The following is a 72,089-nucleotide window of genomic DNA, read 5'->3' as shown; positions in this document are numbered from 1 at the left end:
GTGGTAAGTGCTGAGATAGGTCCCAGGGTACCGCAGCATGAAGGAGGCCACCAAAGCAGCTGCACAGAGTGCTCAGGAGGATGAGCTTGCATCACTAGTCTCACATAGAATCTACTGGTCTGATAAGGCACAGAGCGGTCAGATGTTTTCCTGTGTGGTCACACACAGGGAAAGAAGTGGCAGTGACAGCTGGTGGGACAGAGGAGGTCTGTGGTCATGATAAAGAGATGTGGGTTCAGATGAACTGGTGTGGACCAGGCCAGCAGTACTGTTTATATTCATGCATTTACTCAGTCATATTTACTATGCCCTTGGGGTGAGCCAGAAACCTTGATAGGCATTGAAGAATCAAACATTACCACAATAGATGGTATTTACACCAAAAACAAAATTCACTTTACTTGACAAAATGTTTCTATGCACCCTATTTTAAGAGTGATAATGAAAACTATAGTTCTGACAAGAAATGAGGAATTTAGACATGGGGTCCCGTGAGGAGAGTTGATGATGTTCTAATCCCCACAGAAGAACACGCAGGAATGTTCTGCTTTATTTTAGGAGATGGAACTTGGAGCGTAGGAGAGAGTTGTAGGGAGATCTGTTTTGGTATTAGAAAAATAAGAAGATAGACTGTTCTGTGGGTAGAAGAACCCTGGGGATCTTACTCACAGTCAGGTCCTTATTCACAGAGTAGTGCTTAAAGTTTGATCTGGTAACCACACATCACAAACAGGAACGATCTGGGAACTGCCTATAAGGGAAGGAAGACGGACTGGAAAATGCCAGTCTCCTAGGGGACACAGACAGGTGGTCAGTGGGAATCAAATCTTGACTTGACACTTGTCTGCTGTAAAATTCTTTAGTTTAAGTCCTCTGATTTTATTAGCTAATGTTTAAGCAAATAGATTCTGCTTCTTAGTGAAAATCTGTTGATAAAGTTTATATTGGAGATTTTTGTTATTCTTGGGACTTAATCCAAGGCCAGACCTTGTGAAGGAAATACATTCCGGCGAAGTTAGTTTGGGAAGACAAAGTCCTCCATCCTTAGCAATAGAGATCTGGCAAGGATAAGAACTAACCATTGTTAAGAGGATTTACTATTTATGTGCTAATTTTAGATTCTTTGATGACAGTAGCTATTTTTACAATTATCTCCGTTTTTGAACATCATGAGAAACATGATGTTCAAAGAGGAAAAAAATAGTTTTCCGATATCCCACAAAAGGATTTGATGTTTGTCAGCACAGACCGGATTATGTGACAATGACAACCCCCAAATCATAGGGACAGCAAATAATAAAAGTTTAATTTACTCTTGTGCTACTTAAGCATGACATTGAGAGTCCCTGGGGACACCTGCGTTGCAGTGTCATGGTCCCCATTCTGGGTCCCAGGCTGACTTGCAGTTAGAATTGAAATATTAGCTATCAGCATGGCAAAACAAGAAGAGAATGCATCTATCTTACCTCTGCTGTTCAGTGGGGACTCAACAGACTTGAGCTCATATTTTATTGGCCATATTTAGGCCACTGCTGACTTTAAGTGGGTGAAAAATTTGATCCTACCATGTGCCCTAAAGAAAAAACTGAGCTATCTTTATAGCCTTAGTGACTATCAACATGCCAGAGATAGGATTTCAGTGCCTCAAAAAAATCCATGTCCTTTCTACTGAGCTCTTTGTCTCTTCATGTTAAGTGTGAAATCAGGACTAAGATTGCCATAATCAATCCAACTAGCTGGAAAAATCCTTCATTGCTTTCTTGATACTCCTTTTGGTCTCTTGATTTTTTTTAAGGAAGATTTTCCCAAAGTATAATCTTTTGAACTTCACATAAGTTAGTTTCTCCTTTCATATTGCAATGTGGTTTGGCAGGGAGAAACTAAGACTGAGCTCTTGTGAGAAGGTTTAACTATTATAAACCTTGCTATGTTTTCCTAAGTGAATTGTTCAAAGATTTACCTGGAACATAAATCCAAAGGAATGATAGCTATTCTCTCCACAGAGGAAACACATTCCATCTATTACTAAAACGTACCACCACCAGCTCCACCACCAACCTGCTCACAAAATCTGGAAATATTGTCCTTGACTGTTCTCAAATGCCATCTTTGTAGACTCTACCTTTAAGAATCTCTGGCTTGGGTTGCTTTGCTTTGAGATATTTTTCAAATAACGTGAACTATTGCAGACAAGAGAATCCTAGATTTCCTCTTTTCGCCAATCAAATTATCCCAACAGTCTTAGCAACATCAGCAGCGAGAGAAGTAGTGGCAGCTAAAAGAGAGAAACCAGATGTTTGTTGTGAACTCACACAATAAAAATAGTAAATAAGTAGAAAGGCAACAATAATTCCCAGCCAAACTGAAAAATGAAATTGGCAGTGATTTTTAACTGAAACTTCTCTTCCCCTGAACCCAGAACATATAACTAGAGAACCCAGAACATAACCAGATGATTTCTGATCAATATCCTTTTTATTCTTTTGTGTTTTGGATATTGTAAATGTCCAGATGGGGCAGGTACTTAGAATGGTCAAGTCAATAGATGGTATGTGTCCTTGTTATACTTTGGTCTATGGAATCCTATGACTCAAAACCTGTTGGATTGGAGGAATAGGAAACAAACTATTCAGAGTCAGTGCTGGATGGGCTATATACATTAACTTATTTAATTCTGTTATCTCTACAGTAAAAAGGGGACATAAGCATCAAAGAGATTAAAGGGATTAATTAGGGCTATACAATAAGCAGAACAAAAATTCAAACTCAGATTTCACTTCAAAATGTTAAGTTGATTTTTTTTCCCTTCATACATTGCTGCCTTGTGCTGAATATAGGGCTTCCCCCTGAGAGGGATGTCCAAATATTTAATCAAAATATAATTTCCTGATGAAATACCAACAAGGGATAATTTTACCATACAAGGTGGTTCAATTCATTGAATGTAGCTGGAGTGTTAAGTAGTAGATTGTGACATTCTGGATTCAGGTGACCATTTGCTATAAAGAAAGAACTCTTGTAATCTCCACGTGGGTTCCACGTATAGATGTACACAACACACAACCTGCATAACCGAATGTGGCACTTTTGTCTGGAATAATGGATAAGAAATATAGGCAGAATTTAGCTTTTCATGAATGGGTGAAGCCCAGAACTAGTCAGGTGCCAGGGCTTATCCAGGCCTCTTGGGTTAAGAATTGGAATCCATGCCCAACAAGAAATGAAGAAGTAATTAGAAGAGACAGTCAAAATTCCCTCACACACTCTAAGTAAACATATATAATATAGGAACCAACATTTTTAATTAGACAAACCATTGCTAAAGATGGGCATGTTTAATTACTTAGAATTGCAAATCTGCAAATGAGACAATGGTCAAAAAAGGCTACTTGCCAAGCTTCTTGCACATGGTGATATCTGAGATTAATCTTGAAGGGCATATGCAAGTGAGCCAAGAAAGTTTGGGAAACACCCTCTTCAACAAAAGTGAGAAGTATGTACAGAAAGAAGGGAGAGTACACAGAGTATGTACACAGAGAAGGGAGTACCACCCCTTCTCAAGAATAGATAATTCAGCTTGACAAAAGAAGTTGGACTGAATTGGCACTAGAAAGCATAGAGGAGACAGATCATGGAGGATCTTTCATTCTATGCAAAAGAACTCAAATTTTATCCAAGGACAGCCGGAGTTCAAATCAGTGTTTTAAATAAAGGACCAGTATCACCAGATTTGTGGCTTATGTAGACACACTTGTCTGTAGAAGACTGTTGGGGATAGAGGGAACACAGAGAGGAACAGGGAGACTAATTAGGAAATCTAGTCCTCAAATGGAGAAGGGTAATGGGTTATGGGTCAGAAGGGAAAGAGAAGGACAAAAAAGGTATCTAAGTAATAGTCCCACAGGACTTAGTGATTCACAGGATGTGGGTTGGGGAGGGAGTAGAAGAGTCAGAAGATGAATCCCACATTCTCTGCTTGAGGGAGTGGGAGGGAGGTGGTACACTCAGGCAAATAAGGAATAAGTGAGAAGGAGCAGGTTGGGGGATGGAGAAAGGGAATGCGATGAGTTTAGTTTGGGATGTGCTAAGCTTCACTGAGGACCTACGGTGGGAATGTACCATAGGAAGTCATGCTTATGAATCTGTTGACCATGGGAGAACTGTGGGGATTTGCATCTCCAAGACAGAGTTGGGACTCATCCAAGCATAATCCACGGTTGAAGCCACAGTAGTGATGAGATCATCCAGGAAGAGCATGCAAACTGAGAAGATGGCCAAGGACATGACCCTAGGGAATACCACCGTGTGAGGCAGACAAAGAGAATTCTGGCGAAGGAGGTATGAAAGGGATGGTCAGAGACACAGGAAAAAGGCCAGGGAAGCAAAGCATCATGAAATGCCAAGGAACAGAGGTGGGGACAGTGGAGGAGAGAGAGAGAGGGGTGGGGGGAGAGAGAGAGAAAGCCAACCAAGTAAGGAGCATGCAACACAATTAAATGTTACAGAGAAAGTAATGTAAGGACTAAACAGTTTTTTTTTTTTTGTTTTGTTTTGTTTTGTTTTGTTTTGGTATCAGGGATTGTGCTTTGAACTCAGGGGCATTTAACCACTGAGCCACATCCCCAGCCCTTTTATTATTTTACTTAGAGATAAGGTCTTGCTAAGTTGCTTAAGGCTTCACTAAATTGCTGAGGCTGGCTTTGAACTTTCGATCCTCCTGCCTCAGCCTTCTGAGCCACTGGGATTACAGGCATGCGCCACCTCACCTCACCCGGCAGGACAAAACAATTCTAAGTGAAGGTTTTGGGGAGTGGAAGTCAGACTGTAGGCAGTTAATTCAAGGGGCAATGGTAGACAGTAAGTGTAGACCATTCTGGTATTTCTAACCTGAGTATAAGGAATATTTATTACATTTAAAAGAACCACGTAAGTTCCCATGTTCCCATGTGATAGTAATCATCTATTTTTCAGCTAGTAGTTGCCCCTTGTAATGTCTCTGTCTTCTACCCTGTGTTTTCTTCCAGAATCCCAGAAAGTCCCAACCCAGAGGCTACAACTCAGGATCTCTGTCCATTGAGGAAGAGTCTGTGCAAAGAGAAAACAAAAGTGAAGGTCATATTTAAATGGTTGTGTGTCTTCTCCCTGAAATGGAAGAGAATGGGGGCATACTCATGCAATAGTAGCAATGAATAATTTTGTTATCCGTAAAGCCCGAGATTAGCTTACCCCTCATTCTTGCAGTTCTTTCAGACGTGAGGAGGAGATTCTGATGCTGGTGTTCTGCTTCCTGTCCACTAACTTCAAGTGGGGAAATAGGTTTGTAAAATTGTCCTTTAGTGTTAATAACTATGTAAAATTAAATGGAGTCCTACTTCTATTGATAAAATGTTGTGCATTTAAGAAATAACACTATTTTTGCTGATTTTAAATGAGCTAAGTGTATAAATTTGTTTTTAAAGAATCTTTAGTCATAAATCCTTAACTTATCCAAAAATATGAATTCAGTGTGTGTACACACACACACACACACACACATATGTAGAGATATAAAGCAAATGTGACAAGATATGAATTTAGATGGTGAGTATGTGAGTGCTTATTGTATCATTTTAAAACTTTTTTGTATGCTCAGAAATTTAACATGTTTGAATATTTAATAAATAAGGCAAAAAAAATGGGAAAAATCAGTTAGTAAGATGATGTCAATCAAATTGATTAACTACACATTTTGGAAAAAGAATCATTGTCATTTTTATCTGATCTTGGTTATTCTTGGAAAATCCATGGAAATAGATAAGGAACAAGAACACATTCCTCACTGTGGCATCCCTGTATATCAGTTTGTGAAGAATGCAGTTGAGAGGCAGATTCCTTCCTTGGGCAAAGTGACTAAACAATTGAGCTTCAGTTTCTTCATCTTTAAACGGACAGAATGACTCTTACCTTCTAGGATTACTTAGAAAATTACCTCTGCCTGGAACATGGGAGGCATTCTACGAGGTCAGCTCTCTGAGATGCTTAGGTTGAGATCTGTTACTTGTTGTAAAGGGAAAAGGAAAATCTCAGCTTTATAATACAGTGATGAAATTTGGCGTTACCAATCACACAGCAGCCCCACATCACGTGCTTTATGAAAGAATACGAAATACTCAGCATCACCATTATTCTTGCAAAAAAAAAAACACCTCATATTTAACTTGAATCTTATGAAGTTTCTAGCCTTAACTTTTAGATTAAAGGAAACACAGGTAATTGAGGAAAGAGCTAAATCACATCACTAAGAAACCATGGGACAAATACACCACGTGGGTATATTAGAAGGCAACTGACCTCTCTTCCAAAAGTCAGTGCAATGAAAAGAAAAATCAGTTGAGGGAGACTGCTGTGGAGGAAGAGTCAAAGAGATGTAACAATTAAGCAGAAGGTGTGACCCTCTCATGAATTCTCACCTGAAAAAAAAATTTAAAAAATATAATGTGAGGTCAGTTAGGAAAAATTTGAATATGGGTCAGTTATTAGATGATATAGGGAGTTGCTATCAATTTTCTGGATAAGATAATGGGACTGAGATTATGTACAATAAAGCTTTAATTTTAGAAGTTAAAGGTTGAAACACTTAGCAGTGAAATATCATAATGTCTCTAATTTGAGCAAAAATATGAATATAGTATATATACATATATATATGTAGAGATATAAAGCAAATGTGACAAGATATGACTTTAGATGGTGAGTATGTGTTTATCATATCATTTTAAAACTTTTCTGTACACTCTAAAATTTAACATGCTTGAATATTTAATGAATAAGGCAAAAAATGGAAAGAAATCAGTAAGATGATGACAACCAAATTGATTTAATCAAAAGTAGCAAATTTAGCAACAAGATCTTAATGCAATATCCATAGCATTTGGTAAATGTTTATGACTAGGGAATGCTACAAGGAGAAGGTATATATAACAAAAAAGTTTATCATACACTATAAGAAAATTCATAAATGATTCAACCAAACTGTGTTTAGCAAGCCAAGGATTTATCTAGCAACAACTTGAATTTCCCAAATTTGCACAATTTGCTGATACTGAAAACCATCCAGATGATAACTCCATTGCTCTTCTTTTAGAAAGAAGTGTATGTCTGCCTCCCTTTTATTATTTCTCTTTTTTGATTCTGACCATTGTGGCAAGAGTGAGTAGAAAACTTCTTATCCATCTATCTATTTATCTATGATTCATTCACTCTAGCCACTGAGCTCTGGGGCCCCACCTGAGCTGAGGAATAGCCTAGCATGTAAAATGGAACAATGAAGGATTTTGAACAATGAAGGAACATCATAGGGTGTAAAATAGACACATTTCGAATTTTTGATTTTATCCCAAGAACAATGGGAATTTTAAGGAAGAAAAGCAACGGGCTTAGATTTCTGTTTTGGAAAAAATTCACGTTGGTGCCTGTGTGGTGAGATGCAGAAAGGAATTCTATGCCTGGGGCTACTACTGGGATCCACAGAGATGACTTGGGCCGGAAGGGTAGTGCAGTCTGGTGTTGATGTTGTTGGTAGCGTAGATGAGAGGGATGTGGGAGGTGAGGGAAAGTTGAGAATGAAGTATGGCACCTGGCTCCAGGCTTCAGCAGCTGAATTAGATGGCAGTGTCACCAGTGCAAATGGAAAAGCCCAGGGGAGGAATAACTTGGTTGCAGGACAGGATATGCCAACCAGAGTACTGTTCTGCTCATATTATTTGGGAGGCAAATTAGACACCCAGATGAATAAATCAAAAAGGGAGAGGGCTGTATGAGCTACAGTATAGTATCCACCCTGTTAATAACATAAATTTGAATCAATTTGTCAATATCACTAAGAAAGTAGAAAATGCATATGCTTTAGGACCAAGAAATTCTGCCTTTATGGATTTTTTTTACAGAAATTCCTGCACAAGTACACCAAGAGTCCTAACAAAGACATGCATTGCAATATTGTTTCAGATAGAGAAGAATTGGAAACAATTTAAATTTCTATGGATATATAAATTGTATTTTATTCCTGTGATAGAATTAAAATTCAGCTGTTAAAATGCACTAAATCCATATGGATTATATCTCATATATGAGTATATCTCATAAACATTATATAGAATGGAAGAAAAGTTACAGAATGATATAGACAGTGTGACAGCATTTATATACACATAGATGTAATAAAATTATAAACATATGAATGGGATATATACCAAATTCATGAATGAGGAGAAATGACCTTGGGAAGGATTAACAAAAAGGACTTCAACTTTACCTTCAGTGCTCTAGTTCTTCTAATTAAATAAACAGAAGCAAAACAAACAGTAACAGCCTGACCTGGCCAGGGGCTTTAACTGATCAAATGAACATTGCTTGATGCTATATGCTTACATCTGGTATAAAGGAGTTCATATTACAGAGTTCAGGTAAAGCCTCAAGACCTGGTGATTGATTGGAACTTCTGACCTTGCCAAGATGTGCATTAAACATGATCACACGTGTTCATGTTAAACAGATTGTTATGTCTTTTTGCAAGAATTCACCAAAAAGCTCATATTGGACTCACTAACTAGAAACATAAGTAGTTCCTGGATTTCAGTAATAATATTGAAGGAGGAGGACGTTTTGATTTAGATATGATGGGTCCCCCAAAATTTCATGTATGAGACAATGCAAGAAGGTTTAGAGGTGATATGATTAGAGAATTTTAACCCAATTGGTTTGTTAATCCCTCATAGGGACTGAGTGGTAACTGTAGGCAGGTGGGGTGTGGCTGGAGTAGGTGGATCACTGGGGGTATGCCTTTGGAGTATATATTTCTTCCATGGTGAGACAAGTCAGAGTCTTAGTGTCTCTGTCTCGGTCTCTGTCTCTCTCTCTCTTTCCCTGGGGCCCAGAGCAGTAGGGTCAGTTGTCTGTGGACTGAGACCTCTGAAACTGTGAGCCCCAGATAAACTTTTCCTTCTCTAAAATTGTTCTTGTCAGGTTTTTTGGTCATAGCCATGAAAAAGCTGACTAAAATAGAGGAGGAAGACTGCTAACATGGGAAAGAAAGGTGGAGATATGGCCTGTCTTGATATTTCTACTGTATTATGATGTAAAATGGGCAATCTTTAAACTATTCCAGAACAAATAGAGCCCCAATCAATATTTCACAGTTCAAGTAGCTGAATTTTGTACTTTCACTGTCTTATTTTTGTTTTTTATAGTTGCCTTTAATTTCACTTGAGAATATCAGATTAGTGTGGGTATAATATATTAGGATATATATATATTAGGATGGGTAATAATATGATTTTGATGGGATGAGAATGGGGAAGATGGATGGATTCTACCTGGTTTTCCTCTTTCTCCATAAGGACATTCATTACTCTCAGAAAAGTATGATGAGTGTGTATCTAATAATAACCTTTATGCATATCAGGGTACTTTCTTTTGTTTTTTCTTTACCATTTCCTTCCTTTTACTCTTTTTGGGTTTAATTTGCCTTTCCTTTGATTTTCTTCAGATGAAAGTTTAGGGCTTTGGTTATCAATCTTCCTTATTTTCTAATACATTATTTAGAAGACATACATTTTCTTCTAAGCAATGCTTTATCTGCATTCTGCAAATTTGGTATGTTGTGTTTTACACACCATTTGGTTAAATATACTTCCTAATTTCTTGTGGAACTTTTTTGACTCATAAATTATTTAATTTATGATGGTTGTCATCTAATTCTCAAATATTTGGGGATTTTCCAGTTATATTTTTGTATTAATTTCCAATTTAATTATATAGAAAGAGCATATTTTATATGGTTTCTATGTTTTAAAATATACATTGAGGATGGTTTTGTGCTCTAGCATATGGTATGTCTTGGTGAACATTCTTTTTCACTTTGAAAAGAATATTTTCCGCAGAGGCTGGTTGAAATGCAAAATTGTCTACTAGATAGACCGGTTGTTAGCGTTTATATCATCTATGCCCTTACTAATTATTTTGTCTACTATTCTATCAAATACATTTCTAATAAAATGTCTACTCAAATCTTGATTTTACTTTCCATTTAGTTTAGTCATTTTTTGTTTTTGAAGCTTTGTTAATATGTATGTAATCATTTAGTGTTCTGTTGTCTTCTTGGTTAATTGACTAAAAGTATTAAAAAGCTTTTGTTCACTGCTGATGACACTCTTATCTCAAAGTTAACAATTAATATAGACATTCTAACTTCCTTCTGACTAGTGTTTCCAAAATTCATACTTTTAAATTCTTTTACTTTTAAATCATTCACATTTTTATATTTAAAGTCTTATAGATATCATTATATATTAACACAATCCCATAGTCTCTCCCTTTTAATAGATTATTTAGTCTATTTACATTAAATATACAATTGAGATGGTTGGTGCTAACCGTACTATCGTGTTATTTATTTTCTATCTATTATTTTTGATGGTTTTTCTATTCTTGACTTTGGTTAACTCAAATCTTTTAAAAAATAATTTCATGGTAATATCTATTAGTTTTTTATTTATACTGATTTTATGCTTATTTAAATATTTTTACAAAACATTTGAAATTTATAAGGAGTATAATTACATTTAACCCTCCATCTTTTCTCGTTTTGTTATTATATCTTTTATATCGACCTATGTTTTGAAACCAACACATGATAATTTTTGCCTTGAGCAATGTTTTTTAAAGTAAGCAAGAGAAGACAATAGTGCTTATTTATCAATATACTTACCATTATGTATATGTTTATGAACATATTGATAATTTATTCTTATAAATCTGAATTTCAATTTGGTGTACTTTCCCTTTAGCCTGAAGAACTTTATATTTCTTTGTTCTGAGTTTTTGAGACAGATGCTTGCTGTGTTGCTTAGTCTGGTCTTAAACTTCTAGGCTCAAGTGACTCTTGTATCAGTCATTTGAGCAAGTGGTATGAGAAGTGCATACAACCGGGCTTAGAACTTTATTTTTCTTGTAGTGATATCTGCTGGCACTATGTTCTCTTAGTTCTCATTTATCTGAAATGTTTTATTTCATTTTATTTTTGAACGATATCTTCTATGAGCATTAATTCTACATCAAGTGACTTTTTTTTAATCTTTACTTTTCTTTTAGTAATTTAAAAATGCTTTTCCCTTATTTTCTGGCTTGTATTTTCTGATGTAAAGTCAGCAGTGAATCTCATTATTTTTATCTTCAGAGTAAATGTATTCTTTATTCTGGCTGCTTTTAAGAGTTTTTAATGTTTGATTTTTCAGAAATTTGACTGTATTGTGTGCATGCATGTTTTATTTGTGTGTGTGTGTGTGTGTGTGTGTGTGTGTGTATTGTCTAGGTGTTCACTCAATTTATTCAGTCTATGTGCTTATATTTTCATCTGCCTTTTAAAATTTGGAACATGTTTTCTAGTTTGCTTTTATTCTCATATTTCTGTCATATCATTTCAGGACTCCAATTATACTTATAATAGACCACTTTATATTTTTTCCATAAGCCACAGAGGATCTATTTAGTTTTTTTCTTAGTGCTTTTTTCTTTCATTCCTTCAGTTTGGCTACTTTTATTTTTCTTTCTTCAAGTGCACTAATCTTTTTTTCTGTAGTGTTCAATATGTTAATAAGACTAGCTTATCTAGTAAATTTTAAAAATTGTTTTAATTATAGATCCTGTATTGTCCAGTTATAAAATTTTCCTTTAACTTCACTTTACAGAATAATTCTTGATTTTGCTTGACTAATATTTCCCCATCTGTTTATTCATTATGTCCATATGGGATTTTATAGCTTGAACATACTTATAATAGTGTTTTAAAATCCGTATCTATTAAATCCATCATATCTATCATCTATTTTCTTTTTCTGTATATTTCTCTCCTCCTCTCATTTATAATTCCAATCTTCGTGATCCTCTGAATATCTAACAAGTTTTTGATTGTTCAGATTTTGTGGTAGTTACAATGTTGAGAATTTGGGTTTGTTTTTTTCCTTCAGAACCTCCCTCAGTTTGTGGGTCTATGTGTCTGTTACTAGAAGCCAGTTAATTTATTCACAGATCAGCGTTGTCCTGTCAGAGCTCAGTTTTAGTTTAGCTAGGGGGAGCTTTAAAATGATCCTTCCTGTCTGGTTAAGGTAGTGGCCCTCCTCCAACATGTGTCATTTCTGAAGACTTTAGTTCACGGCAGAGATGTTCACTGAGGAAATTGTACTCAGGGTGGTTGTCAATCCAGTATCTGGAAGCCCTGTGTGACATTTATGATCTTTGATAAGTTTGCAGCTTGCATGTAGTTGTTTTCTGTCAGTTCTACTTGAATCTTGCCCTCTCCACATGCTGCTTGGCCAAAATATAAGGGATTCAATGCAAATTTCTGGAGTTCCTTCTTAGCATAGCTCCCTTATCTCTAGTCCTTGAATAGCAAAGTCTAGCTGCCACAGAGCCCTGAATCTGATCCATGTGTCTTTTATTTAGTGAGCCCACTGCTTTCTGTTAGGACTCTGCTTCTATGTGCCAAAATTTGGAAATATTCCAAAGTAGAAACTCAGTATAAATGTGGAGCTCACTTTAAATAGTTCCTGTTGTCAAAATTATAACTCTGTAGTTTTTATTATCTAATGCTCAAATTTTTTTCATATTTTATAATTGCTTACAATAAGGGAGTAATTAATAATAATAATAATAATAAATATTCATACTACTTTTTCATGGCTGAACTCCATGACTACTGTAAAAGGTTACAAACATATTGCCAAAACTGTGTTAAAAAGACATGCAGTGATTACACACACACATACACACACACACATGTACATATACACACACATGTGCATATTAATACACATATATGTATGATGTACAATGGTTTTCCTTATATGTCATTTTGCTTTACATAGGTCAACCTGTGGTCCACTGTAGTCTAAACATCTTAAATGGAAAACTACAGAAACACACAATTCATAAATTTTAAATCCCAGGCTGTTCTGAGTAGCTTGATAAAATCTTGTGCATCTCACTTTATCCCACTAGGGATGTGAATCATTCCTTTGTTGAGTGTATCCATGCTGTACATTCCAGATCCAAACTACAGCATGGCCCAACAGTCACTTAGTAGCCCTCTTGATTATCAGCTCAACTGCCATGCTGTGTCAATATGCTTGTGCTCAAGTAACCTCACATCCATTGTTTTACCTAATAATGACTCTAAAGTGCAGGAATAGTAGAGTTTGGGTATGCCAAAGAGAAGTTGTAAATTACTTCCTATAAGTGAAAGTGTGAATGTTCTCAATAATAAAAGGAAAACAAGTCTATGCTGAGCTTGCTAAGGTCTGTAGTAAGTTATTTTGTTACTCTCTTGTTATGATTACTATATAAAGTAAATTTTATCAGAGGTAAGTCTCTACAGGAGAAAGCATCATATATAAAAGTTTCAGTGCTATCTTCAACATCAGGCATCCACTAGGGATACATGGAACATATACCCTGCAGATAAAGGGGCACAACTGTAGGTGTGCGTATAGATCTACCAATAGAGGTACAGAAATACTCACACAAATGTCAATGCATTATTTTACATTTGCCTCAATGATCTTATTTCAGATAGATGCTTCAAAACAGCTCTATCAGCTCTATTTATTCTTCACCCAATATGAACCAATTTAAAAGAGTAAAAAATTCAACTTATTAACATGGAAGAATTTTTTATACCTTATTTATTTATTATTTATTTATTTTAATGTGGTGCTGAGGATTGAACCCAGGGACTCACACATGCTAGACAAGTGCTCTACTGCTAAGCCACAACCCCAGCCACATGGGAGAATTTTTGATAAACCCTCCATAACTAGAGGCTAATATCTAGACCCTGATAGTTGAGCCTTCCTCATACTCTGGCCCCACTTATTGCCATTTCATATTCTACCCTAGCCCTCCTACCATATAGGGCACCCAGTCATCTATGCGAGATTTCCTAAATTCATTGTATCTTGTCCCACACCCATGTCTTGCATCTGTCATCCTCTCTGCCTGAATGTCTTTTATTCCTTCATTTTTTCCCCCAAGAAAGCTATTTTGCCTTTTCGGTAAAGATTGTCTATTATTCACCAGAAATACAAATTATTCTTCTTCAGTTCTCCCTCTACATTTATCAGTGCATTAAGTTATGTTTTTAAGTGTCAACATCTCTACTTCCCATCCTCATTATACTATAAAATCATAGCAGGACCATGTCATTCATTGGTGCATCACTGTCATGGTTGCAGTATTGGGCACATAGTAGGTTCCCAATGAGGGTCTGCTAATTAGAGGGATTAATGAATGTATGCCTGAGTGAAATAAAAAAGAGATATCTCCATTTTCTAATGATAATACTCCGAACCCCAGGACAGTGGAATCTAAAGACCAAGTCACACGCTTTCCAAGCTGTCCAACATCCATTCTTTGTCTCCTGGTTGCGGATCTGAATTGTATTATTTCTCAAAGGCTATTAAGAAGCCTTCAGAGAAAGCACATGAAATTACCTCCAGTGCTGGTTTGCAATAATGTCCTTTTGTTCTCAGATAGTCTCCAGTTGACAGCTATCAAGGTTGTTCTAATTTGTGTCAAACGGGCCATCTACAGGGAACATTTTGGAATGGGGAAGGTTCAGGAGATAGAAAAAAAGTAATGAATATAAAGTGTAAATGCCATAGTAAAGTAATAGAGACATATAATAACAGCAAGGGAAATTTGACCTTCTGGCCAGAAACTCGATCGTGAACCAATTGGAGAACTTTAGAAAATTGGATCAGCCTCAATAGTCACAGAGTAAACATGGGAAGCACAATCCAGTCTTATTAAACATAATGCACACTTAATGCATAATTTTATTGCAACCAATTTCATGCTACTGCTTTAAATGAAGCTGGGTTTACTTCCATTGCACCAGTCCACTACCATTAGTGCCTCTTAAGAGAACGGCAAGGCCAGTAAACTGTCACTGGGCTGATCTCTTCCTCAGCCCATACTTTCTGCTTCATAAACTCACCCTGCTCCCACTGCTTGTACTGAGATCTTGTCTCCATTCAGTACATGGCTTTTGAAACACTACACTGTTTTGGCAAGTTGTTTGCATACGGGAATGTAATCGCATTTCCGTTTTATGCCAGCACGTAAAGCAGTGAACCTTTGCCTTGGTAGCATGTTTGAGTCCCAGACCCAAGAGCTGGGCTTCCTATTATCTATAAATTCACTCTGGGGCAAGGGTAGCATCTGCATTGACAAGATGGAATATGTGATTCTGAACCAGAGAAAGAGACAACAAAACCCATACTATGCATCTTCTCTGTAAACCTTGCTGCTTTGTGTTCGTGCTTTTTTGTCAATATTAATTTTAGAAAAGATACCCTCTGATTGTGATGTTTGTCTTCCTTTGGGGTCTGGTCTTCGTAGGCCTAAATACAAATGAGATAAGGTGAGATTCTGAGTATAAATGATCATGTCCAGGGCCTCATGGCTGACACTGGAGACTGTTCTGCTATTACCTGTGTGAGCTTGGCATGTCAAGGCACCTCTCTCAGCCTCAATTTTTTCCATAAAATGAGGTTCATAATCATCTTGTGAGCAACAAATGAGAGATGGTTGCAGAGGTACTTTGTAAACCTGGAAGTGATTTGCATTTATTATCGCAATTAAAGAAAAATATGGAATGTCATGAAATCATGAGCAAGCTAAATTCTGACACAGCCACAATTCTTTCCAGAACCTCATAGATATCGGATTTCCAAAAATGCACTGGATATATATTTAATTCTTTTATAGAATTCTAAATTCCCTTCTCTAAAGTCAAAATGTAGATCAAATTTTTATATGGAAACAAAATTTCTGAAAATATTTTCTGTCTGCTACGGGATGAGAAAGCAAATATGCCAAGGTCTATGAAGGCATCAGCAGCAGAAGGTCTTCACAGTTCTCCAGGGCTCTTTAAATCCTGTACAAAGCCTTAATTTCCCATTGAACAACTCACTTTCCCCCAGGATTCCCTTGAAAGCTCCTGATCTGCTGAAGCCACGGAGCTCTCTGGCACTAGGGTGTGTAGTAGCCACAGAAAGGGTGCCCTTGAAGCAGCCACAGGAGATCCAGAAAGGAAATTACTGACCTGCATTCCGAATTCCGGATTCATCTGTGTTTCAAAGAACATCTGCAGGGGAAGGCAACTGCTTCCAGATAGTTAAAATGTTAAGCCCAGTCAGAGTTGTCTACAATTTCTAAAACCTACCTTGTGTTGTAAAGGGAGCAGTATTTCTGTTGTATGTCATGCTATGACTCTTCAAAAACAAACAGAAGCCACTCCAACGTGGGACAGGATGGGTAGCTGTGTTACTGGGGAAAATGAACAAAATCTGGGAAAGGTCAGAGTGAACATAGATTATAAAGTCTTTCTGCCTCTAACATCAGCAATATTCTTATATTACTTTTTAAAAATTCCTTATGTGTGTGCTTTACTCAGTTTCAAACGGGGTTGGAGAGCCATTGATTCCTTCGCCAACTAACATCAGCAGAGCTCAGGATGCTGCCGCCTGGCCCTGTGCATTGCAGGGTCTATAATCTATCAATAAGCTGATCTAGGTATGAAAATAATGTAAAACATAGTAGGCAGGGTGCAATAAAGTCCTCAAAGAGAGATGAAATTCAAGGTTAAAGAAGTGTAGGAGCGATCTCCCCAACAGAACAAAGATGTACTTTTTTTTACTATATCAAAATTATTTAATATCTTATTTTGATGATAATTTTTGCAATTCTTTCCTTTGAATTATAACTTTTAAAAATTTGCCCAGCACATACTACTTGGTTCTGGGAATGTTGAGAACATAGCATCTTTGTATAGCATCTGTGGTTTGGAAGCTAAAATTAAGTACGTTAATTATGATGTCACAGCCGATAAGGACTGCTTAAGGTGCCCCTGACATCTGGTGACGGCCAAAAAGACCTAGGAAATCTGGAATTTTGATGTGTCTAATCTTTATTGGCAAGGTGGTCAGTTTATGTCTTGGTCACTTTTCTGTGTTCTCTGTCATTGTCCTGCTCACTTTGTTCTTCTTCCTCTTCCTCCCTCCTTCCTCCTCCCTTTTCCTTTTGTTGACTTTCTTTTCTCTCTCTCTCTCTCTCTCTCTCTCTCTCCTCTTTCTTTCTTTCAGACAGGGTCTGTCTTTGTTGCCTGAATTGCCCAGGCAAACAAACTCTCCTGCTTCAACCTCCTGAGTAGCTGAGACTGCTACCATACCTGGCTTTCTTTGTATTTTTAAATTGAGATTTAATTCACATATCATATAAATGATACATGAAGCTCACTATTTTAGAGTACACAATTCAGTGGTTTTATATATATTTATGAAGTTGTGTAATCATCAGCTCTAATTCTAGAAAATGTATTCTCACGGCACCCTCTCTTCTTGGAGTGGGGGTGGGGGACATAGCTTTTAGCCATCACACTTCAAAATCCTTAACTTCTCCCAACTCTAGATGCTCACTATTCTACTTTGTGGATTTGCCTATTCTGGATATTTGTATAAATGAAATCATACAATATGTGACCTTTTGTGTCTGGTTCAATCAGTTTTCAAGGTTCTTCCAACTTGTCTTTGTCCCAGTACTTCCTTTGTACGGTGGAATAAAATCCACCACATTTTTGTTATCTATTCATCAGCTGGTGGACATTTGGATTGTTTCTACTATGGGGCTATGAACAATGCTGCTGTAATCATTTGTGTACAAGTCTGTGCAGACATGTTTTGATTTCTCTTGGAGGGCTGGGGATACAGCTCAGTCAGTAGAGCACCTGCTTAGTCTGAGTGAAGCCTTGGGTTCAAATCCTAGTACCACACTAGGAAAGAAATAGCCTTAATTTCTGTTGGATATATACTTATGAATTCAAGTGTTGGGTCACATTGAAACTCTTACATTAAACCTTTTGAAGAACTATATTTTCCAAAATAGCGTCCTCCTTGGCCATTCCCTCCAGTGATGTATGAAGTCCCCCATTTCTCTTCATCCTCAACAGCACTTTTTCTTTACTGATATTTAAAGCTGTCCTCGTGTGAAATAGTATCTCATTGTGTTTTCTTTTCTCTCTCTCTCTTTTTTTTTTTTTTGTGTGTGTGTGTGTGTGGTGCGGAGCATTGAACCCAGGGCCTTGTGCGAGGCAAGCACTCCACCAACTGAGCTACATCCCCAGTCTCTCATTGTAGTGTTGATGGCATTTCCCAAATGGTTAATGATGAACATTTTTACATGTGATTATTGTCTACTTGTATATCTTCACTGGAGACATATTTATTGAAATTTTTTATTTAAACATTTTTATTATTAAGTTCTAAGGGTTACTTATAAATTGTAGACTTACATGTATCATGTCTTGAAAGTCCTTTATCAGGCATATAATTTCCCAGGATTTTCTTCCATTCTGTGGGTTGTCCTTTCACTGACTAGATGGTGTCCTCTAAAGCATTTAAATTTAAATGTTTTAAATTTTCTAAAGTCCCATTTATTTATCTCTTCTTTAGTTGTTTGTGCTTTTGGTGACATATTTAATAAGGTTTTGCTCAGCTAAAGGTCATGAAGATTTACTCATATTTTCTTCTAAGAGCTTAATAGCTTTTGCTTTCACATTTAGGTCTTTTGCCCATCTGGGGTTAAGTTTTGTATATGGTGTGAGGTAAGGGGTCCTACTTCATTCTTATACATGGAGATATCCAGTTGATCCAGGAATAATTATTGAAGAATTCTCTTTCCCTGTTAAACAGCCTTTGTTCCCTTGTCAAAAATTCATTATATATCTTGATCAACACAGGCCATAGTCACAGAGAAAGCTACCAGGCCATCTTAGATAAGGGAACAATAAGAACTTGGACATTCAGCTGACATTGGTAACTGTACATAATTACAAGATTGGAGGAAGAATAAGCCATAGGTAATAAGCAAAAGAAAATGTGACAGAGCTGTGTGATTGGGTCCAACTTTTTGCTTTTATTTTGCTACTCTTTTCTAATACTGAGTATGCTACTGCCAGAGGTTGGAAAGCAGCAAAAATCCTACTGAGACCTGAAGTAGTATACAGAGCTGATGTTCCTAGGAAGAAAGAGCATTAGGAGTTTTTTTGTATTTTGCATTTCACAGTGCATAAGGAGACAGGGAGGGAGGAGATTTCTCACTCTCCCAGCATCCATGGTTGAAGAAGATAGACATTCACAGATTAAATGGTCTGTAATTTGTATGCAATCTACAGATTTAATTCTACTCTTCATGTTTAACATGGTAATTTCTATAAATATATACTTTGTTTGTTATTAATTATCTTCCTGCTCTCTTATATGAAGATTAAGTAACAAGAGGACCATAGGCAAGACCCCACCTGTTCTGCATGCTATTCTAAGGAATGCCTTCTCGAATTGGAAATGTCATATATGTAGCTAACATAAGCTGGAGGTAAGCACATTTGTGTCCTTGGACTTTGGAAATACTGATTGCAAGGATTTCAGAGAATGACTAGCCAGCCATGATACCACGACATGCTATTCTGAGCAGGGAAAGTGAAAGAGCTCTCAAATATGCAATTCTGCTGTGAACCAGTGGAGAAGCCAAGTAGGAAGGAATCTAGGAGTAAGGAGGGCCACAGCAGAGCAGAAGAAAAAGCATTTTTTGAGAGGACAATATGAAAAAGCACTGCAGAGGGCTTGGGTTATGGCTCAGCGGTAGAGTGCTTACCTAGCATGTGTGAAGTCCTGGGTTCAATCCTCTGTACTCCATAATCAAAATAAATAAATAAAATAAAGGTATTGTGTCCAACTACAACTAAAATAAATATATATTTTTTAAAAAAGCATTGCAGAGAAAATTTGAGATGTACTGAAACTGCAACGTGTGAAGCAGATCAGAAAAGGTCAAACAAGCATGATGGGAGGGAACCCAAGCCCACCATGCTTCCCATCATGATCCACATCTTCATGTATCTACATCCTCCCACTTTCACATCACCCACCCACCATTGGGTTCTGGTCCCACCCCCTTCTCTAAAATTACTTTAATCCAAATTAAGAGACAATTAAACTCCAAATCTTGTCTTCTTATTTCAGGGTGCATCCTGCGCATTGTCTCTACAATATGAAGAGATCAACCCACTCTTTTTCTTTTCTTTTTCTTTTTTTTAGAGAGAGAGAATTTTTTTAATATTTATTTTTTAGTTTTCGTCAGATACAACATCTTTGTTTGTATGTGGTGCTGAGGATTGAACCCGGGCCGCACGCTTGCCAAGCGCGCTACTGCTTGAGCCACATCCCCAGTCCCAGCCCACTCTTTTTCCTGGACACTGTCCTGGCTTGGCCCTTCACTCCCTTCCTTCCTCCCTGATGGCTCCTTCTTTCTTTCCACCTGCTCACTCACACTCTGTATGAGTTGTGAAAAATTTGTCCAAAAATGAACTCATTATTTTTCTTCAAAATTATCATCCTCCTCCAGCCCAGATTTTTACTACAAATGCTAAACTATTGTCCTGGTCTTGGCTTCCCTCTTCCCTATTCTCTCTAGGTGGGCTTTCTTTATCATGGATGTTACACTGCTCTCCAATACCTTTAATGATTCCCCATTGCTTACAGGACCACAACTGCCCACAAGACTTTTGGCCATGTTTTGTGGTTCCCAGAGCTCAGGACTCACTGTGGACCTTGGCTTTGGGATATTCCTAGTGATCTCCCTACTCTGATTCTAGTTGCCTGCTCATGACCTACTTCTTGGATTATGAAAAGAACTACTGTCTGTTCACTCTATTATTGTACATGAACTATTACACAATGCCTCACACTTCTCTTCTATAATTTGGCCCAGGTGACTTTGTCAATATCCTATTTCTTCTTACACACACATCCATACACTATCCCTTTTGGTTGACGCCTATTATCCAATTATGTGCTTGTGTTAAATATGTATACATATGCACGTGTACACACATACATAGCCACACAAATCATATAACTTAGATGCAGCAAGTACAAAAAAAAAAAAACCTTAATAAAGATGGTGAATGAGGAGCTGAATACGAATCAACAGTGAGATGAGCTTGCCAAAAAAAATGTGAGTGCCCTCTTGGTTTGAATGGAGGGAGGTAAATCATGTATTCATTCAACAGTGTTATCGATCTGTCTCCTCCATGCTGGCTGCTCCAGATATGATACAGTTCCTGTCTTTTTGAAGTATAAGGTCTTTTGGGAAAATAGACATTAAACAATTGTAACCATAGAAATAAGTATAAAATTATAAAGTACGATGAGTTCTATAAGGGAAAAGAACAGAGTGTAGGGAGAGTATAATAGAGACTTAATTTAGATTAGGAGGTAGGAGTAGAGCTCTCTGGGGAAGTAACTGAGAATTGAAGGGCAGAGACAGGAGAAGTGCGAGAGGGATAGAAACCCCAGCAGAAGGACTTGCATGACAAAGGCCATGCTAAGGAGCTCGAATATTATCTAGGTTTAATGAACATCATCAGAGATGGGTTTTAGGGGATAATCACCTATTTCAGGGTGCTCATCCCACTACAGTGGGGAGGTAGGAATTGTACACTATTTTGTAAATAACCTTTTAAAGGTAACTATAGGTTGCAACTTCATCAGAAGAGTGGAGGTGATTAGCCTGGAGTAGACCAAGTGCCAGAATGAAGGAAAGAAGAACCGTATTTATTGAACACTTGCTATGTACTAGCTCCTGTGTTGGGACCTATCATATTTCTCATCCAAACCTTACTACGATCTTGAAAGTTAAGCATGAAATCCATTTTACAGGTGGAGATTTGGAAGTTGAGTGAGATTTAGTAACAGGTACAGGTAATAAATAGTAGAACCAGCTTTTGAAACTAATTCTATTTGATGTTGGTACCATTGTCACAACTTGCTTATTTTTTTTAATCTCTAAAAGGCTGCGATATTTTGAGAGATAAGGCCCCAGGTGTCTATAATCAGAAGACTAAGGGTAATGAGTGCATCTGAGGGTAGAAAGGATCAATTTGAAGCAGTGTCCTTGGGGACAATGGAGTTGGGAGCTCCATCAGGTTAAACAAATGGACTAGAAGGTTCAGGGGTCATCTGAGAGTCTAGGAGATGCAAAGTGGGGTCAGTGGGCTACATGGAGTTAGTCAATGAGCGAGCAGTTCTGGTGACCATATGTGACTTCCCTCAACTCTGCCTTGGTCTGTTCAGGTGGCTATAGCAAAACACCACAGACTGAGTGACTTATAAACAATAGAAATTTATTTATCACAGTTCCAGGGGCTGAAAAATCCATGTTCAAGGTATTGGGAGATTTGGTGTTTGATGAGGACCCATTTCCTCATTCATAGATGGTGATTTTTTCACTGTATTCACGTGATAAAATAAAAGGGAAAGACAAGCTCCATGGACACAGATCTCTCTTAAGAGGGATCAGCCTTGGAAATTAAAATTTCAACAAATGAATTTTAGGGGGACATAAATGGACTCAGACCATAACAGAAATGAACTTGCCAGCTGTGATATGTACAGTGTTGGAGCTGATGCCACACCCTTCCTGGGAACCCCCTGGCCGGACACTGACCATGGCTGCAGCACTAGGGCTGACCATCTCTGTCCAAGCAATCTGTTCCAGAACTTTTCCATGGGCTCTCTGAGACTTGGATACTGAAGCTCTTCCTGTCCACTCTGTGTCCCAGAGGACCTGAATTAACATAGATGCAAAAGATAGAGGAAACTAGGAGCATTATAATACCCCATTATAGTGGTCCACTAGAATAACCAGGTCTTATACTAAACACACTTACTGTGTGCCACATACTGTTCTAGGAGCTGTGTGTATTAATTTGTTTAATACTCAAGACACTACAAATGAGAACTTAAAAATACACAACTATACCAAAGTCTCACAGTTAGCAATTTGTAGAGCCAGAATTTATACCCATGCAGTCTGTCACAGAGTTGAAGTTCATAACCCTCATGCTATTTTTAAGCAACCCACTTCTAAAGAGTTATAGACAAACTGAAAGACTAGAGAGCAAAGCCTTACATGATGGGTGAGGTGGTCTTCTGACTTCTCTGTCCCATGCTCTTCCCCTCTACATTGGCCTTCTTTCCTGCCTTTCCCAGTTCCCTCTGCTATGTCCAGACTCTCCTCTCCTCACTCATGTAAGATCACTGGTCCAGTGTCTACTCATTCTTCAGCTCCTCGTCAGTGCCAAATCCTTGGGGAGATCTGTGCTGGCCGCTGACTGTGTTGGATCCCCTTGTTGTACTCACATATGTCTATAGACTTTTCCATTGTTTTGCTCCCCAGGGCACTCCTGGCTGCAGCCCTGGGCTAGGACATAATGGTAGATATCTAGTGAATACATTGACTGGATGGTTCTACCATGGTGGCCCAGGTCTCAGCCACGGAGGAGAAAGAGCAGACAAAGGCTCATGGCAGTGACATAACCATACTCTGAAAAGGAATGTGCTCTTTCAGGAGGGCCTAGATGGGCATTGATTGTAGCGTCACCAGAGGTATGCAGAGGACAGTGGACACTTGGTGGGACTTCATAGAGAAGAGTAGCCAGTTGTGCCCGTCTGTCTCTGAGAGTCCCTGAGTCACCTCTCTGAGGTTGCACATCCAGGTGTCCTGCCAACACCCACAGAATGAGGCGGAACAATGCAGGGATACAGCAAGAAGCAGAAAATGTCTAGTGGTTTGGGTTTGATCCTTTTGCTTGGACTACTGAAAATAAAGCTCTACCTTCCCACACGTAGAAATGAGGAGCCAGACAAGATCATAGGACCCTTAGTCATGAGACTATATATGGGCCATCCTTCTTAGTCTCTCTGTCCCTCCCTTTCGTATTCCCATCCCTTTATTGCCATGGGCTGTTATCTTTCCTTAGCAGTGATCAACCCAGTGGAAGAACGACCCCTTGAGGAGTGGTAGTGTGCAGGTTGGATATTCTTCTCTCATAGAGCCTATAGCTTAAAATAATCATAATATTGAGGAAAATATAAATGGTCCACAGGACTTTAAATCTTATGAAAATGTTACATAAAAATTGTTTTTTTTTTTTTAAATTTCTCCTACGAATTGCAACACATTCGTGACATTATTTCCACTTTACAGATGATACAGCTGAGGTTTGCAGGGGAGCTGGGAGTATTTCTGGGACTTGGACCTGCTCTGCAGCTCAGCAGTGTTATCATGACTGTATGTCGTCAAATGAGTCAAGGTGAGGAACACACATCTAAGCAGTCTCAGCTCCTTTTATACATAGTGAGTGTGACTATAACATTGGTTATTGGCTTTAAATCTATAAGCCCTGAGAGGTTAAAATGAATTATTTCTAAAAACTAATTTATTAAAGAATATTTATATGTTGGAGTATTTAGCAAGTGAAGAAAAATCAATATATTCTTTCTGTAAGTATGCTTAAGAAAGAAAAAAAAATATAAAGACACAGGTTTTAGTCATTTCTAGGCCAAAATTCCAAATATATCAGCATTTATAAGCAGTAACAAAGTAATTACATAAAATGATGGAGATGAAAAATTATGGAAACAAAATCATTCTGACGTCAGTTTTTTAAAGAGTAGAATGAATCGGCTAGAACTTTCCTATGTTCAAATATGAATGCACCACCAGTGAAACTGCACATCACGTGCACAAGAATGGAATCCTAATTAGAATCAGTGATATTTCATGTATGTATAATCTGTCCAAATACACTCTACTATCACGTATATCTAAAAAGAATTTAAAAATTTTAAAAAAGTTATTAAAGACATAATTTTTTTTTTTAATTTTGAAAAATACTTTTGGTATTTTTCTCTCTTGGCAGGTGGACAGCTAATGTATTAGAGTGGGGTTAGAGAGAGGATCGTATTTTTCCCAGAAAGACAAATGGTTTGAGCACACAGGTTGGGAGTAGAGGAGTGGACCAGGCTTTTGTCTCCTACATTGGCCTCCAGGAAACAGCAGATGAGTCGCTGCTACTTGTCTGACCATCATTATCTCTCTGTAAACTGAAAACAACTTGATAAATGTTTGGACAGAAAGCTCAACATAAATAGAATTATACAAGTCCTTTTGTGTAAGACAAGAAAGTTTAAGTGTTTCCCTATATATAGCCTTATTTTCTCCCAAATCCTTGTAAGGAAGGTAAAGAAGGAACACCCTGGTCCCTTTGGTGGTTGAGGAAAGTATGGCTAGGTGAGGTCCGTGGACTTGATCAAAGTTGCCACGCTCAGATGGTGTGGAGCCTGGCCCCGACCCCTGGTGTGATGGCTGTAATTTGGTGTGTTTTCCATCTCCCGGCTGACGTGTGCAGGAAGGCCAACTGAGCTAACACTCCAGGCCTCCTCATCTAGCATTCGGCTTTGGAGAAGGATGTGTAAGGTGACCACAGTTGGTAAGAAAGACATTTATGTGTAAGAGGCCTCTGTGCATTAATGCTGTGAGTGAGGAGTGGAACTAACATCTAATTTTAGTATGCAGCAAGGGCAGCGTGGCTGTTAATCGTATTCAGTCAGGCTGACTGAAGAGGAGAGAGGAATAAAATAAACATTTCACTTAACCTTTACAATTCGTATATTTTGATCGTCCCATCAGCTTTAGAACGTGGTTCTCCCTGCACTCTCTAGCATTTTCTATGCTGTCCACACACTCCTTTGTTCTCGGTTCTTTCTCCTCTCCTCCTAGGCTACCCCATCATGATTCTTTTTTTTTTCCCCCTGCTTCCTGCCTCTTGTCTCTCCTCACATCAATGTCCTTCAGTCCTAAGTTTTTCCCTGTCCTCTCTCCTACTCTACTGTGGACAGAATGCAGGCTCCAGTGGAGCCAAAATGGACCTCAGAGGTGACCTATTGGACATTCTGTATACGGACACCTCTAGGAAGAGGAGGAGGCATGAAACCACATAAACCCCAGAAGAGGGATCTTGACAGCATTATCCACACACAGGAAACAAAGGAAGAGAAGCAAGTGAAACAGTAAATTAAAAGATTCTTCTTATTTTGACATTCTTATCCTCCCTAGGTTCCAGAAAGGCAATAACAACAATAACAGCAAAACATTACACAGTGACAGCTTTGGGGTGGAAGCACTTTGGGCATTATTGTGTTAACATGGCAATTACAAATGCAGTGGTTAAACATAGTAGTGCAGAGGAGTTAAGGTGGACAAAGCCCTGGAGTTTAACAGACAGGAATTATCAAGGTGCATGGTGCAGTTATTTTTGGATTAACTTGAAACAGGAAGTTACAAATAGCACCCCCATCAAAATGCAAACCGGATGAAAATCTCTCTGTTCCAAAAACAATTGATTGGAATGCAAAACCCTCAGCATAGATTTTGTGCTGGGTTGTCCAACATGGTAGCCAACCGTGAGCCATATGTGTCTTATGAGCACAGGCAATGTGGCCAGTCCAGGTTTACATGTGCTCCAGAGTAAATGCACACCAGATTTTAAAAACTTAGTATGGGGGGCGGGGAGGGGGGGACCATGTAACAGATCTCATTAATCATTTTCATATATTGATTACATGCTGAAATGTTTGATGTTATATATAGTTCAATAAAATACATTTTAAAGTTAATTTTATCCTCTTTTTACTCTTTTTCATGTGGCTGCTAGAAAATCTGGATACGTATATGGTTCACATTCATTATTAGCATTGTACTTCTATAGCACAGCATCGGATTTCCTGAGCTTCCATTAAGAGCAGACAGAAAGAGAAGTCCTTTCCAGAATAATAGTCAGTACACCCAGTCCTGGCAATACTGGAGAGTATTTCAGGGAGAAAACTGTTTTAAGATTGTTGTTGATAAAATCTAGCTACTTCAAGTGAACTTCAAGCAATTGTCAATGGAACCAGAGAAAACAAGCCAATGTTAGCAGCCGATGGTAACTGAAACAACCACTTGCTAAAGAACTTATACATAGGAATCCAGACCACAATGGCCAGAGACTTTGTTGTCATTGTTGCTGTATTTGCCTAAGGATATTTTTGGTTTTAGGGAGGAGGAATTAGGAAAGTCCTTGGGAGAAATCTATTATAATCTGTATATTATATAAGACATTATATACCTTGTACAGTTTTGGTTATAATCAATAATAAACTGTAGTAAATTGTGCACAGAACAAATTTCTGTCTAATGCACTTCATTAGGTTCATTTTAAGAAACTTCTTCTGGTGTTCTGATGGCTCTCCATCTCAACCCCAACTACCTCAAAATCCAGTAAAAGTGGCTGAGAAAAAGCAAGCTGTCCTGCTTACAGGGTGTGGCTTCAACCAGACCCACCCATTCTAGAAGGCAATGCGGCATGTCCTATTAAACTTCCTGCTCAGTTATAAGAAATCCCAGTTTCAAAACCCAGTGTAGAGAAAGAATCCTAACATGAAGAAGATCTTTGCACATCCAGCAATCCAAAAGGAAATTCACGTGTCTGGCCACCAGTATAACCATATAAGTATGAGTTACCCTGATAGGGGGGGTTTGATGAGGATTTTTTTTTTTTTCATTTTCTAGTACTAGGGCTTCAACCCAAGGGTACTCTACCATTGAGCCTCTGAGATATATCCTTAACATTTTTTTTTTTTTTAATTTTGAGACAGGGTCTCACAAGTTGCGGAGAGGCTGCTTTGAACTTGGGATCCTCCTGCCTCAGCCTCCTGAATCACTGAAATTACAGGTGTGCGCCACCACACCTGGCTGGATAAAGATTTGAACTCTTCTTTTGTGTTGGAGAGCTATTATTCACAGATATTGTATCTATGGAAAAGCTGGGTCCCCTTAGGTTTCCTTTTTAAAATATAACAATATTTGATTTAAACCAATCAAGAGATTTAATACCAGGAACTATTTTTGTCTTTGTTTTTAGTCTTCTTTGATTCCAAATTGCAATACAAGAATAGGAGATGTGATTATTTTTAAACCTGGGAGATAATAGATGACTGTGAGTCTTTTATATGTCTAACATAAACACCACTAAAAGGAAGCTATTACAGAATGAAACCCCAAGCCAAATTTTAGTCCTCCACTGTGAGGTATAACATAAGAGACTGAATTCTTTTGGATTCTCTTTAGAGTTATCCCAGACAAGAATGTGTGCTTTTCCTTCTAGGTATAAAGAGGGAATGTTAAAGGTAGAAGCTAGACCCAATATGTGGGTCTAGCTTTAGATATGTGCTGAAAGCAAACATATTATAGGTGTCTGCATCTGGCTTATGAGCGCCCCCTTGCTTTGTGTTTACCATTGAAAATGGCTACAATTTATTGTTTCTCTTCTCTGTTCTGTTTTTTAGTGCTCCAGATAGCAATATATGGTGTATGAACATAGGTTGCTGAGATTCATACACTTCCCATTTGATAGCTTTTTGCAGAATTAATATCATGTTCTGACCCTAGCATTCAAGTTCCTACTTGAATTATAGGCAATCAAGTTTCTGATCTGTTCCTTAAAAGCTATAAGATTTTGAGCAGGTTATATAGTCATTCTGAGACTTAATTTTAATCATCTCTAAAATGGGGATAATGATCCTGCTTCACCTGGAGATTGAATCAGACCTGGTCCACATATTCATACACTGTGTAAAGGCACATAGTGGGGATGCAGATTGTAACTGCTGAATATCTGATTCTTAAATATGACTCTAAAATGTTATTTTAAGAGACAGCTGCCAGCAACCTCAATTTTCTCCCGCAGAGAAGGGAGTGCTATTCTAATATAGTCACTTACACCAACAAGAACTTCAATCGGGGAAACAATACTGAGGAGGCTGATCCATCTAAATCAGCAACCCAAGGAAGAATTGTTCAAATATCTCTGGCTCTCAGGGGGTGCTGTCTCAGCCCAGAGCCACATTTCACAGGAAGTTGGCTGCACTCATGACCCAGGTTAAACATAGACTATGTCCTCATATCTTGGTATTGCTCAATTGATTCATTATATATTCACCAAAATTTGACCCAGCTCCTACAGGGTGACTAGTAGTGTTCTAGAAATGGGGAATGTAGGTGTGAACAAGGCTACAGTGCTTTCACCCTCATGGAGTGCACATTTTGGAAGGAAACTGTCTTAAAAAATAATCACCAAAAATAGACTTACAGACCAGGTCTGTGATCAGAACCACAGAGACGAAACATATTACCTTGAAACCTCATAACAACCCAGCAAGGCAGGTCTCTGGCCCTTCATGGAAATGAGCCCTAAGGCTCATGTGTCCTCAAGGCACCTAGGAGACGGGGACAGAGGTGAAGCTGGGCTTTTCCAGTCCCACCATGCTGCCTCAGGAATCCTGCTGGGATAAAGATGCAAAATAAATAAATCTCCAGTTTCCTCATTGTAAATGGAAGAGAAGTCCTCCCTGCTAGGGTCCTGAGGATTAAACAAGCTCATAGCGGAAAAGCACTCAGATGGGTACCTGACACTAAGGTTCATTAAAAACACATGGTAGCTGCTCCCAAAGAGGTCACCGAAAACAAACAACTACAAGACAGGGTCATAAAAATCCAAGGAAGAGGTGCTAGAAGCTTCCAGAAGAGCAACTAACACTCTTTTGCAAAAGGAGAGAAGGCATCTAGATGGGTTTTGAACACAGAATAGGATGTAGAGTGGAGGCCAGGGCATCCGGAGGAGAGGAAATAGGAAAGAGCAAGGCTCTTGGCAGGGGGTGGGCCGTCTTTGCTGCTTCTGATTGGAATATGAGTGCCCTGGAGGAGGGGCGAGGGATGAGCTGGCTAAGCCCAGAGAATAATCCCTTTTTCTACGGCTGTCAGGAGCTCTGGGAGGTGTTGAGAGAATAGGAGAGGCAGAGGAAGCCTCCAAGGCCCAGGCCCAGACGCGGTGGGCCATTTGGACCTCCATCATCCGAGAGGTGAAACCCCAATCGTGTGCCAAATTGCCTCTTCAGGCTCCAGCCTCTCCCTACTGTGGACTGTTTGCCTGTCTGGAATGAGATAATTTGTCAGACACCAGCTGCTGATCATTCTTTCCTCATGGGCACATTTATTATTATGTTACAATGCGCATGAAGAATCTTTACCATCACTGGGGTGAAAATGATTAAAATGTGGGGTTTTTTGGTGCTGTGTGTGTGTGTGTGTGTGTGTGTGTGTGTGCAGAAATTCTCAAGCCTTCCTTCTGCCAAGACAGCATCATTGGTCATGCACTGTGTTGGGGGAGCAGCCTGGGGAGGGGGTCATTGTCATAATTAACAAAACAACCAGCAGAGAGTCCCCGGGTACCCTGCCCGGGGAAGGAGGACTGTATGGAGCCTTTGTGATCAGCCCAGGAGTTCAGCCGCCTAGGAAGCTGGGCTATATGTCTCTGAAAAAGTGCAGAGGATGGGCTGGCTGGCTTCTAGAGCTGAGCATGTCTAATTATGTACCAGGAGGCAAGAAAAGGTGTAGGTCTGTCTTTCCAGTTCAGAGGGAGAGAAAAAAAAAAATATGTGGTGTCTCGCGTCTAAGAAACGAACAGGCTGACCTTTTCAGAGCGTCTGAAAGAAAAAACCAGATGTATTTCTCAAGAGTCACTGTGACTGAAGGCTTGCATTGTGCACTCACATAAAGGGAGAGCTAACCAGAAACCAGCAGCTGATGATCTGAAGCCAGGCTGTGCTATTGTCCGGCACACAAATGTTCTACAAGGACCCAGACCACCATGCAGTTCTCTGTGCACAGACTATGGAGGCTGGGGGGCGGGTGGTAAGGGCTTTTCTTTTCCTCCTTTTCTTTCTTCCCTTCCTGAAGCCTTTTCCTTCCAATCCCTCTGCAGTCGCTCACATTCAACTGTTAGCAATTATTCCCATTGACCCTCCTTGCTCTCCAAACGGGGTGTGGGCCTCAGAAGGTCTCCTCTTTGTACCTGACAATCCCATGTGACAGCGGGCTCCAGGGAGGAGGTGAGGTCTCAGCTCCCCAGGGACAGTCACCAGGGATTGAGAGGCTGTGATTTATTTTCCACAGAGCAAAGTCAAAGCAAGGCGACTGTGTGCTGGGAGACAGACAGGGAATCCCCCAGCCTCATCAAGGGCCGCTCCCTATTGTCCTTGGGCAGGCTCAGGGCGAAGGCTGGTGGTGTTGGAGGGGGAAGGGAGCAGGAACAGATGACAAAGAGGAGGCAGCCAACTGAGATCCTTTCTCCAGTCCAGCCCAGGTTTTTTTTTTTTTTTAATTTCTCCATAGACTTTGCCTTCCTTAGCATTTAGTGGGCACATTTCAGCTCCCCTACAAACTGTAGAGTGCTTGAAGGCAGACAATTGTTAGACCCTCTGCTTGTCCTTCCATTGTCCCCGGGATTATATTTACACCAAGTGGGGTCTCAACAAATGTCTACTCAATGAAATTAGCTCTGTGCTCTTTAGATCTCTGTGTCCCGCTCTTCCTTTTCGTTCACAGAATGGATCCTCCTAGCAGCTATCTTCCTTGGTTAATGTAAAGCAGCCACTGCCTCAGAAACCTGATCACATCATTTTTCTGGGGAAATAAATATAAATATATAAAAATATATATATATAATATAAACATATATTTATAAGAAATATATATTTGCCATATCTATAGACATTTAATAAACTACATTTATTGGCCGGTAGGCAAAAACAAAACATAACAAAACAAAAAACCAGTCCATCTAACAAGATGAAATCATAGCTCTCTGTCCTTTTAAGTGGTCTGGATATACTTTTCATAAAAGTCCACTTGAGGGTGACTCAACAATATTCCAGAAGCAGGATCATATTACCTTTGCAATTGGGATTACAAACCCTGCTGTCCAATGGCTGGACAGAGCACGATTCTGGGATCTAGCCTCAGGTGCTCTCCCTGAGGTTGCAGCTTATACCCTGTTTTATATTTATATTTTATATCCCTTCCTTTGTATTGGAGGTAATTCTGATCATGTAGATGTTTGTTTCCTGTTTTTCCTCCCAAACATTGCAAGTTCCGTGTAATATCAGCAGCAACAATAACAGCAACAGGATTTATTGTGTGCTTAGTATGTCAGGTGCTATTTTAAAAGCTTCCCACGTATTATCTTACTTTAGTGTTTGTTTTGGGAAAGTGGACTCCTTGTGCCATCAAGAGAGGGTTTCCCTGAGTTTTAAATAACTGCAGAGCCAAGAGAAGGGATGGATGAACCAATAGAAAGAATGAATTAGTCATATTCCTTACAAGAGTATAACTAATGAATTATGGCAAAATATTAGAAAAAGAGATAGTACGAGAAAACAACCAAATCCAGGAGACATTTTAATTCCTTCTTGAAAATACAGGTGAACCTGGTTTTATGCAGTAAGTTGCACAGACCCTGGATTTTTTAAGGATATATTTTTATTTAAGATGCATCAGGGACTGAAGCTATTTTGAGAGAAGTCTGTTGTGAGATCTCTCGTTCAGCAAGGAATCATTTTGTAATGCAAATAAATCACCCCTCTCCTCCAAAATTGTAATCACTGGTAAGAACATCACACATTAACATCCTTCAAACTGCTTTCCTACAAATATGGCCATATGCTTACATATAGGATTTTTTTTTGTGCATGTCACTGAAGAGCTCAGCATATTGAACATCTAGTATTTCAGATCCCTTTAAAGACTCGTAAATACTGTGCAGTAATGGGGACAGTAATGTCCCCATTTAACAGATAAGGAAACTGAGGTTTAATAAGATATTGTAACTTGGTCTGAGAAAATCTGTTTGACAGCTCCACAGCTGAAGGGCCCCCTCGGGTGTAATATCATTTTGAATCATAATCTAAATGATCGGAATTCAGAATCAGTTTGACTTGTTGGGTTGTAATGCAAATGGTGACACTTGGCTCATGCCTAGATTCATTAATTTCTTTAAAAAAAAATTTGAATACCTTCTATGTGCCAGGCACTGTTCTGAGAACCAATAAAAGAGTAGAAAGTGAAATAGAAGAACTCAACTTTGAAGGACTTTCCCAGGTCTGCCACTGTCCAAAATGGTAGCCATTGGCCACAAGATTTTACATTAAATGCCTGGAAGTTTTTAAATTTAAATATTTAGTTCATTGATTTTCCTAGAGAATCTCAAGCACTTGAGTTTCAAGTGCACCCGTTTCCATGTGAAGATGAAACAGGGTGGCAGGATGACAGGAAGTACTCATCCACCCAGGGTGGTAAGGGAAGGTTCTCAGAGCCACCACTTGGAATGAAGAGGGGAGATGTTTCTATGGACACATGGGGAAGAACATTCCAAGAAGGTGACTACTCTGGACCAAAGCCAACGAGTGTCCGGTTTAGGTGTGGGAGACCTCTCTGGAGTGGGGATTACTGAATGAGGGGACAGCATTTAGAGGTGAGGTCAGAAAGGGAGGCTGGGACAGACTCTGTAGGGCCCTCAGGTCAAGTTAAACCTGGAGAGCTGTTTTTAGTCAGATTTTTTTGTTGTTGTTGCTGTGACTAAAAGATCTGACCAGAATAATCTTAGGGGAAGAAAAGTTCATTTGGAGGCTCATGGTTTCAGAGGTCTCAATCCATAGACAGCAGGCTCCATTCCTTGGGGCTTGAGGTGAGGCTGAACGTGGTGGTGGAAGCGTGTGGCAGGGAGAAGCGGCTCACATGATGATCAGAAAGCAGACAGACAGACTCCACTTGCCAGATACAAAATATATACATGCCCCAAGGCCTTCAGTTACCACTTAGCTAATAATCCCCATCAGGGGATTAATGTGCTAGTTTGGTTAAGATTCTCATAACCCAATCATGCCTCCTCTAAACCTTCTTCATTGTATCAGACATGAGCTTTTGGGAGACACCTCACATCCAAACCATAACAACAGCTGAGCATCTGTGATTGAGAGCTGGGTCTTTCCCTCCCCTTCTCTCTCCTCCTCTCCTTTCAAACTCTATCTATTCTATCTATCTATCATGTATTTACTTGTTTCTCTCTCTTCCTCCTCTTCCTCTTCTCCCTCTCCCTTCACTGCCTTTATTACTTGCATCTTTATGACAAGATACCTGCTATTGGTTTATAGTCTCTTGAGGAAATGGATGCAGAGAACATTTTACACTAGTCTTCGTCAAGTCCTCTTCTCGGTCCAGGATTCTGATCCTGTGCCTGCGAGATTTGGCAGGTCTGTGCTTCTTAGGTAGACATCAGGACTGAGACAGTGGGGGCTCTGCTGAGATTTTCATCTTCTAGTTGGAGAGAGAAATGAAAGACCTTCAAAAGCAATCCTAAAGTTTACTAGGTACAGGGAAAGGGTAATATGGTGTTTTTCTTTTCAATTCACTTAACACATTTATTGAGCATTTACCTTGCACCCCGTGGTTTGCCCAGAAATGGGGGGGGGTGGATTTTCAGGACACTGGACTTTGTACTGAAGCCAAGAAAGTCTTGGGCAAATTGGGGCTGGATGGGTCCACCTACCAGTGGAGGACTTTGAGACTACAAAAGTAGATACCGTGCTTACCTTCAAGTCATCACAGCTTGACAGAGAACACGGGTAGTTTACAACACTCCAAATGCCTACTGCTTGCCTTGGAGGCCCCAGTATGGTGACAGTGATGAGGGGTGACTCCAGGAGGAGGGGATATCTAGTTTATTCTCTAGGATGACCAAGGATGCCTACTGTGACTCCAGCTCCTACACCCTTCCTGGCCTCTCTGTGGAGGCTCACTAACAGGTAGGCAAAAACACCCACTTTTCTGAGTCTTTCTTCCCTGCCAGAAAACCGGATCACGACCTGATCTCAGCCATTCTGCTCGTTCCCAAAGGCCTCATGTCTGATGGCTTCATCTGATTAGGAAGCACCAGAGAGAAGGAAGTGACTACATATTTGTCCACAGGGGTGTCAATATTTGGGCACAAGGGGGCTGTTGATCACATCTGTCATTCTCTCCTGGCCTCAAGATGACTCTAGGGCATCCCTGAGAAACTCTATTCATCTAAATTCGAGGGACAGAGGAGTCAAGCGGAAGGCTTTTCGTGGGCAAGCTGCATCTTGCACAGTGAGTGTTTCTCAATTCTTTCTCAGAAGCAGACATTAAAACCTGCAGCACAGTCATTTAGAATTTCAAAGGTTTCTTCTTCAGGGGGTGGGACACAAAAGACACCACGGTTATTCACATAAAGCTGGGATGGTGGGGAACAGCGGCACACCATTAGCAAGACAGCGCAGCAAACCTCTATGGGGAAAGGCGAGCTCTATTCTGGCAGCATAAAGAAGATGCCTCATTACGGTGGCTTTAAAAAAAGATTATTATCATTATTGCTTTTTAAAATTCACTCCTGCATTCTACCTAGGCTGGGAGAGCTTAGGAGGGGAAAGAGAATTTTTAAAAGTGGTTCATAGATCACTAAGAATCACAAAACACTCAAGATTCAGTACCCCTCTCTCTCTCCCTCAGCTGTTGTGTCAATCAGAATTGAGAAAAAAATGCACACCTAAATCAGGAGATCCTTCACGTCTGAAGGTAGAGATCCTGCAGGACCGCTCTGTGTGGTTTTAAATGGAGCCCAAATCCTAAGCCAATGGTTTGAAGGACCAAATAAGATGGAGTTTCTCACACATAATGCCTCTGGTCCTCCAACATGATCTCGCCTGGCTTTGCCTGTCTTCCTCTCCTTTGTTTTGGGATGACATGAGGCGGATGCCACAGATCTGACTTGGAAAACCAGGAGCCCAAGCTGCAGGAACAGCCAGCAGACAACATTGTCTCTGAACTGCTATTGTTTCTATTTTAGGAGCACATTGAGTGATTAGCTTGGGTAACAGTAACATCGCATTACCTTGCACAGGCTGAAAATGTCTTTCAATAAGGAGGCAACACCGAGGCCATGTGATACAATCCCGTAGACAGAGCCAAGTGGAATACATCAAAGAGAGCCTTGATGCAGATGTTTCATGCAGAAGAAAATTAGGTCAGAGACCACTTCAATTTCAGCTTCTGCCAGCCTCGTTTGAGAGCTTCCAGTGAATTCGTAATGAATAGCTTCTAGGGCACTTTTCTCTCATTCAGTCACAGGCTGCCACAGCTAGATGAGCGTTCCATGTGGAATCTTCTCTCATTATTTAAAACTGCTACTTTGTGTTCTGAAATTCCAGAACCCTTCCAAGGCACCATCACCACGGGCCTGAAACAAAAAAGACTCCAAAAATACAGAAAGACATTCATTTGTGTGGTATTCCTGCACACTCTCTTTCCATCCATCATATACATACATGTTTTTTAATACATCCCAAGCCTCTTTTTTTTTTTTCATCTGCTTATGCAAGTCCATAAGCTGTTGCTGAGGAATATTGGAGGTGTCAGCCTTTTGTGATCTCACTCAACTCTGAAGAAGCCAAGTGGCCCATAGGTGACCAAATGCTTTGCTGCCTTCTTACAGGGAGTGTGCATACGTGCGTGAGTGTGGCATGCATGTATAAAAAAAAAAAAAAAAAAAAAAGCTGTTCTCTGAAAAGAGAAGGGCAGTGTGACCTCAGTGAAAGGGAATGATGCATCTTCTCCCTGCCCACCCCCAGCCCTGTCTCACGTGTTATTCATTATAATGAAGGGTTAGAATCTAGGGCGCCCGGGATCTTCCTTTTCCACACACTACCCTTTTAGGGTTTCACATTGACAAATCCTTGCTGATTGGAGTAGGGGGTGTGTGCAGTGGATCCCTTCAATTCATGCCAGCAGAAGAATCATTAGCTTCTAAAATGCATTTGGAAGAGAGGGCATGGAGAGGCAGACTTGGGAGGATCACAGAGTCTCCTCAACGCTGGTGACGCTCCGATTTCCCATGGGAAAGGAAATGAAGTGGCAGTCTCAGCTCCAGCTCACCGTGACACAATTGCTTTGTCTCTGCTACCTCCAAAGCATGAGGGCATTCATGAACTGGTTTTCTCGAGTCTGAGGTTTGCAAGGCAGGAGCAGAACGTCTCAGAGAAGCGTTCCAAGGCGTGCTCTGCTTGAGTCCATTATGGGAAGCCATCATGAAGATGTTGCCTTTCTTGTCCGGCCATCCGAAACATCACATCTGGCACAAAAAGATGCTGGTCTTTCAGCCTTGCTCCCCTCACTTCCTGCTCTCTTCCCACTCACCCCTCTCCTGCTATCTTTTCCTTTGTGCTAGGCATACATGTGTACACACACACACACACACACACACATGCACACACACACAATTAAAATTTCTGAGGAGGGCAGATATTATAAGGGAGGCAGTGGCAGCAAAATAGAAAGAAGCCCTGACAGATAGAGACCTAGATTTCAGCTCCACCTCTGAGAACCTGGACAAGCAGCTCTCTTTGCTACTTTCAGTGTCCTCTCCTGGAACAATACAGGTACTGATTACTGAATCCTTCACAGCTTTGACACTGGCTCAATAAATAATCTTTCTCTTGTGTTACATGTCAGCAATGTCCCTCAGGAAGTATCTGGCTATGGGTTGTAATCACAGATCTACCCACTAAGATGCTAAGGAAACCATTGTTCATAGGATTAGAATGGAGACATTCTGGGCATGCTCATGTATCAGTAGAAGAGTCTAAATTCTTCCAGACACACTGCAATGGGGGATAGCTCAACAAAAGAAAGATAACATTGACTTTGGGGTCAAATAGATGTAAGTTGAGTGTGACCTGGCTGTGTGACCTCAGGCAAGTCACTTAACTTCTCTGACTCTTTCTTCCACAGTAACAGGAACAATATTCATTATGGAAGACTGTTAGGAGATGAAATGAAACCATGTGAAGGTAGAGAGTTTAGTACAGGGGCTGGTATGTGGTAGGTACTTAATAAATATTAGCAAGGCACACTCATACATTGCTGATGGGACTGCAAATTGGTTCAGCCAATATGGAAAGCAGTATGGAGATTCCTTGGAAAACTGGGAATAGAATCATCATTTGACCCAGCTATCCCACTCCTCAGTCTATACCCAAAGGACTTAAAAACAGCAAACTACAGGGACACAGCCACATCAATGTTTATAGCAGCACAATTCACAATAACTAAATTGCGGAACCATCCTAAATGGCCTTCAGTGGATGAATGGATAAAGAAAATGTGGTGTATATACACAATTACTCAGCACTAAAAGAGAATAAAATCATGGCATTTGCAGGTAAATGGATGGAGTTGTAGAATATAATGCTAAGTAAAGTAAGCCAATCCCAAAATACCAAATGCTGAATGTTTTCTCTGATATGAGGATGTTGATATATAATGGGGATAGGGGGAGCATGGGAGGAAGAGATGAACTTTAGATAGGGCAAAGGGGAGGGAGGTGAAGGAAAGGGCATAGGGGTAAGAAAGACAGTGGAATGAGATGGACATTAGTTCATGTATGAAGACACAAATGGTGTGACTCTACTTTATGTACAACCAGAGACCTGAAAAATTGTGCTCTATATGTGTAATATGAATTGAATTTCATTCTGCTGTCATAAATAACAAATTAGAATAAATTTTAAAAAAATTAATAATGGAGACATGTATACATATATGCAGAGGAGATACATATGATTCAGGAGAGTGAAAAAAAACTGACATGCTATTTTAATTGACAGTTTTTGCTTCATACAAAAATCTTCTGAAACACACACACAGACACACACACATAAACACACATACACTTCAGTTTCTAAAGGCACTAGCAACCCAGTTCTAATTTCTTTTAGATAATACACTCAAAGTGCTTTGTAGAGCTTTTGGCACATGAGAGCTCAATAAATGCTGGTTACATTCATTTTTATTTGCAACAGTATCTTTCTGGATAGTGAATCCCAGGTTATCATGCCCCATGCTCCTCTCTGAAGAGGCCTCTGTTTAAGAGGCAACCTGGGGTAGAGAAAAATCTCTATAAGTAGGAGACAAAACCCATCAATTTGATGTGGAGTTCTTAATCACAAAATCATAGTACTTGAGAGCTTGGCAGACGGAGAAACTGAAGCACAAAGAGGTCACGTAAATTGACCAAGGTCATGGAAGAAGCTTGGTTCTCACTGAGACCTCTACTGTGTTCTTGGGCGTCACAGAGCTCAGTCCCAATGGAGCATCGATGTGAAATGCTTGACAAAGCGTGGGTGCTTTCCACCTGCCTCCGCCCCTTCCCAACACCTCCCAGGTCTCCTCAGCAGCCCTAGTACAGGGCCACTAATGTGCAGTGGCTGTGGGGCCATCTGCCACCAAATGTACCACTATGAAGCAAAGCCTTGCTTCCCCAGAACTGGCCTTGGTCCCCATGAAGGCACGGAGAACAACTCGGCCCTAGGAAGAGGCTCCTGGGCCTGTCTCGCTGAGCAGGCTGTGCCAGCCCCAGGCCGAGTGTAGTCCAGAGTTAACCAGCACCTGCCAAACTGGCTCTGTGTGCTGGTGTGCAGCCACGGGGACTGGCAGAAGCCAGAAAGGCCAAAAGAGGGGAAGAGAAACATCCTTTTGTCTTTTTCTATACTTGCTCACTCACTGGGATGCTTATTCACTTCCTTATTCATCTGTTTAATTGCTCTTTATCAAGCACTGCATTTGGAGCAGAGGAGCTTCTAAAATTTCATTATTTAGTAAAAGAGACTACATGGATGGAGATACAGACCAATTACAACTCAATATGGCAAGTGCTAGAATCGCAAAATCCGGTGGCAGAAGAGTAAGGAAGGCATTCCATTTCCTGCTTTGAAAGTGAGAGATGGCACAGAGATTGTGTGCCAATTAGGGTTGGATCCTAGAGACCAAATACTTGATCAGTAAATATATGTGTATACATAAACACATGTGCGCATGCACAAACACACATGTGTTTTGTACACACATTTACATGTAGGGATTTGACCTTGCACGATTGTGGGTGTGGATTTAACAGTCTCCGAGAAGCTCTTGTCTTTGTCATGATTTGGCATCCTTTTTTTGTAAAAGGCCAGAAAATAAATATTTATGGCTTTTGAGAGCATAGTTCCTAAACAAATGGGTGTGGTTGTGCATCAAGAAAACTCTACAAAGCAGGCAGAGGGCTGTATTTGCCCAGAGCCCATCGTTTGCCAACTCCTGGTCACCTTTGCAATTGGTCCTGGAGCCTGAAGTCAATGGGGCAGACATTTAGGTGAGGAAGATTACTTTGATGTGGCTTCAGCAAGGAAACCCTGGAGAGCAGGGAGAGGGCCCAGAGTTCGCCTCTTTTTCTTCTTGCCTTCAGGCCTTCAGCTTCCATGGTGTCTGAGTCCAGGTGCCTTTCATCAGGAGTCTAATCCCAGGTGTCAGAAAACGTGAAGGATGATCTGGTGGAAGCTGAAGTTGCTATTGGTCTGCTTGGTTCTTCCCCGGGCCAATTAAATGAGCCAGTGGATTAGTGACAACACACCTGTCGAAACTGCACCAGCTGCTCCTGTGTGGACCTTCGGAGTGTAAATGAACATGGCTTCTGTTTTAATTCAACCTTCCAAAATTCATGCAAAATGTGTTATGACCCACGCTAACTTTGAACAATTCAGGGAAGGAAATCCTGGGAAGCATTGTTCCAGCCCAAGTCCACACTGAGAAGGAAGGTTTCAGAGAGGAGGTACCTTGAGGATGGATGAGGGTTTTCCAAGGGGAGAGCTCCCAAAGAATCCCCAGACAGTGTGACTGGAGTGTGATCTGTCTTCAGATGGCTCCAACACATAGTTTAAAGGGAGAAAAGACAACGTGCCAAACACTTGAAGAATTTATGTTCCTGTTTTTGTTCTCATTAATTGAGAACTTTCACCAGAATCCAGGATGATGAGTTCTGTGACAGTCTTGGTTCACTTTCACCCCTGCAATCTCAGGGTCCATCTTCCTGTTGGTCCCCAGGAGGCAAAACTCACCCTTGGGATAAGATGACTGATCTGTCTAGTCAGTCATGAGCATCCAAGGAACATATTTGCATGTAGCAGTGTTTTAGCAGATAATTCCCCATAAATTTTTATCTGAGTCACAATGCTGAATTCTTTCCCCCTTTTTAGTAGCTTGCTCCTTCTTCCTGTGTTTATCTTCATGAATGCTGTCAGATTTTACTAGATGTTCTGGCACCAAGAGGTTATATTTAATTTCCTATTCTTCTAGTTCCTTCCTGTGTCAATACTACCTCCACAACACATCCATTCATCCATGGTCTCTTCACATATCTGTGTTTTTATCTGTATTTTCATCCATCCATCCATCCATCCATCCATCCATCATCTCCTTTTGGGGTGGTGAGGCATTTAGCCTACATTAGTTCTCTGTCATCTCACACCCAAATAATCACAAGGTCCAGAAAACTGTTTTTTTTCTGAAAGGCTTAGTGAATGAATATGAAGTACAGCAAATATAGGCTTACATTTGGATTCTGGTTTTTTTTTCCCCTTTACTAATTGTATTTTCTCTCTGGGTCTGTTGAGGAAGTAATAATATCCATATCTAGGGATTTTTGTGGATATTAGTTGAAACGAAGTGTGTTAAGCAAGTAGTGAGACACACTGGAGTTCTATAACATCCCCTTCTCCCTATTCCCTATTTCCCTCTCCCTACCTTACCTGTTTTTTCACGTTTTCCTAAGTACATAACTCTCTGGCCTTTGTGGAGACATTCTTCCTGTTACAATTGTGCCCTCCCCGATTCCTGACTTACTGTTGAGACTCATCACTGTTTGTGACTCTGGGTCTTTGTTCATGGAAACTCTTCTCCCTGAATTCTCTCTTCTCCGGTTTCTCTTTGTAAAAAAAATCAATCTGATTTCCCGGACCCACTCATTCCCCAGATAAGATGCTACTTCTTTCCACAAATCTTCCTGAGTCCCCCAATTTAAAGTTTTAGCTCATTGCATGACTAGAAGGCTTCATTTGTAGCGAGGGAAATGGGAACAGCATTTTGGGGCCCACTGCTTAGCACTGATTCATTTGTTATATACGTTCCACGACTGTAACTATTATTATCTTCACTGTTTAGCAGAACCAGTAAGGACCAGAAGGAACAATTTAACTCTGGCCCATCTGATTTCAAATATCCTTTTCATTTCACATGATCTCACCTACTATCTTCTACACTATAACACTGTAATAGTTAAAACTGCATTCTGACATTTATAGATTTTTTTAAAATTAAAATTCATGATGGACTTCATTATTAAATTATATATATGTTAAAAGAGGGGGATAATGTTTTGCTTATTCTTTTACTGCATCACTTTACATGTCCCAACATATAAACTTAAACTCATCAATAAGCATGTGGTGGCCAGCTGGGGTGGGGCACACCTGTAATCCCAGCATCTCAGAAGGCTGAGGCAGGAGGATCATGTGTTCAGAGCCAGTGCTCGGCAACTTAGCGAGGCCCAAAGCACCTTAGTGAGACCCTGTCTCTAAATAAAAACATAAAAAAGGCTGGGGATGTGGCTCACTGGTTAAGGGGCCCTGGGTTTAATCTCTGGTGCAAAAAAAAAGAAAAAAAAATGAAGAAAAGAAAAAAAAAGCATGTGATAAATAATCGATCAAAACATATGCAAAGTACAAATTGGATCTTCCACTAGGGGCCTTATTCTAGGAGATTTTGCCCCCATTCAAATGTGGTAAGCGAACATAATAATCCTTCCAATATCGTATTGTCAAGGGGTGGTCATTTTTAGCTTTCTTTCTTTTTAGGTAAGGAAGTCTGCAACAAAGAGGAAATTATCATCATTATTACTTGGTAAGTTCATATAATAAAGGACTCTTATACATCCCAAGATCCTGAGCTATTTTGTGAGAATCCGTGGCCTGAGCCCTGTAGCCAGCAGGCAGCCGGCCCACTTATTTATCGTTCCATGGCATTAGTAACCCTGTAAAAGTTAAATTTGTTTTATTTATAGGTTGGAAGGGCCTTCACCCATGAGGAGTGCTAAATAAATAGACTTTTACCATCATTCTCCAAAGAGGTTGGGAAGGAACTGCTCAGGAGGAAAGCCTGCAGGGTACAAATTGTCAGAATGAAGTATAGTGCTTTGTTCAGAATCAGAAGAGTTAACCACTCAAATCATAAACTACCAGATGAAGCTCACTTCACCAAACAGGGGTTAGCACAATGAGAAGAAGAAAGACCGGAGACATGGAAAGCATCCAGGGCCCAGGCTCTCCAGTTCAATCCAGGCAAGTTCACTTGGGCAGCTCAAGGTCATATTTTCACCCCAAACACCCAGGAAGTGTGCTCCAGGACAGCTCAGAAAAGAGTTACAACCTTGATGTTTAAACAGAGTAAAAATAGAAGGATTCTGGCAGGTAAGGCAGAGCACAGCATGTATGGGATGTGCCCGGGTCTAGCCGTTCATACTTAAGTGCAAGAAGAGCAGCTTAAAGTTATTGAATTAAAGGCGTTCAAAGATCCACGAGACAGCATTAAATAATCTGATCAGAACTTAAATCGGTTATCTATTTGGAGAAAAATGAGATGGTTATGATCTTTGATAACTCCCCACATTCTAAAATGCCCTTATGAAGGGAGAATGCTCCTCACTCACCCTGAGCTTTGAGATCTTTTCCAAGTTAAAACAATGGGTTTTGCTTGCTTGGTCCACATGAACTTGCCTGGTGTTCCTTCTGACCAATGGCATTTATTCCCTCAGAGGGTCCCCTGAGGCTGGAAGCGGAGCTATAGCATTGGGACGGAGCTGACCTCACCGGCTCTTTTGGGAATCCACAGCACGCCTTGACTTTCACTGAGATTCCTCAGCAATGGGGTGTGCTTCCCCCACAAATAAGTCCCAGCCACTTCCTGAGAGGGAAGATGGGATTCTCAAGTATCACGTTGAACATGCTGCACCTTTAAGACAAGTGAGATTTGCCTTCAAAGCAGCGTGTGGAACCTTCTGAACAGAAGGCTTGCCTGACATTAACTATTCATGAACGTCCTCGTGTTTCCAGAGCCACCTACTTTCTAGTTCCCTGAACTTGCCTAATCACCCACTGTCTCATCTCTGACAACTCTGCTCTCAGATCTACCTTCAATCTGTTTTTATCACATTCCGTTTCTTTCATCCTGGACACATGATGTCTGGTTTGGTTGGGTCCTGACCTTGAGCTATCCCAACTCCACTTTCCCTACTTGTACTGGAAGAGAGCGTCAAGGTCAGACCCTGTCACCTGTGTCTGCTCTTGGTTCCCCAATCCTATCACCTTTTGTTAGTTTTTGCTCTTCTGTGAAATCACTGATAACTCAAAGAGGTTCCACTCTGACACAAAGCCAAAAGCAGAATAAGAACTTTCGCAATGGAGCCTGCAGGGCTGGAGGCCTGAGAGAATGTGCTCGTCACCCTTGGCCCCTGCTCCACCAAAGGCCTGTTGTAGCCTCATCCACCCCAGAGAACTCTTGACTACAGAGATAGCCATGCCCATTGCAGACTGGGCTTTGACTGCATCTAGGGGCCTAAGAACGTCAACCCTGTCACTGTGCATTGGCCAACGTGATGCAAAGAAATATCAAATGCTCTGGAGTCAGGCAGAGCTGAGTTTGAGTCCTGATTCGACCCCTTGGTAGCCAGCTGTGTCTCTGAAGTCAAGTTTCTTAACTTTTCTGAGCTTCAGTTTATCATCCATAAAATGGGGATCATCATATTTACCTTACACTGTCGTCATAAGAATTTAAAGGGACGACAGATAAAACATGCAAGACCTCACATACGATATAAAATAAGTCGGGTTTATTGATATTTATTATTTTGTCATTACTATTATTATCACGACAAGGCCTTAATACCTAGATGCTGACAAGAATGGAGAAGATTTCAAAGATCCAAGCAGCTCAGTTCTTGAGAGACGGGCCATAGGTTTCCTCACACACTGGGCTTGTTGCTCGGTGTTGTAAGTCACCAGTTGGCTTCCTGCCTGAACTTTTAATCTTGTCCCCATCTCAATTTAAAGAGGGTGAGAAAGCAGAGCCATCAATCGTTTCCTTGTCAAGGACAACAGCCCCTTCCTTCTTCCTTAACTCTCTCCTGGGCCCCCATCCACCGGTGCCAAGGGAGCTGGCTGCTGCTGAATACAAATCACCAGGAGCCTGGGGAGGCTTTGTGCCTCCATGGGAGCCAGGAGCGGTTCCACTGTCCCCATGGAAGGCGGCGAGGAGCCCAACCCAGGCCTCCCACTCCTCATAGGGTTAAGCGCCCCACCGTTCCACAGTTGCCCTGGATAGTGATGTAACCATGAAGATGGCAGTTACCCAAGGTACTGGGACACAGACTTTATTGATTTGTTCTTCTAATGCATTAGGAGGAAACAGGAAACCTCAGGAAGGTCACAAACGACAATTGTGCATTGACTGGCACAGACATTGACTTCATTCAGGAAAGCACCACTCCAGTGGCCTTGCTATCAGAGAGGAAGGGGGACCACAGATGATTGGAATGATAGATGATTTGAAAAATGAAGACAATAAGCATGCGCCGAATCAGAAGGGACAGAAGAACCTAAAAGCTCAAGCTCAAAGTTGAAGGAGAGTCATGGTTCAGGACCTGGAAAGGCCAGGGGCTCCATCAACCTTGCTAACCAACGGGATGAAGGAACGAACCAGGAAACGGAGATTCTCTAGGTCTTCACTCTGTGGATTCTCTAGACAGTCCTCTTCCGTTGGACTCTAGGGTTGCACGCTCTTCTTTACATCATGATCTTTAAAGTTAAGTGCATCAGAGACCTTTAAACCTGCCCCTCTTTGTTCCCAGTTGTCTATCTCCTGTGGCAGTTGTTGTCACTGACCATTGCAAAAAATCACAATGACATGTTTGAGGGTCCCCTCGCCTTCCTGTACCCTCATCCCTTCTAGACCTGTGCTCTGAATGTTTGGGGCTTGCCTCTTGCTAGCCCTGTCTTCCCTGATCATTAGAAGAGGGGACACTATTTTAGGATTCTGGTTGATTCGACCTTATTACTGAATTCCCTTTTTCTGGTGAGCAACTTCTACAGAGTGTCAGCTCCCTGTCCTGCGTGTCAGTCCTCTATCCTCTAAGGTGAAACTGGCTACGGAACCAAATCTTTCCAAACATTTGGCCTTTAATCAATCAAGTAGACTTTGGGATAGGATACTGAGGTCCCTTCTAACCCCTTGAGTTTATATATTAAAGTTAAATCATTAACCCAGAGCTCAGTGAAATATTTTCACTTTTTTCTAGAAATATTACTCTATGTATTATTAAGTGAAATAATAAATAACTAAAAATTTATAAATCACTAAAACCAAATAGTCCTTCAAACTATACTTTTGTTTAGATTTTTGTGGGCTCTGCATAGGCAGTTAGTCTCTAGTCCTGGATGAAGCAGCTACAGAAAATACCACTGTGGCAATAGGAGAAGCCACAGAAAATGATAAAAGACACAATATTAGTTTTCCTCATAACCAGCATGGAAGTTGAGTAAGGATAAGGGCTTCTGTGGCACTCAGAAGGAGGTTTTCTGTCCCCTCTCTGCAAATCACTCTCTCTGTAACTCAAGCACATGACTTAAATTGTGTGTACCTCTGCAGCTTAATGGTTAAAAGGCATTGGTAGGTGATTAATTTGGCATCACTATGAAGATTAAATACACAATGGTTTATAAATAGTCAAGAACATAGTAAGTGCTCAGTAAACCTGAGATTCCACTGAGTTCAAGATTTGACTTTCATTATGGACTCAAAGGGTTAGGGGGGGACCTTACCATGTTATCCTTGGGTAAAACAGCTAATATTTGGTAGCCACTCTTCATGTGCCCGGCAATGTACTAAACAACTTGAAAATAATATTTGATTTTATTGTAGATACAGACATTATACTCATTTTTCAGATGAGAAAAGTGAGACCCAGAAGAATAAAACAATGTTCCTTCTGTCATGGGACCAATCGTTGATAAAACAAAGATGCACATCTTGGACTTTCTTGTTCCAGAGGCTTTTCTCTCTGGCACATTGTCGTAAGGGCATTTTAGAATGAGAAACTGGAAGCATGACTTTAATAAGCTAAAAAAAAAAAAAAAGTCAGTGAACTGTAGAGTCTCTGGGGAGACAGAGGTTGGAGAACGGAGGTGGAAATGCACTAAAATAATAGATTCCAGTATCGATCTAGTGAGCAAAGCCGAGGAGATGGAGATTAGTAGGATTTGTAAAGTTGTTATTAGTATTTGCCAAAGATGTTTGCCATCGCCCATGTTCTTCTTGGGAATGTTGTCTTTTGAATATAAGATCACATAAAAACACCCTTCTTTCCTTCCTTCTCCTCAACACCCTTATTAAGTCTTCTCAGCACCGAGCGCCATGCTGCACATTGGGAGTACTGAGATAGGAAACTTGGGGCCAGATTTCATGTTTGATGCATTTGAGTGACAGGTATAAGGAATTGGGTTTAGAAATAAAATCTGGGGCAGGATGAACTTTGAGCATCATTGACATGAGCAGCCTCCCCATATATGGAGAGATCGAGGAGGGGAATACTGTGAGGGCTGCCATTTCCAACACCCACACCCAGGGCTGATGCTACAACTTGTCACTTGGTATCCATGAACACAAAGAGATCCAGAGACGTGATGGAGTGAATCCTCTAAACCTGCAGGGAAAATGATGTGACCGTGTGAAGATGAACTTTGCTTTCTGAGGAGCTCCCCCATGGTTTTAATCTCAAAGGGTCAGTGACACAAAGGATGACGGTCAAAAGCCACTGGAGCTGGGTGCAGTGGCTCATGCTATAATCCCAGCAGCTCTGGAGGCTGAGGCAAGAGGATGGTGAGTTCAAAGCCAGCCTCAGCAAAAGCGAAATGCTAAGCAACTCAGTAAGACCCTGTCTATAAATAAAATACAAAATAAGGCTGGGGATGTGGCTCCATGGTTGAGTGTCCCTAAGTTCAATCCTTGGTTACCCACCCTCTGCCCCACAAAAAAGCCACTGAAGTTGGCCCTAAAGGAAGAAAAATTAAAGGAAGGTATGTGGAGGATGATGAAGAATAGTTAAGAAATGAGGATGAGCTTCCATGGGGAGGATCCCACTGTGCAAAAGTTATTCAGGAGCCAGGAATGATAACTGGACTTGGCAGTCAATCAAGATGTGCAATAGTGTGTTTGTGTGTATGCGTGCAAGTGTGTGTGTATGTGTGTGTGTATGTGTCTGAGACAGAGAGCGAGAAAGAGAGTGAGAGCGAGAGAGAGAGAGAGAGAGAGAGAGAGAGAGAGAGAGAGAGAGAGAAGGAAAATCAAACTGCATTACCTCTTGATTTCCTAGCCTGACAGATTGATTCACAAAGAAAGAAAATACAGGAGAGACTAAGCTTGGGGTCATGGGGGTGGGTAATAAATTCAGTATTGCTATTGGTATAGATTGCTTCTTGGAATGTGACTGTGGCATTGCAGTTTCCTCTATGAAGCTCAGAAGTATAATTTAACTCATCAGCATAGCAGGCCAATGAGAGTGCACTTTCTAATTTGAGAGTTGTAGCTCAAGCACAATGGTGATAATTTTTGATAAAGTTTGGATTTGTACCTATAACTGAGTGACATGGTCCCATTTCCCATTTCCAGCCCTTCAACTCCTCTATAATCTCCCAGACAAGGTAATTCATGATGTTTTAGGATAGGGTTATACAATGTCATGTGTTTAGATAAAGTCTCAAGAATTGCCATAATCCAGATCTTTTCCGAACCGGGTATAGGAGCCAGGTGGCTACTACCTGAATTTTCCCATTTGATAAAGGTGTTTGACATTGTGTAGATAAATTAAAGTAATATCAGTTCCTTGGCTATAAAAAGTAATACCAATTCCTTGGCTATAAAAAAGTAAACACTGTATATATGTATCATATATCTTTATAAATATTAAATATTCCAGGCAGTTAACATATTTTCATGGTATGGATCCTATGAGGTGGAGTTATGATCTATATTTCACAAAGGAGACAAACCAAAGGTGAGAAATTCAGACATTGTCTAAATTTGTTGAAGAAAGAAGCACCAGACTTTTTCTAATCCCCATACATTTTCTGATGACAATGTATGGGGATTAGAAAATAACCCTGGTCCAGTTATTCCATTCATTTTCAGTGTCTTACCCCCTTGACACTTTTCTTTCACCATGAAAGGATTCCTTTCCAGGATCTAAAGCTGTGATCTTTCTCTGGCAAACCCTCCTTTTGGCCCCTCCCACCTTCCATCATTCTCAACCAGCAGCACTGAACCCTTGAACCCAACCTCACCTTCTTCATTCCTGCCCTAGGGTCACTGATGGTGGGCTAGAGAAATCCACTCTGCCATACTGACTGGTCTCACCACTAATTTGTGATCAGAAACTTCCAGTGGGCCCTCTGCCCTACCTGGTAAATACAACCAAAAGCAGTTGGTCTTATTCCTCAAACTTCCTACCCTGACCCTTCTCCTTCTTCTCAGTTGATGATTTTGCTACTTTTCCAGTTGAAAAATGAATCCAGCTTCAAAGGTAAATACACATATTCCTACTACAAACTTACTAACTTATCTGCATCCTAACTTACAGACTCAGCTTGCTCTACTTACATGGTGATTCATAAAAATCTTTCACACTTCTAAGACCAACCTCTCTGCTCACGCACCGGAGCTCGTGATATCTCCTTCTTTTATTCTTATGGTTGTATTATCTTCTTTATCTCCTCAAGACCACCTGTCCTTTCTCTTTTGATCACTGCCATCAATAGGCAGACATGCTACCCTGATTTCCGTCCACAAAAACGAAACCCTCTCCTAACCTACATTCTCTTCCAATTCTTACTCCATGTGTCTCCTCTCTTTAAAGCAAAACTTCAGACAAGAATTGTCTATTCATATACATTCTCTCCACTTTCTTACTTCCAATTCTCTTTTTAACCTGTGCCAATCAGAATTTTGATCTCATTTCTTTGAAAATCATTTTTAAACTCTGCGCTTGTCAATGTCATTAAACTATGACCCATTGTCAAATTCAGTGATCGATTCTTTTTTTGTTTGTGTTCTGGTACCTGGGATTGAGAACCCAGGGGTGCTTAACCACTGAGCTACATCCCCAGCCCTTTTAAAAAATATTTTATTTAGGGACAGGGTCTCGCTGAATTGCTTAGGGGCTTACTAAGTTGCTGAAGCTGATTGTGATCTTCCTGCCTCAGCCTCTTGGGCCGCTGAGATTACAGGTATGAGCCACTACACCCGCTACTGATAAGCTTTTAATACTGCTCTTAAACTCTTGGAACCTCTGAGTTATTTACTCCTACCTTCCTTAGCTTCTGGGACAGTGTGTTCTGGATTTTCTTCCCAATGAGCCACCCCGTCTTAGTAGGTGTTATGGTTTAGATCTAGGGACATCCACTGAAAAGCTCACACACTGGGCAACGCAGCAATGTTCAGGGGGTAAAAAGATGGAAACACAAGAACTGTTACTTCTTCAGTTACTTTTCAGTAACCTCATCAGTGACTTGATCCACTTGGTGGGTTAATAATTTGAATGGACTAATGGGTGGCAACTGTAGGCAGATGGAGTGTGGCTGGAGGAGATAGGTCACTGGGCATGTACTCCTGGGGACTATATCTTATCCCTGGCTTCTCTGTCTCTTCTCTCTCTCTCTCTCTCCTCCCCAGCTGCCATGAGCTGAGCAGATCTCCTCCACGATGCCCTTCTGTCATAATGTTCTGCTTTACCTCAGACCCACAGCAGTGCAGTTAGCCAACCACAGACTGAGACCTCTGAAACAATGAGCTCAAAACAAACTTTTCCTCCTCTCAGTTGGTATGATTAGGCATTTTAGTTGCACCAACGCAAAGCGGACTCACACAGTAGGTCTTGCTGGCTCTTCCCTCCCCGCTCCAACCTAAAGATTAGCTGTGGTTCTCTGATTTCTCCCTGTCTCCATAGTACTTATTTATGGAAAATTTTACAGATTCTAATAACTCCCTAATTTCTCTCTCCTGTCATAACTGATCCTATGAGTTGTGAAGTATCAACTCCCTCCAGAGGATCTCCAGTGCCTATTAAATATCTTATACTTACTGACGGTTAAAGCAGAGTTCTTGATTTTCTCCTTTCCCTTCAAAATTCTCTGATTCTATTCAGTCTTTTTCAAAGCCTGGAAATCATTTATCTTTTCTCTTTTCCACTCATTTCCTACAGCCAGCCCTTCAGCAAGTTTTATCAGCTTTACCTTAATACCATCACTTGCCTCATCCCAAACTTCTAGTATGAGCCATTATTCTCTCTTGCCTGGACTATGAAGGCCTAGAAATTGATTTCATTGCTTCTATTCTTCCCAGGTCTGTTCTTTACTTAGCAGCTGATGTTCCTATTAAAATATGTTTCTGTCCCCTAAAAATCACTTCAGTTGCTTTCCATTTTGCTGAAAATAAAATCCAGATCTATTGATGATCTAGTAGGTGTTACCTATCCACTGCAGACCTTTTTGACCTTGTTTTCCATCACTTTTCCCATTCATTGGTCAATTGTACCATATCTATATTGGCTTTTAAAACTTTCTTTTAGCACACGGAACTCATTGCTGTCTTAGGGTCATTTCTTGTTTCCTGCACCCAGAGTTCTCTAAGCCCAGACACTTATAGAGCTTTTGTCATTAAAAAGTAAAAACAACAGGCCAGGTTGTGGTGCCACCCATCTGTAATTCCAGCTACTTGGAAGGCTGAGGCAGGAGGAGCACAACTTTGAGGTTATCCTGGGCAACTTAGTGAGACCATGCCTCAAAATAAAAAAATAGCTCAGTGGTTGAGTGCTTGCCTAGCATGTGCATGGCTTTGTGTTCAATCTGCAGCTCACCAAACAACAACAACACACACACAAAAAAAATTATACAGCATCATGAAATACAGAACTTAAGATTTCAAAGAATATTAGGCTCTTCAAATTCACCCCTGTGTTTTAGAGCTAAGAAAAGTAGAAAGTGGAGCTCAGACAGCCAAGAGACTTGCCCAAATCCATAAAATAAGTGACCAATCTGAGACCTTCACTCCCCTGTGACCAATTCTCTTTTCTTTACATTTGGTTAGAGACTCAAATTACTTTGTGTATTCTTACAGTTTTTTTTTAAATTCAAATAAGCCATAGTTAGTTTTAAACAACAGCAGATTTACCCATCAGAATAACATGCTTCTGATTTCATCTTACATATCCTGGGCCAGTAGGTGCCTGTGGGTTTGGTGGGACAGAGAGAAGAGGAAGGAAGGTCAGGCGTGATGATGTTTTAATTGCACAGAAGTTCTGGCTGTTCTCTTCTGAGATCCAAGGTAAACTCAGGTGTGAATTCCTTGGCAATCCCTCTGGAGCGGCTTCCGGAGACCATTGCACAGATGAGAAAGCTGAGTTTGCTTCCCCATGTGTGTGTACCACTCACATGGATGGGCTTTTCCAAACTACAGAACTGGCTGCTTAAAATCCTCCAGTGACTTCCTTTGCCGGGATAAATTCCAGGGCCAGACTCAGCAGCCTTTCATAACCTGAGCTTCAGTAGCTCACCTGTCCCTTCCACTTCCTTGGGTGTAGCCACTGCCCAGTGCTCCATATGCTGCCACTACACATATGACCTGCTCCTTGTCTTTCCCCTCTCCAGGCCTTCGCCTGTGCTGTGTCTGCCCAGTGCCCTTACATCCTGTTCTTTGTAACAGGGAGCAGGTGGTAACTCCTCCGTGCATCCTGTGAGGGCTTTCACGGCTGTGTCACTTGCTTCCCCAGTACCTTGTGCATCTTGTGTGTACCTCCACTAGAGTCATTTTCAGTGTATGAATGTGTTTTCTTTTTTCTTCTCCCTACTCTGCTGCATTGTGAACTCTTGATGGGCAGGAATCGCGAGTCTTCTTCTTTTTGTTCTCTGCAGAACCTAGCACAAGATCTGCCTCATGGTAGTAACTGAAAAGGTGTTGGGTGAATGAGTGATCGAGCGAGTGTGACTGGTGAGCTGGCAGGGAGTGAGAACAGCCTCCCTAAAGAATATTTTAATGGATTCTCATCTGCTACCGCCTAGACCACGCCTCTTCCAATCCAACTGATATTTCACAGACTTTACAATAATCTCTCCCTAGGGTTAAAGGGACCAATTACTCTTTCCTGGCTCCTTCTGGCAGGCACTGCCCTGGCTCTCTAAAGGGCCTCTTGAGCCATCTACGAGGTCCCAAGCACGAACACATGCTATGGGATTTCACTATCATTTATTTATTACTGGCACACTCATTCCTGGAGGCATGCAAGATGATTTCTAGGTGGTTTATGGATGTTTTCAAATAGATGTGATATATCATTTAGAAAGAAACGCTTTTCAATTTATAATAGCAAATTACACCTTTGGTTTAAAATAATTTAGGTTTAAAAAGTGAATTAATTAAAAAAGGATAGTCAAGTTCACACGGCACAGGTATGTGGCAACACTTCTGAGGTGGCACCTAAATGAGCAATTATTGAGAAATGCCAATTTCATTCAATCATTCATCGATATCTCTTCATGTGTTACAGCACATTGTGTGCCAGATCTTATTTGGTGTAAGGGAGATTCAGGTTGTATATACTTTGTCTTGGCCCTTATTCTTTAAATTTTAGACAATCTCCCCAGCAAATACTGGATTCCAGGAACAATTTATTAACATTTATTCTGACATGGTGGGCATGGTATGATCTCTTTCAGAATAAAGGGGGAAAATATGCATATACATGTAAATGCATATGTGTACATGTGAATGTGAGCTAGACTTGTTTTGCTTTTAATCAGTAGAATACAGCAGAGAGTACACACACACACACACACACACACACACACACAGAGAGAGAGAGAGAGAGAGAGAGAGAGAGAGAAAGAGAGATTCAAACACTCAAATTATTAAATCACACTGCATAGGAAATACATAGATCTGAAAGATAACTAGTTAGGAGTAGAATTGAAGGGTAGACAGTAAATAGTAGGAAAAGAATTTAAATTGGCATCAGATTAGGATTCAAATCTCTGCTTTATTATTTAATGTAAGACTTGAGGCCAATTCCCCCACTCAGCTGAGTTTCAGTTTTTCTTTGTAGTAAGAGATGATTGGACTGAATCAGGAACAGAAAATAGATTTTATCCATCGACTGTATCTTATTGGATGGATTTGAAGAGAATCTTTCTGAGGGCAGATCCTGGTTGAGTGGGAAAATGTGCCTGAGTGATTAGTTATGTCTAACATGGATATGGGAGTGTTGAATGATTAGTTTTGCCTGACACAAAGGTGGGAAGAAAGAATGGCAGCATGCCAGAGGGCAGATACCTTTTCTGAGCTGGATTACTTTGAAGAAACCGTCAAGGTCTGACATTCGGTGGTTCTGCAAAATTCCACTTCTCCATATTTTCCCAAAGAGTGAGTGGCGAGTGGATATGGCAAAGATGGCAGTGGTGGTCTGGTTCCATCTACCTGGGTAGAACTTGTGGCAGTCAGCCTCCGAGTTGGCTGACTTTTTTTTTCCTTTGAGATTTTTTTAATTTGTTCTTTTTAGTTATACATGACAGTAGCATGTATTTTGACATATGATTCATACATGGAGAGGATCCACCTTTTGCTATTCATTGCCTTAAGTGATTCCCTCCCTGTGAGTTGGATTGGATTTGCCATTTCACTTCTGACACATAAAATAGAGCAGAAGTAATGGGATGCCATTTTCAAAGTTAGGTTATAAAAATACGTGATTCTTTTTTACTCTCTCATTTTAAACTACTCAAGAAAAAGGTCCAGATGGCAAGGAACTGAGGTTACTAGCCAACAGTCAGGGAAGATCTAGGCTTGCCAATAGTCATGTGAGTGAGCTTGGAAATGGATCCTCTCCAATATGAGCCTTGGGGTGACTGCAGCCCCAGCTGATAGCTTGATTGGTACCTGTCTAGGGATCCTGAGTCAGAGACATCCAATTAATCTGCACCCAGATTCCTGACCCACAGAAACTGTGAAATAATAGATGCTTTAAGCTGCTGGGTTTGGGAGTAATATGTTATGTGACAACAGAAAATTAATACAGAGCTCTAATTCTGGCAATCCCTAAGGTGAGTCTCAACTAGTGATATGCTGGTCTGAGATCCACACTGTGTCTAAAGAATTATGTCAAGCTTAGATCTTTAGGGTTTCATAAACACATTTAGGAATTTAGAGACCAGAGTCAGACCTTAGCCTGAACCCCAAATTTGTATTCTGGCTTCTAACTGAATACCACTAGGAGTGTGCTTCATAGGCACCTCCCCAGATAACATCTCTGAAATTCTCCTGAGTCCCGTGACTACTGTTTAATATTTTTGGGCTCAAGTCGCAACTTTGGAACCATCAGCGATTCCTCTCTCTACAGTCCTCCTTTGCTACTATGTTCCCACACCTGAGAAAACAATCTACCTCCTCCATCTCCCCAGTTCCCAGTGATGGTGCTAAAAATCTATCCATCTCCTTACCTGACTCCAAGCTTCTTCCTGGGCTGCATCCAGTATAATGCCTCGCCCTTTGGGCACTGAATATTTAATGTAGACTGGAAAAGCGTATGTAAAACTAAAACTGTCTCTAATCCCATCATCATAAAATCCGATTTAATTTTGGAACAACCTTCTAGTCTCTGTTTACATGCAAAAATGTATTTCATTTGATGATAATAATAATTGCTATACAATTTTTTTGTGCTCTACTTTTAGTACTTTATTAAATAATAAGCATTTCTCACAAATTGCAATGTTGTCTTTGAAATTATGAATACTAATGGCTGCATATTATTCTATGAAGGGGATAATCCCTAGGATACTTGACTCTCTCTCTATTGGACATTTGAGTTGCTCCTAATATTTGTTGTCTTAAGTCACATGAAATCGATCTTCCTGTGATTAATCCTACCTTCTCTTTAGTAAATTTACTGAAATAAATTTTGAGCAAGAGAATTTCTCAATCAACCATTTTGAAGACATTTTGGTAATGGGGCTAGATATTCTTGATGACTTTCTGAAATCATTGGACTTTGCATTCTTTGTGGCAAGAATGTAAAATATCTTTATTTTTTTAATATTTTATTTCTTAGTTTTTCGGCTGACACAACATCTTTGTTGGTATGTGGTGCTGAGGATTGAACCCGAGTCGCGCGCATGCCAGGCGAGCGCGCTACCACTTGAGCCACATCCCAGCCCCGAAATATCTTTATTTTAAAAATTGAACAATAATATGCTTATATTAAAGGTGTCATGACAAGTGGCTTTTTTTTTTTAAGGACTATGGCAAGTGACTTATTTTACAGCACCAAAAAGTTCAAATAATCCTATGGATAGATCTAAGTGTTTAGTAAGAAAGAGGAAGAGTAACTTCAGATTCATTAAGATATTAGGACAGGACGTATTTTTTTTTTCTGTGTTCTAATGAGCACGCAAACAATGGCTTCTCTCTCCTGATACCTAGGAATGTGGGAACCTACTGATTTCCATACCGACTTTGTGAACTCTTGCCCCCGCTCTCAGTATGGTGCTCCTTCCCAGTGGGTGAGAAGTTGGCTGGGCAGAGAGACCACAGGCCTCTCCTGCATAAGGCTGAGTGCTTGGGATGCCAGAGTACTCAGAATTTCTACTACCACATCTAGCAAAACGTTTACCTCATTTGTAAAGCTTCCTCCTTCTCTTCTCCTTCATCTTCCTCTTGTTCCCTTCCCTTTTCCTAGCTCTTCCATTTATGTCGACCTCTGCACATTGAGATGGCCCTAGTGTTGAATTCAGGTGTAAGGACTGTGGAATCCGACCACCCGGCTCAGTGCTCGGTGTCCACACTCGAGCAGCGTGGACAGAGACACCATCCCCTCTCTGCTCTTTAATTTCCTCACCTACGATGGAAAACGATACTACTATTTCCTCCTAGAGGCATTATGAGAGTTAAGTAAGTCAACCTGTTTGCAGCAATTAGAGCGGTGACATTGCCTAGGTAAGGCTTAGGACTAACAGCCTCTATGACCAAATCAATGCTTTTAAATGACTTAGAAGACATGATCAGAAGTTGAATAATGGAGGCACCGGGTTGCCATATCTCCTCTGCCCTTTCCATGCCTTATCCCCACCCCTACCCCAACCTTGCTGTACTGATTCTCTCTGGGGGGTAGTGCCACTCCCAGGGACTCCCTCTCCCTAGTGCTAAGAGGAAGGTGACTCCCAGGCCTGGTGGCGCCTCCGCACCAGCAGCGGGGCTTGCCTCTGAGGAGCAGCAGCTGGACTCACCAACATCCTCAATCTGCTCTGCTGTGGTGTCAGGCAACAGGCAGAGGCTGAAGAGAAGTCAGGGAGAAGTATGAATGCTTCAGGATGCGGACGGCTCCTGTCAGGAAAATTCCTAGGAACATAAAGGGAGATGTGCTTCAACCCTTCTATGAGTCATATCCAGGAATTTGGAGAACAAAAGGGTGAACATGCCACAGCCAAGCAGGGCTCCTGACAGAGGGCTTTTATGGAAGGACCAAGGAGGGCCCGAGAACACAGGGCAGACCAAGTCATTACCACCCCGGTGATTGCTGACCCACATTTACAGGAGCCGGTTCCCCTTTCTTCTTCTGTGAGGGACAATAATAGTTCAGTTCCTTTGAGCAGACAGAGAGGTTCTGGGTATTTGAGGGCCTAAAGAATGACTGACATGTCGGACTGCAAGAAACCCGTCACATGCTGACAAGACCTGACTTCCCAGAATAACTTACTCACCAGTTAGTTCCTTCTTGCCCCTAATTTAGCAGCAGCTGAGGTGTTTTCCGGCACCTTGCAAGTCAGGGCACTGGTGGATGCTGCTCCTGACAAGGAAGAAGAAAAGGCAAGAATGTGATAATAAAGATAATGATTGAAAGAGAGACAAAGAGTGACTGAGTGGGCCAGGGCTGGGTGCTTTCCTGGGCTTTGTCTCCATGTATTCGATCTGTTCTCACGGCTTCTCTGAGAGGTGGATGCAGTCACCCTCATTGTACATCACGTGGGTTAAGTTTGGTGCCCGTGGTCACAAAGCTGCTAAGTGCCCACCAGGGATTTAAAGTCTTGTCCACACTTCAAATTCTGAGCTCTTTCCTCTATGTTCTGTGCAGTAAATTAAAACATCACCACCACCAAAACCAAGAAACAAAATGAGAGACAGAGAGAGAGAGAGAGAGAGAGAGAGAGAGAGAGAGAGAGAGAGAGAGAGGAGAGAAGGGAGAAAGGATGAATCTTAGAAAAGGCTCCCCTCTAGCCATTCTAAAGGACACTGGACTCTTTTGTAATTATGAAAACTAACTTTACTTAATGTTCTCTACTCTGCATTTTCTATCAGAACAAAACCAATCAAACATATTATGGCTGCCAGGACTTTAGAATACTAACTAATTCTAGATTTGGGGTGTCTGGAGATTTGGGGCCTACCAGAGCCAGGTCACAATGGGTTATACTACTCCGAGGTTGAGCAGCCTTCACCCAGTGATCCCGGTGACCTGGACCCTCTTGTGGGGCAGCCATTGGATTTCTGAGCAGACCAACTGTTCCCAGTTGACTTGCTTATCTGAGCAGCCAGAGAGCCCTCACGGTCTCATCCACTGGGAGCAAACCTGAGGCTGCCCAGCTTGTCAGTGCCCTGCAAATTTGCTGACCTGATTAACCTATGTTAATTATCTTGTGAAGCTACACGGTGGGCAGAAGGACTGGACAGACAGCCCTGTTGGCCAGGCCTTCACAGTTCAGTTCCACAGGGCATTCCCCTCTGGGTCTCTGGACATGAGCTCGATTCGTCCCCCACATATCCTTTCCCTTTTGGGCTTGTCCTCTCCCCTGCCCTCTATCTTACATATGCCAGGGTCACTAATTTCCTTGTATAAAGAGATGCAAAGTGAGGAAGGAGAAGAAAGGTGAATTTCTCATTTCCAGGACAAGCTAAGCAGCATAATACATATTTAATATGAATGCTTTGCAAAGCAGGAGTCATATTTCCAGGAATTATGGAGTTTTTTTTTCAGGCAGACAACAGAAGCGAATTGCCCCAAATCCTCTTCACTGGCAGGAATAGAATGTCAACTTTTGTCTGAATCCACACAGCTTCCAGGAGCTGGGTTTTAATGTTTCCAAACTTGGTTTGAATCCTGGTCTTGCACCTTTCTTGTTTTATGAACTTGAGCTGATATTTTAATTTCTCTGGGCTTCAGTGTCTTCATCTTACAAGACAGAATAAAAATAGTGAATATAATGTCACTAAATGGTCAAAATGAGGCCAGGCAGATGAGAAGCTTAATGCAGAGGAATACAGAGAAGCTGGAACAGAGAAGTACCCAGTCACTAGAATCTATGATGATAGCAAATATCATTACTGGGGGTGACATGGGCAGCACAGGAAACACAATCATAGAGGCCAGGTGCCAGGAGTTAGAGTGCGTGGTATGAAGAGACTCCTGAGGGGGGCCTCTTAAGAAGGCTGCTGGTTCTGGGGTGATGACTAAGTGTAGCATTCAGGAGAGCGTGCATGATGGGGTGATCTGCTTTGGCCTCCATGGACGGAAAACAAGTACTTATTTTAATAAACCCCGGATCCCTCATGAGACTTGTGACTTCATTCTCTTCTTGCAAGAAAACTCAATGAGCAGCTTGTCAAATTATCTCCATCTACTTCAAAAACCCTGATCTGCCTCAGAAGACTGCAGACAGGAGGAGGTCACATCATGGTGCAGGCCAATGTCATTGAGGTGTGGTCTTCTCTTCTCTTCACGTTATTTTCCCTTTTGCTCTTACAAGAAGAGAAGGTGTCCAGTCATGCAATTCACCTGTTACTTAAAATCTCAAAAGGAAAACATCTGATGACCCTAAATAAAACTTGGAAAAAGAAAACTAATCAACCAAAACCATTTTGTGTTTTCTTCACTTATTTTCTGTATCTGAATCCACTTAGATTGTAGGTAGCCATAATCCTAATGGATATTTATTTATTTATTTTTGCTTCTTTTACTTAAAACCACTTATCTTTTGCACCTTCTTTTAATCTTTGTGGTCGTCAATGCCAATTTTCGCGTAGTCCTTCTGTCCCCTCATGTTCAATAGTTAAGTTGTAACACTTTTTTTTTTTTTCCCAGACAATGTTGCAAAAACATTATAGATGAATGTTATTCTTTCCTGTGATTTCTTTGGGGTAAATTCCTAGTTCAGAATGATTTATAGTTTTTGATCTGTGTTAACAAATTGCTTTCCAGAAGATCTGTACTGATTTTTATTGTCCCCAGAATACTGCACTTAAAAAATTGCCACCAGAACTTGATGCTATTTTTCTTAATTTGCTAATTTTCTGTCATGTTCCCAGCACTTATTAAACATCTGCATCCTCTCAAATGGACGGCTTTTACCAAAATAATAATAATAATAATAATAATCTACCTTGGATCTACCTTGATGTCCTAAGTGTGACTGTGGCAGGTCAGATCTGGCTGCCTTGAGATTGGCCCCTCGAGGGGCTGAGGCAGGTTGGTTTTTCTTACAAGTAGCCCCTGACATAGAGGGGAAAAGAAGAGAAGAAAGAAGGCTGGGACTCAAGGAGACGTCAGCCTGTAGTTTGGTCTCAAAAATCCACTGCAGGTTATACGATGGGCTGGGGGCCATTGACAGCTGCCCCGTGTGGGTTGTACGGCCTGTCAATCAGCCCCTGAGTGCAGAGCGCTCCGGAAGGATGTGTGACCTTGCCTCAGGTAGGGCAAGGAGGGGGCTGGCTGCTGAGAGCCATCTGCCAACAGGAATCCTTCCAGGTGGTGACAAATCCTTGATTCCTGAAGTAGGATCTGGACAGATTATCCAAGTGTCTAGTCCGGGGGGCCCATCAGGAGTCTGGGCATCAACACATGGCTCTGGCGCGTTTTCCCCCAGGAGGGTTCTTTTGTCTCATCCCACCCTGGCCCTGGAAATCTGAGCATCTGACCCTGGCCTTCTGCTCTCAGTTCACTTCTCAAGGCATTGTGGCACTGGGAACAAAGGGAGGAAAGAGCCAGCAGGCCAGGAGTGCACAGCGCTCAACAAGGGACACACGGTACAGAGCAGGGGAGTCCTTGGGACCAAGATGAGGAGCTCCAAGAAGGCTTCTCAGAGATAAACCTGGGGCCCATAGGGGAAGGATGCATAGGATTTGATCAACTCAAAGAAAAAGCCATCTCACCGTGTTCCTCCTCCACCCCTCACCCTCCACATTGTTGCACTGAGACACTCACACACGTTCAGCAAGGAGTCTGCTCATACTGATCTGCCTGGGAAGCTCTTTGTCCTCTCCTCTGGATGCTCCATTTTTGAAAGCCCATCTGAGATGAACCTCTTCCCTCTATCCTTCCCTGCTCCAGTCCTGAAGTGGCGATGACCCCAACAGGAAGTCCTCTCTCCAGGGTCCTCTCCCTCAGCATCCTCATCAGCCACAGCCTCCCTCATGTTTTCTGCCTCCCCCACGGCACCCTGCCCTTGAACTCCATGCGACTCCCCTCTCAAGGCCTGCCTCAGAGCGGGTGCTGGGTGGCTGCTGATCCACAGTGAACTAGCTGCAGGGACCCTCTCTTGAATTCAATCCCCTACACCCTTGCTGGAACTCAGTAGCTCCTCAATAAATAAACACACCCGGAATACATTTCAATATTCAAGGTTCAATTTCCACTAGGTTTCCCTTCAGGAAATCACTTTTCTCCCTCAACGGTATTTGGAGGGAAGTTCACCTCCTATTACATGTGGTTTTCTCTAGCTCCTGAGAAACCCGAACCTTCCTTTATAAAGATCATCAGTCGACTTCACCAGCCCCACCCACCAACGGGCAGGCCAAAGCTTGTCTCCTTAACACAGAGCCTTTTTTACTCCTTGTGAGAAAACCAAACCTACCCTGCTATCTGAGATGAATAACCCCAGCTAAAAGAGAACCCACTGAATCTTCTAGCCAAGGAGGCGGCTGGCAGAGGTGGGGGCTGGGAGTAGGGGGGAAAGCACATTTGGAAGCATAAAATTTCCCAGGGTCAGGGCATTTCATTAGGAGACTTCTAGATGTGTTTTTCTCTCCAAAGACTCAAATGAAAGTCCAGAGAATTTGCCCACTACAGGGAAACATTCTGGTGCTTTAAGATCCTTTCTTTACCACCAGGGGCCCTGTTGCCCATTAATTGTAAACAAGTCGGCGCGTTGATCTAACAAATGCCCATTTCTTTCTTTTTTTTTTTTGGGGGGGGGTTCACCCTGTTTTATTTTTAATTAAAATCATTGCATTGATTTGTTTTTAAAATAATAGGGAAGACTCTGACTTTGTAGGTTGAGAAATAAATTATCATTTGAAGGATTAGAGTGGCTCCTCTTTTGATTTTAATAAAGATTAGAAGAAGAAAAAGAAGCACAAAGGAGTGAACGCAGCTCCCCCAATATAATGAGTTAGATGCCTTCCCCCCCTTGATCAAACAAAAGAACAAATGTATTAAACAAAGAGTATAGATTTGACAAACCATCTCTGCTCTCTCAAAGGATTTTTGAGGGGATTTGGAAAGTTGTAGCCTGCCCGTGTTCTGTTATTTCTGAGTATATTAAAGCCAGTACTCTGTTAGCTTAGGTATTGTTTTTGTGTGTGCTTTGCTTCCTGGCAATAGAGTCTTTCTTTAAGAAAAGCAATTGGGAGATACCCTGGTCCCTGTTAATCTGTTCCCCTTTTCACACACACACCATTGTCTGGATGTGCTTCCCCAGAGGCGCGGGCATTATGTCCTGGGCCTCCTCTCCCAAGTCGGCAGCCTGTACAAAAGGAGCAGTACATCTTGGGAAGAGCCTGCTGGATTTCCATTTGACACCGGAGCTGTTTGGCTTTGTGCAGACCTCAATGCAAAATGTGCCGGTTCCCAAGGAAAAACAAAACAAAAAAAAGAAGCCAAGAGAAGAATCTGGTTGTGGTTTGTCAGTGTTTCCCTGGGGCCTGCCACTCCCAACGCCAAGAGTTGGGGAGGCTCCTGCTGTCTTCATGGGTGACTGCAGGGCTCTGAATCACATCTGTCCCCAAGGACATGCTGAGGTCCAGGAGCATCCACGGAGTAAGAACTTTTGGAGCTGGCCCTCTGTTCTGATATCTGTGTGGCTTTCTACTCTGATGCAGAGATAGGACCAGCTGTCTACATCCTTCTCAATCAACTCCAACAACATGCCCAGGGCTCTAAACTGGGCTTACATGGTGGCCTCCTCTGCCATGTTCATATTTAATTAGTTGGGTCTTTTTTTTTTTTTTTTTCTTCAGTGATTAACTTGGCCCTGGCTAAATATGCTCACACCAATAGCTCTGATAATGGTGGTCTCCCTCTCCTCCTCCCTTCTCTTTTCCATCTGAGTTACTTAAGGGCAATCTATACTGGCTGTCTCCTTACCTCCAACTTCTGCTCACTTCCAAAGTCACTGCCCCTTATTCTTTGTGATTCCAGCATTGCTAGGGTCACTGGCTACTGCCATGTGATTAAGACCTGATTGCCTATTTACTCTGTTCTTCCAGACCCTGAGCACCTTCAGGTTGGAGGTTATACAAGATTCATCTCTATTCACAGCATCATGTTGCTCAGGACCTGGTGGACTGAATGCATTCTAGAACTATCACATTGTCACTGATTCTTTTCTTGAGTTTTTTTGGGGAAAAAATTTCCTGAGCATTTGGCCTTGTACCAGGCATGATAATGGGAACAACCACATACAGTTTCTCGGTTATCTTTCCTGCAACAAGGCAGTTATCAGATGAAGCAGTTGAGACTCTCAGATGCTAAGTTACTTGCTCTAGATCACACAGCTCATAAACAGAAGATGGCGAATCTTAGAGGCTGTGTTTTAGGGGCATCTTTAGGCTAGTTTGGATTTTAGTCAAAAGGTTCTGGGCAAAGGGATATTTCAAACAAGTGACTGTTTCACCCAAGCCGCGTGTGGAAATTCTGAAAGTTTAGGAAATGGGGAGCAGCCTTCCAGTTGCCATCTTGCCTGCTGAGATTGATTTAGCTTGTGGCTGTCTTAACTGAAGAAAGGTCCCTAGTAACAACAAGTAGTATGTAATGAGATCTCTGTAATAGTAATAATGTGTTAAACTTATGAATTTTATGATCTCATCTTATTCTCAGAATATTCCTATGAGGGAGGGGCCATTCATCATTAGTTCTATTTTATTGATGAGAACACAGAGGCATCAAGATGTTAGTGACTTACTCAAGGTCACCTAGCTGGCAAAAACAGAACTAGGAAAGCATCATTCCATGGTGTAGTGTTGTAATCACCATATTAACTCAGGAGGTATCTTTGTATTACTCTAAAAGTTCTGAGTTCGCTACATTTGTCTGGTGGAGGGGAATATCTTGAATTCTAATCATGGATTCTCTAGGTTAAATATGAGTTTTTCGATCACAGCTCTATCTGGTGACATTTTGACACTCTACCATCTTTGTTCTTTGGGGAACAACTTGTATTTATTTCACATGTTTTCTTCTTCAACATGAACCCCCAAAATGGAGTAAAAGATTCCAGGAGTCATCTTTCTTCCTGCTGGAGCATAAATTCACTAAAGTGCCAGTTTTTGTGGTTCATGTCACATGTATTGATTTATGCTGTTCTTCCTGCTAACCATACTTCCTGAGTATTTTTTTCAATGAGCTGCTGGGACAATCTCTCATACTTATTTGATTAGTATTTTGGAATATATTCAGGCAGTACCTTAAATTTACCCTTGATACATTTATTCTAGATAAATTTCACCATATTAGATTCATTTAAACCATAATTTCTGCACATGCTTTCTTCAAGTCAGCTATCAACCTGGCACCAAGTGATATTGGAAAATACATGGGATTTGGAATCAGGGAACCTTGAATTTGGAATTTGGCTGTCCCTTGATGAGTGATTTGATCTCAGGCAATTCCCATTAACTACCCTTGCCTCCGTTTTCCCAACTATAAATTAAAGAGAATGGTATCAATTTCAGAGGATTGTGAGAATTCTTTGAGAGAAAGATTTGAAAACCATATTCCTGTAATCATTATAATCATAAATATTTCAGTCCTTGACGATCCCGAAGATCCTATCCAAAAGTCAAGGAAATATGTCCCAAAGTACGTTTTTTCGCTTTTACTTTTGTTTATGGGCATTACACTTAGGTTACTAATGTAATCATTTCTTGCCAGGTTTCCAGCAGTTTACATTTATTTCTTAGAAATGTGTGGTAACTGTCTTCACTGTTTTTTTTTTCTTTTTGAGAAACTATCCTTGGAATATGAAATATTTATTCTTAGAAATGCTTGTGGGGAGCTTTAGTAGTTGTATAACAACCTCAGTAAAATGGTTACCTGCACAAAGTTTAATCAGGTGTTATCACCTTCTAGAGACTAATGTGGGCAGGGCACGTCACACTGAGTCTGATGATTTCCTCACCATCTCTGTCTCTTCCCTAGTCTAAGGCAAATTTTGCTTTACTTCTCAGGCTTCCTCTGGGGACTCAGCCTATCAGCCCTCTGTTGGAAATATGAAAGGATAACAGAAGAGAGAAAAAAAGATTATTCTTTATTCTTGAGCCAGAATTGCATCTTGATAATACTGATCTCTCTAAATATCCAACCTATTAAATTCTGGATGTTTTGCTAACCTTGACTTTCAGAGTCACCTCAATAGTCTAGCATTTTACTGAGTTCTCAGATTCTTCCACGGCAGGTCGGATCACTAATATCTTCCTGAGCCTTGCAGGCTTAGAGAACTTCTAGACTTGCCTATTTCCTATTCTGGCATCAGGTGCCTAACTGTTCAAGCTTTCCACAATCCTCTGGACTACAGTTTGAGCTGTAGATCAAACTCTGCTATTACCAGCAAGGAGAGAGGTATAAAATATATTGGTGAAAGGCTCTATTAGGTCTTCAGGATAAGGAATAATTTTTTTTTCCTATGCTCAGGCCATGTAATCTTATACAACTGATTAAAATTGGATTTTAGTCTAATGGGGCAGGCAATCAAATCTAGTGGTTAAGAAGATGGACTCGAGTGAGACAGATCTGGGTTTGATTCCCAGATCTTTCAACTGTTGGTGTAATGAGAGGCAAGCAATTTTCTTTCTCTGAGATTCTTTACCAATAAAATGGAGAGAGTGCATTCTACCTCAAAGAATTATCATAAGGATCACATGAAATGATATGTGTGTAATATGTTTATAATAGTGTCTTGTACATAATGAACATTTCACAAGTTCTGGCTTCTATTTTTAATTTGATGTGGTATTTACTCTGAACAATTCTTCTACTCTTTCTGGCCCCAGTCTCAGGTTATTTCCACCAAGTTTGCTGGTTTCAGCTGATGGCCTCAAATCCATCACTTGGTTTACAAGTTCTCTCAGCAGTTATAGATTCTCTATTGTTTATTTATTTCAATGATTAAATTTTTATTTCTAGAAGTTCTAATTCATTTTTTTACAAACATCTGGGGTTTTTTCAGTGTCTTGATTTTAAATTTAAGATTTAAAATGTCTTTAAACAAATATATATACTTATATAATCTCTAAGAAATTGTTTAATTACCAGAGTTTTTAGGTTTCAGGTCTACAATTTTTGTTTCTGATGACAATCCCATATAATAGATTAATTTTCTGACATATTTTTAGTTTTGGACTGATCAGGTCTTATGTGAGAATTATGCTCATTCTTGACTGAAAGTATTTCCCAGATGGGTGACAATATTTACTTCTTTTGGATGCTCCAGGCATATGAGAAGTCTAGAATCTATTTTGTGTAATATTCCAACTTGGAGGTTCCAGAATCACATGAATAGTATAAATTAAAGTCCCAGATATTCATGCGTGCAAGTTGGTGGTTACAAATTTGGGGGAGATATTAGCATACTTGCAACCTAGTTGAGAGAGACAAACTTCCTTGTTATTTTTCTTTGAAGGCAGGCCAATCATTTCTGGTTTATCTTTTTTATTGCACATGCTACTCTCCATAGATCCTGGTTTTATGCAATGTTTTAGCTCTGACCCTCCCACAACACAGAAGTTCAAGACTCATTTCATATCACAACATGAACATTAATACCCAAGCCTCTAGATCATGACTCCACTGCCTTCTGTCACCTTGGGGGACCTGCAGCATCTGCATACAGCCCTCAATCTTGCTTTAGATCTTCATGTTGAAAATCTCTGACCTCCAAGGATCTCCTTTACATATGAGCTCAGCCATCCATCGAAACAGATGGATTTTCTGGTTTTACATTTATAAGCATTTGTGGAAGGAATTTTTCCAGGATATCTATGAGTATAATTCTGAAATGACAAATCTTGCAATGAAAGACTTTCTCCCACTACTAAAGATGTCTCATGCTCTATGCTTCCTTTACTATGCAAGTTTCCACAGCATGGAGAGTACTTCTGGAAGCTTACTGGCCCTAGGATTGTTCTTTAACAATGGAGAGGTCTCCTTCAGCCATGTGGTTTAACTATTCCCTGTTCATTAATCACGAGTAATCCTTAAAGAGGGCTCTGTCATTTGACTGAAATTATAAGGTGATAAGCAGCATCCTACATGATTTCCACTTCTCTCAATTTGTATGTTCCTGCAATTGGCAACATTTCCCACAAGAGCTGTATCTGATTACATCAGTATATATTCCTATTCACATGAACGTACTTGCAGAATTTGAGTCTGAGGGGAAAAAAAAAAAAGGATAGTTGCATTTGTTGGGTTATGTGAATCGTGAAAGAGAGAGCCACTTTTATTGCTTTGGATGATGACACAGAATTTCCCTTCAAGAAATGATTGGCCATTTCCATCGCTCAAGCCCACTTGGTCTTATCTCACCCAAAACAAAAAACTTGAATCATTTGCCACACTGGGAACTAAACATGCTAACACACATACATACTGCCACCACTCTCCACTGCTTTTTGTACAAAAATGAACTTCAGATCTTCTCAATAAAAGTCGTCAGGTCTAAGTAATCCAGACAGCCTCTCTTTGGCCTGGGAGATGTGTCTGTTTTGTTTCATATCACCTCATTCTGCAGTAAATTGTGACTTCTGGGGGCATTGGGGCAGTATAATTACTGAGTTACTCTTTAAAGGGCTTAAGCTTCAAGATTGAGGGAGCAAAATGTTTTCTGATTGGCAAAAAGCCACAGGATTATTTTATTTTAACTAAAGATACATGAGGCATGAAGGAAAGAACATGGGCTTTGGAACCGGTTGGAAATGAATTCCAGTACTAGTTCTCTAACTCACTAACAGTGTGATATTTGGCAAGCTAGTAAACTTCTCTGGGCCTCAAATATATGAATTAGTATCAATTTGCAAGAAACAGGAAGCTAAAATTTGCAAAAGGCCTAATTGAGGGGGAGCATGGTGAAGTGGAGAAGACTTTAGAGCCATCCAGATGTTGGTTTCAATTTTGGCTCCGGACGTTCCCTTTCATCTAAAACAGGAATAATAATACCCACCATACAAAGTTGTTTTTATGGGGATTAAAGTCAAAGAGAACAATCCATCAAACAGTATGTCCTTAATACAGATAGGTTTCTGTCTTCCTTTCCTTAGCACAGTCCTTGGTTGGATCCATAACTACTTCTCTGTCCCTCCGGGGACTCAGGAATTTGATTCCATCTTACCTTCTTTGCAGTGCCCTCTGTGCAGGATGAGGCCAGTTACTTGGTTTCTCACCTAAGTAAGACGACCCTTTCATTCTCCCTCTTTGGGTTTTCTGGACAGAGGGGCTATTGGAAGCTGGCTCCAGGCCAGCAGGCTACTTCCTGCCTGCCACCTGGCCCTCCCATGGAGTTTTCCAGCTTACAACCTCTGAGGATGCCACAGCAGGACCCAGGTAAGAGGCTACTTACTGGCTGAGGCCTGGCTGGAGATTCCCGGGAGGTCCCTGGAATGGTTTTGGAGCCAGACTGGGCTCTGCCAGCAGCTCCAAGCCTGGAGAAGAGTGAAAGGAGTGGCTGGCAGGCTGATCCTCTGGACCTACTCCCTCCCTGAAGCTTGCAGTTTTAAAGCTTTAATCGCTGAGATCAGAGCCATTCTGTTTTATTACAGAGCCAAACAGGGACACCCCGGCCTAGGGTGGGTGATGGCAGCCCCTTCCAGCGGCCCTCGGCCTGGCCTCGAGGAGCGCCGGCTGCCCGCCCTGAGCTCCCTGCGGGGTTTGTGTTTCCCTTCCTATTAAATCCTCTCTGTGCTCAGAAGCCTGCTCCACTTTCCCATCTCTCCAGTTCTGCCTCTGGCTTCTTTAAAGGCTTCAGTGTTTCCTCAAATTAAGGGACCCAGCTGCTCCAGGCCCTTTGTTCAGTGTCTCCAGGATGACCTTTCAGATAATTCGTCCCCACTCGCAGGGGCTGAGCTGTGCTGGTATTTAGACTCAGAGCTTCCTTGGCTAATCGGAATTTATTATCCTCTTTGTTAGGGGACTATGAGGTTCTTTCTCTCCATGGAGGGCTGTCTACTGGGTGAGTGATACATGGGCTGGCTCTGGCTCTCTGATCCTGGCAAGCCCCGTTTCCAGGTTGTGTCTCCATGGGCCCCAGAGTCTCTGCATGTGTGTCATCATTCCGGGTTACAAGAATCAGATTAGAGCTCAAGGAACATGGAGTCTTCTCTTTAACGTTGCCATGGCCCTCCGAGGAGTTTAACCGTGTGGTTGGTTCTACTCTAGCTGTTTAATTATTCTGGCAGATCTGATTGAGTCTTGTTCATCGAGTGTTTTTATGGTGATAGAACACGCCTCGTGTAAAATTTGCCACTTTGATCATTTTATGTGCACAGTTTAGTGGCATCTTATAAGTACGTTCACGCTGTTGTTTAAACCATCACCACCATCCATTCATAGGATTTCTCCTCTTTCCAGACTGAAACCCTGTATTTATTAAACAATAAGTCACCACCATCTCCTCTCCCAGAGAAGCACCATTCTACCTTCCATCTCTATGAATTTGGCTCTACAAGCACTTCAGCTCAGTGGAATCAGGCGGTACTTGTCCCTTTGTGCCTAGCCTACGTCGCTTAGCCTCGTGTCATCCAGATTCAACATGGATGAGGATTCCCTTCTTTTATGAATCTGGGTAATAGTCCCATGGTATTGATTCACCCCATTTTGTTTATCCATTCACTTTTTGATGGACGTTTGGGTAGAATCCACCTTTTCTTGGCTATTGTGAATAATTTTTGTTGTGAACATTTATATAAAAATATCTGTGCAGGTCTCTGTTTTCAATTGTTTTGTGTGTATATCCAGAAGTGTCATTGCTGGACCATATCTATGTTTAATTTCTGTGTGACCATCATAATACTGCTTTCCATAGTGGCTGCCCCATTTACATTCCCATCAGCAATGCATGAGGGTTCCAATTTCTTCACATTCTCATCAATGCTTGGTATTTCTCTTTCTTTCTTTTTTTTTTTGGTGGTGGTGTTGGGGATTGAACCCCGGGGGCTTGTGCTAGGCAAGTAGTCCACCAACTGAACTATATCCCCAGCCCCTCTTTCTTTCTTTTTTTTTTTTAATAGTCATCCTAATAGATGTGAAGTGGTATGTTCATCAAATCTAAGGATGATAAAAAGAACAATTAGAATAACTGATCATTTATTAATTTCATACCATATATTAAATATTTAAAACATATCATCTCATTGAATTCTCAAAATAATGTCTGTGGTTTGTTATCTTTATTTTATAGAAGAGGAAACTGAAACTCAGAAAAATCAGTTGTTCAAAATCAAACAACTGCAAATTAACAGAATTGGGAGTCAAGTGCAGGTTTGCTAGAGTCCCTTGTCCATGTTCTTTCAACTACCCAATGTGTTTTCTAACCACATAAGCTGTGCTTACAGGGGAATGTGGGATTTTCCCCCCTGCTAGTGCATCAATTCTAAAAGGCTTCAAAATACAAAACCAAAGGCATTCCATAAACGTGGGGCTTGAGGATATTGGCAAGTTTCCTAGAAAAAAAACCCACACAGACACACTAGCATACAAGTCACTGAAAATGTAGTTACCTGGGAAACATTCCAAGGCTTCCTTGAGCCCTTATTAGGCATGACATTGCTCTGCTGGATCCCGAGGCCACAGATCAAGTAAGTCATGGTCCCATCCTTCAAGGAGCACACCATCTAGTGGTGCAGCTACTTCCTTGGGTAATTATAGTACAGGACACTGTGGACCATGGCAGGAGAGGTAATTACAGTACAGCATGCAGGGCGTTAAGACCCAGGAATAGGGACAGGACCTTGGGAGCATAAATGGCGGATATAATGAACTCCATCCTTAGTCATGGGAATCCAGGAAAGAATTCACGTCAGTCACCACTGGAATTCAATAATGAAGAAAAACTGCACAGAATAAAGGAACGGTTACAGAGCAAGGGGAAGGTGTTTTGTGCATGGGAACAGCAAATGCAAGAGGGAGGAAGGGAGGTCTATGTGAAATGTTGCAAATATTTCAGGACATTTATTCAACAAGGGGTGTAGTAAGGAGAGGCAGAAACAAGACTGGAAATACAAATACGAGCTGTTCAGTAGGACCTTTTCTATCCTATAAATTGTCCAGATTGTCTTATAGTTGATAAAAAAAAAAAGCATGGAAAATCTGCTTTCAGCATGAGAATTATTTGGTCAAATTTTTGTTTTAGAAAACCACTTTTACACAATCTATGGTGGATGGATTGATCCTTTGGTGAGATGAAGGTAACACCTGAGTCTAGCAGCAGAGAGACCACATGTAACAAGCTCACAAATGGATTGCTTGTGAGTGTTGGCACTGTACGAAAACATCACATGAATTACTCATTGAATTTCCACTACAGCTCCATGAAAAAATGTACTATTATTCCATTTTACAGATGGGGAAAGTAAGGTTAATTAGAATAACTTGTAAAAAGTCACATTGTAGTAAGAGTGGAACTGGCATTTTAGCAAGGCTGTCTCAATCCAAGGAAGAAATTGAAATTAAGGCAGTCTTAGTAGGATGAAAAAAGTCACTGATAGGCAGAGTTTTTAGAAGTTAGAGCTATCTAAACGTCATGAATGATTTGGAAGAAACTGAAAATCATGCATGACTAGACTTAGGGAACAAAGGAATATTGGGTGTTATGAAGTCTTTTCAGTGTCCAGTTTAGACACCTATTGCAAGGAGGAAGAGCATAAGAGATTGGAGGGAGCAGAGGGCAAACTCTGATCTTGTCAAGTGTGTAGGAGTAATAATACAT

The sequence above is a fragment of the Ictidomys tridecemlineatus genome, chromosome 4 (assembly GCF_052094955.1).
Source record: "Ictidomys tridecemlineatus isolate mIctTri1 chromosome 4, mIctTri1.hap1, whole genome shotgun sequence".
Taxonomy (NCBI): Eukaryota; Metazoa; Chordata; class Mammalia; order Rodentia; family Sciuridae; genus Ictidomys; species Ictidomys tridecemlineatus.
The sequence above is the reverse complement of the archived record's forward strand: the minus strand, read 5'-3'. Positions refer to the sequence as shown.